Raw genomic sequence first — 65,359 nt, 5'->3', positions numbered from 1 at the left:
TCTCGGAGAGCTGATCCTTAACTACCTCTTGCACAGGCGTCAACAGAGCTGAGCTGAGAGACTGCGGAGAGAGCCCGAGTTCTGTCGACCCGCAGCGCGGCTCGATGCTGCCCCCTTTCTGTGCCAGCGAGTCAGGCTGAAACGTGTGTGGCTCAACAGTTGGCCGCGTTGTCTCCAGCCTATCGTCATTTTAAAATCAGCCTCCCTCTTTTCTGGAAAGCGGGCATGTTTCTCTCTCTCTCTCTCTCTCTCTCTCTCTCTCTCTCTCTCTCTCTCTCTCTCTCTCTCTCTCTCTCTCTCTCTCTCTCTCTCCCTCTCTCTTTCTATCTATCTCTCTCCCTCCCTCTCTATCTATCCCTCTCTTTATCCCTCCCTCTGTCTCGCTCTCTCCCTCTCTTTCTACCTCCCTCCGTCTCTCTCTCTCCCTCCCTCTCTCTCTATCCCTCTCTTTCTCTCTCCTCTGTCTCGCTCTCTCCCTCTCTCTTTCTATCTCCCTCCGTCTCTCTCTCTCGCTCCCTCGCCCTCCCTCCCTCTCTCTCCCTCCCTCTCTTTCTCTCTCCCTCCGTCTCGCTCCCTCTCGCTCCCTCCCTCTCTCTCTATCCCTCTCTTTCTCTCTCCCTCTGTCTCGCTCTCTCCCTCTCTCTTTCTATCTCCCTCCGTCTCTCTCTCTCTCTCTCTCGCTCCCTCGCCCTCCCCCTCTCTCTCCCTCCCTCTCTTTCTCTCTCCTCCGTCTCGCTCCCTCTCGCTCCCTCCCTCTCTCTCTATCCCTCTCTTTCTCTCTCCCTCTGTCTCGCTCTCTCCCTCTCTCTCCTTCTCTCTCCCCCTCTCCCTCCCTCCAGCTCTCTCTCTCCCTCCCTCCCTCCCCCCCTCTCTTTTTATCGCTCCCTCTTTCTCTCCTCCCTCCCTCTCCCCCCTCTCTCTTTCTCTTTGCCTCTCTTTCCCTTCTCTTTCCCTGTCGCTCGTTCTGGCATTGTAATACATTAGTTACATTAGCATTGCTTGCTAAAGGCAAAGTGGGCTCTCTCTCTCTCTCTCTCTCTCTCTCCTCTCTTCTCTCTCTCTCTCTCTCTCTCTCTCTCTCTCGTCTCTCTCTCTCGTCTCTCTCTCTCTCTCTCTCTCTCTCTCTCTCTCTCTCTCTCTCTCTCTCTCTCTCTCTCACACACACCTCTTACTGGTTACCTGCTCCACCACTGGCAGTTTATTCCCCCTCTTGCCCATCACAGCTGTCAGATGATGTGACACGCGCGTAAAAGCATGGAGAAATCTCGACATGTGAGTTGGGAGGCGTTTTCGGATGCTGTCAGTCGTCTCGTCCCTGATTCCATATAGGAGGGCCTCCTCATAGGTCAGCCGGAAACGGCGAATACTTGACAGTTGCGCACTCATTACGCAGAGCAGGGGTCGCAACTTCAATGTGTGACAGCTTCATATCTGCCAATCCTCCAGCATACGGATATACACGGATCCCCCATCACTCATCTGTCATCACTTCTTTACATTCATCTACTCTACAACCCCAGCCTCAGCGAGCATGCGCGCGTGCGTGATTGCGCGTGCACGCAGAAAAGTAAGCGAGACAAAGACCCGTTCACACTTGGTTTTAAAATGCGGGGTTTTTTTTTGCAATCGGCTCACAAGTGGACAGTCCTAATACAAAGTGTAAACGACCACCAAAACGTTTTGTGAACCGGTTACTCAAACCACTTGCCGAGGTGGTCTGGGACGCATTTGACCCCATATCTCTTGTAGTGTAAACGCTAATGCGTCCTGATGCGTCCCCGACAAAGACGTAATTTTTTTTCGTACCCGTTTCTCCGGGAACTCTGCCTCTGATTGGCTTGTACTCGTTGCCTCCGTTGGTTAGGTTGGTTAAGGTTAGGGTTAGGGTGGGGTTAAGGTTAGGGTTAGGGTGGGGTTAGGGATAGGGTTAGCCAATCAGAGATAGAGTAGGGGCGGGTCTTCCCGGAATCCAGGTGGGAAAAATAATAACGCGCTCGAAAACGGGTACGAAAAAAAAATCACGTGGACGTAACAGGAAGTCTTCCTCTTCGTTGCCTTCGCAGTAACAAAATCTGATCACAAGGGGGCAGCAGGACGCATTTTAGAGACGCACTTATAGACACGGGTGTAAACGGCGACGTGTCCACTTGTGATCCGATCGCCCAAAACGCATTTTAAAACCACGTGTAAACAGGGTCAGAGACAGGATACGGCGAGAGCTGACGCTGATGGGAGACGAAAGATCGCCATCAATCTGAGTCAAGGCACTCGAGGCCATTTTCACCTGCTCTGCCAAAACAAACAGGCTGCCACCACCGGAAGAGTCGCCGGCACGTCTTTTTACTCCCATTCCGGGTTTTACCTCCCTCCACTCTGCATCCGGGGCCGCTACGTTTGAAGCGCCTCCGAGCAATTTGTTCTCCTTTCTAACCGGAGGATGACGAGCAAAATGGATATAATAAATAAATAACCCACAGCCTTCATCCTCTGCGACGATGTTACGAGCCCTCCTCGCCGTCACCTCTGTGCTGCATTTTTATCTATTTCTTATTTTCATTTTTACGAGTCGGCTCCCTGCTCACACTCCCATCTTGAATGAAGCCCTCATTGGTGCTTTGGTATTCTGTTGTCGACTCTTTGGTGAGTCCTAATCCCTATTAAAGAGGCAGATTATGAAAGGGATTTGTCTTTTGATTCGCCTGTCCCACTGCTCTTTTCTGTCAGCAACTCTCGCTCCTCTCTTTCGATGAGACGGCGAAGGCTCGAGACAATGACTTCCTCCATGCGTCATCGCCCCGCCGTCAGCCGTCCTCCTGTGATGTGGCCACATGTATGAGGGCCCCACGGTCGCCTGAATAGATTTGTTAAAGGCCCCCCAGTGGATGAGAGAGGTCCAGGCCCCACAGCCTGGGCCTCGTGTGTGGACCCATCCGCCTCCGCGGTGCCCCGCGGGGGGGCCAACTCCCTGCCCTCCCCCCCCATCCCAGCACCTCCCTCCTCACTCCTCCACCACGCAGAGATAATCAGGCTTATGTAAAGACGACGTGCTCTTTTGACAGTCATCAGCTCATCAGTGATCCAATCAAGCCCAAATCCGCCATTGTTCCCCCTCAAAGTGTCCCAAATCCGCTTGTGGAAGAGAGAGGGGGCCATCCTCTTTATCCTGCCAATCACTCCTGACATTCCTGCCACTGTTGCCATGGCCCGGGGTCAGAGGTCATGAAAACAGAGAGTGCGAGCTGACTCACGGAGAATGGAGGTGCAGCGGAGGAGGGGGCTCAGCCGAGCAGCCGCCCCATTGGTCGGCTAACACAGGGGGTAAATGTAGACAAGTTAGGACTCTATAGTCCTGCTGAGAGGGCCAGCCGGCCAGAAAGACACAGGCAGGGCGAGAGAAAGAGGGGAAAAGACAAGGTCAGGGCGTAAAGAAAGAAATGGCTGACTGAAGAGAGAGAGAGAGGGAGAGAGAGAGAGAGAGAGGGGAGGGAAAGAAAGGTGTGCGGAGAAAAGAAAGCGAGGGATAGGGTTAAGGAGTGAGAAAGTATTTGACTGCCAAACAGGCCGCGATCGCAGAGCTGACCTCCGAGGTCAGCGAGGAGAAGAGAGAAACCCGGGTGATGAGAACGCATCCGGAGAAGCGCTTGTGGATTCTCTTACCAAGCAGTTTGTTCCTGTAATAGAGGCTGTGGTGGAAAGGTGGTGTTGTGGCCCAGGGCGGAGGACACTGCCGCTCACATTCAATCTACAACCGGAGTTTCAGAAAAAGATACCGGCAAAACAATGGCCGTGTCATCTGTGTGTGTGTGTGTGTGTGTGTGTGTGTATGTGTATGCGTGCATGTGTGTGTGTTTGCACGAGTGTGTGCATGTGTGTGTGTGTTTGCACGTGTGTGCATGTGTGTGTGCATGTCTGTGTTTGCACGTGTGTTCGCATGTGTGTTTGAGAGTGTATTGCGTGTGCGCGCGCCCGCGCGCGTGCAGGCTTTCGAGGTAATTTGAAATGTAAATGTGTGTCCCGGTGCAATGAAACTAATACGTGTCATCGCGGGATAAGCGGGGCATCGGGTTAAATCTGTTGTTGTAACGTCGTCAAAAGAATAATTTTCTGTACCCAGTGTATGAGTAAGTGAGCAAATGTTTGGCCTAGACAAGATATCATAGGGAATTTACGCCATTCACTGTTCCCTCATAGGGATTAGTGCTACTAAACCATTTGCACAAAAGGGGGAGGCATCAAAACTCATGCGTAATTCAGCAAGCGCAACAAAACCGAGTTTACCAAGCACTGCTTCTTAGCCCCGTGTTTATTGTTGTTTTGCAGCTGCAGGCAAATAGCAAACACCGTCGGTGTCTAAAGGTGGACGCATTTAATATATACGCGGGGAAAACACACAGCGAAATGAAAGGGTGGGTGTGATAAGTCCTTTTTGTTCTCGGCCCATTCAGGGCAATAATCTCGGGGAGGGAATATAGCAACCAGATTAGAAGGGAGAGTTCATGGCTGAGTGTGCGCATCGCTGGCTCCTTTCAGCCATTTCGGAACAATGTTTATCCGCCGCCGGGTTCGAGCGCAGCCACTGAGCTCAGCGCGCCGCTGGGAGGGTCCGGAGGGGGACCGGGGTCTCGCTGCGTCTTTGTTCGCACTCCCGCTACACAACAGCAACGTGGTGCGTTACACAGTACAAATAACCTGCACAAACATCCAGTCCACCGGCTACCTTTGTTCACCTCTCTTCTCTTCTCTTCTCTTTCTCTTTTGTTTTTACATTGTTTCTCTCAATTTGCAAAATGTCGGAGGTGGCGAGTGCATCAAATCCACTGCTTTTTGTTTTTCACTCTCAGCTTTTGCCATTAACGCAGTTTTTATTCCTCTCTGCAGTATATATATATATATATATATATATATATATATATATTTATATGACCATATATTCCAAATATTTCTCTTGACTGATTGTGGTGCATGAATCATTGCGTCACTCGACTCTGCAGCACATGTATGCATACGTGTATGCAAACGCAAACGCGCGCGCGCGCGCACACACGCAGTCTAAATCCTCATTCATTTGCCCGAGCCATTTAGGGTAATAGAGTTTAATGGAGTATATGAACCTTGTCCAGGTTGCCTCTCTCTCAGAACCGATCGTTGTGTGTGTGTGTGTGTGTGTGTGTGTGTGTGCCTGTGTGCGTGGGAGGACCACGCATCTGCGTGCGTCCACCAAGAGGCAGGAAAGGGGAAACCTGCATATACGGTCTCTCTGTGAGATATCCGCGCGCACGCGAACACACACACACAAACGCGCGCGCGTGCACATACACATACTCGGTGGGGATCGCGTTCCTCGTCACAGATCCTCTCTCTCACACACACACACACACACACACACACACACACACACACACACACACACACACACACACACACACACACACACACAAACACGCGCGCGCTCGGTAGGGCTCGCGTTCCTCGTCACAGATGCTTACACACACACACACACACACACACACACACACACACACACACACACACACACACACACACACACACACACACACACACCACGCGGTGGGGCTCGCGCTCCTCGTCACAGACGCTTACCCTCCTCTCTATTGGTGATGTGATTGGAGTGGACGTGGAAAACCACCAGCCTCGCTCCCAAAGGAGCACTCCGAGGAGGTGATTAGCCTGCTCCTCTCTGGGGGATGCCGGCGCTCCGGAGGCAAACCCTCATGATGGTCTGTTATCACGCGCAGCGCCGTGGAAACACAAAGCAGGGGAATGTAGGAGCTGGGTGGGGTTTAATGCCGGGTGAGGGTGGCTTGACGCCCAGCAGCGGTGACTCCACGGTGCAGGAGGCTGCTGGGAAGCCAGAGACGCTCCCATGATTGAATTAGGGAACCCGACACTAGAGCCTGTACAGTCCAAAGGAATAGAGTGGAGATTAATAACTCCACCCCCACCCCCCATCCCACCTCTCTTTGGAGCTATACTGGGTAACTAGCGTTTTGCAATCACCTCACACCCTCACACCCTGCCACCTCCCCATGGGTGAGACACGGCGAGGCAGACCGAGCAGCAGCCATCAGGGTCCAGACCAAGTTGTTCGGGCCTTTCTGTCTTGCTCATGCTTGGTACTACAAGTGAACCCATCCATCCATCCATCCATCCATCCATCCATCCATCCATCCATCCATCCATCCATCATCCAAACCGCTCATCCTGCTCTCGGGATCCCGGGGATGCTGGAGTCCATCCCAGCAGTCACTGGGCGGCAGGCGGGGATCATCACAGGGATACATAAAATATTTCATTCATTGACAATTTGAAAGCAAATACATAACCGTGTTATTAACGGGACGTCATACTTTTCAGAGAAATGTAATTTCCATCTCAGTGTTGGAAAGAGACCATATTTAACAGTATAGGTATATGTTGTCCATGACAGGGTGGACACATCGTATGGTTTGTTCTCCGAGTTTTGGCCCATAATTATCTGACAATATGTGTGTGGGAGCTCAGCTAATATATATTTCTAATAACACGATATGGTGACCACTTGCCAATACATCAGAGATAGTATATTGGAAAACAGGACGCAGCTGTGACGTCAGCTGCCTCAGCTGTCATCAGGGGGTCCGAAAGGGCCTGATGTTGAGTCAAAATCTCTGCTATTCCTTTAATGAGACGAACCGGACGCTGACTGGATTTGCGGGTCACCGCGGTCCTTCAGACGTAACACAAGTTTGGGAAAGGTAGCAGACCAAGGTAAACAGGACAAGTCAATAACGTTATTGAACGGGACTTGGACGTACAGGTAAGGACATGCAAGACGAAGGCGACGTCTGCAACCACACACAGAGGCAGCGCAAGAGCACGCGCACACGCGCGTGCATAAACACAAACGAGCACACCCATGCCGCACGCAGAGGTACTTTGTGGTCATGTGTCCTTCTCTACACAACCGAGGGTGACCTTTCCACCCCGGTTACAGTCCCAGCAAGAGGCCACTGCACCCTGAGGCGGAACCACTTAAACACCCGCATGCAAAAGCAGACGCTCACAGGCAGGTACCCCCCCCCCCCACACACACACACACACACACACACACTTTACTACCCGGAGTACACTGCGGTTCTCTAAACTACCAGAGGATGGCGCCTGAGTTCTAGTCAGAAATATTTTGGTCCGTGCTGGTGGGTGGCACTCAGCCCGGTCTTTTAACTCGGTGCTCTCAGACCCGAGAATACCCAGTGGCTGCTGACAGAATACGTCAGACTAAAGTATGATTCCCATTTGCAGAGGGGACAGTTCTGCTGTGTCAGCGCCTTCACCACCACCAGACCAAAAGCCATACTTGCACCTGTCTGTTGGCAAAGGTCTACTTCAGGCTTCATCTTCAAAACTCAGCATCTTTTAGTTCACTGCTTTATTCCTCGCCGCTGTGGTGAGACGTAAAATGCCACGTGTTGTGTCATGATTTAGACGCTTGTGAATTAGCTGTTGTCATGGTGATAGAGAGTACCAAATAGGAAAAATCTTTTGTAGCTTTGAAGGGTAACCAAAACGTAGACCATTGTGGTGAGTTTGGCGACAGCTACAGGTTAAAATCATGTAGAGGTTAAAAACATAGCAGGCTGGTCTTGGTACTGTGTGGTGTAAGCATAGCAGGCTGGTCTTGGTACTCTGTGGTGTAAACATAGCAGGCAGGTCTTGGTACTGTGTGGTGTAAACATAGCAGGCTGGTCTTGGTAGTCTGTGGTGTAAACATAGCAGGCTGGTCTTGGTGCTGTGTGGTGTAAACATAGCAGGCTGGTCTTGGTACTCTGTGGTGTAAACATAGCAGGCTGGTCTTGGTACTCTGTGGTGTAAACATAGCTGGCTGGTCTTAGTACTGTGTGGTGTAAACATAGCAGGCTGGTCTTGGTGCTGTGTGGTGTAAACATAGCAGGCTGGTCTTGGTACTCTGTGGTGTAAACATAGCTGGCTGGTCTTAGTACTGTGTGGTGTAAACATAGCAGGCTGGTCTTGGTGCTGTGTGGTGTAAACATAGCAGGCTGGTCTTGGTACGGTGTGGTGTAAACATAGCAGGCTGGTCTTGGTACTGTGTGGTGTAAACATAGCAGGCTGGTCTTAGTACTCTGTGGTGTAAACATAGCAGGCTGGTCTTGGTGCTGTGTGGTGTAAACATAGCAGGCTGGTCTTGGTGCTGTGTGGTGTAAACATAGCAGGCTGGTCTTGGTACTGTGTGGTGTAAACATAGCAGGCTGGTCTTGGTACTGTGTGGTGTAAACATAGCAGGCTGGTCTTGGTACTGTGTGGTGTAAACATAGCAGGATAAACACAGCTGCAGATAATAACAGCAATAATGGGTCTGTTGGAGGTGGGTGTGCCGCACATTTATCAACGTCGACAGACTGACAGACACAGCCAGCACTGACAGTTGTCAATGGTACTGTCATTTGGGATGTTTACATTCAACTGTCAAGCACATTTCAAGCAAACTTTTCCAGATTAGCAAAGACATAAAATTCGAATTGGTTTCATTTCAATCAGATCTGTTCAAGCGAATAAAACGGTGTTTATATCATACGTCCACACTTCAACACACATGACGAAGATCGACCGGTTAAGATGAAGATACAGCTGATCATGTGATTGAATTCAATTCACGTTTCTTTTTTTCTTTTTAATTCTGCAAATGCGTTTTCATCACCCATTTAGACAATGAACTCTGTTTAAAAAAAGAGGCAAAACCCACCTCAAGCAAGCTTGTGAACTTTTTTGCAGCATTTGGGATTTTTGTTTCTTCGAAATTTGGGGTTTCCATTCGAAACGTCAAGTTTTGCAAAAACTGGCTTGATGGAAACCCCAGCAATGCTGGGTCTTTATCACACCCACATCCAACAGACCCATTACCTCCTGCTATGCTAACATCACAGAGTACCAAGACCAGCCTGCTATGTTTTTAACCTTTACGTGGCTTTTAACCTGTAGATGTCAGCAAACTCCGCTTATCCTTACTCAGGGTCGCGGGGATGCTGGTGCCTATCCTAGGAAATAAAAAAACAAAAACAAAACTGGGGCGTCTGGGTAACGTAGCGGTCTATTCCGTTATCTACCAACACGGGGATCGCCGGTTCGAATCCCCGTGTTACCTCCGGCTTGGTCGGGCGTCCCTACAGACACAATTGTCTGTGGGTGGGAAGCCGGATGTGGGTACGTGTCCTGGTTGCTGCACTAGCGCCTCCTCTGGTCGGTCGGGGAGCCTGTTCGGGTGGGGGTTGGGGACTGGGGGGAATAAGCGTGGTCCTCCCACGCGCTACGTCCCCCTGGCGAAACTCCTCACTGTCAGGTGAAAAGAAGCGGCTGGTGACTCCACGTGTATTGGAGGAGACACGTGGTAGTCTGCAGCCCCCCCCCCACCCCCCAGATCGGCAGGGGGGGTGGAGCAGCGACCGGGACGGCTTGGAAGAGTGGGGTAATTGGCCGGATACAATTGGGGGGAGAAAAAAAGGGGGGGGGCAGCAGCTACTGGTTACTATTTATCTTCAAACGATCCCAGACTGAGATAAGAACATAACAAAAGGCGAAGTCAGGCGTGAGACAGAGTGAAAAAAGAGAGAAAAGGGGGAGTCGGGGAGGGAGAATCAGGAACGCAGCCACGGTGAAAACAAGAGGAGGAGAGACGGGCAGAGAGGAAGGAGCGTGTGATGGCGAGACGGAGCCGAGCGATGGAGCCAAGAGCAAGAGGCGGGTTGACAAATAAACGGGCCGAGCGCGGCTCGGCTCGGCTCGGCTCGGCTCGGCTCGGCTCGGCGGGAGAGTTGCGGTGGGTTCAAGTGTGTGTTAAAGGCTGTATTGGTCCCCGAGGAGCGAGGCTCGAACAGCTGAATAATGTATACACGCTCACCGAGTAATGAAGTAGAAGTGATGGGGGGGAGGGGAGGGGAGGGGAGGGGGGGTATGGCTGAACTCCCAGGGATGCACACACTATGTACACACTCGAAAGAGCTCCGGGCACCCTTAACCTAGACAGTCTCTCTCTCCGTCTGCCTCTTCCCCTTTTTTTATGCGCGCGCGCGCGCACGCACGCACACGCACTCACACGCGCAAAACCGCCAAATGCAGTCAGTAGCTAAGAGGGTTGGCGTGTCTGTGTCCCCGTGTCGTACATCATTGATGAGGAAAGACCAGGGCATTTATATCCCACACTTTATCCCAGCAGCCTCACTCCCTCCTCGAGGCGCGAGCTGGGCATGAGAGGAGGTGCCGGAGACGAGGGAGGAGGGCTGCCTTGGCAGGGTCTTGCTCGTGGATCAGGACACGTCCGGCTTTGCAGCCGTAGAGGGCCCAACGCTGCAGTGTTTGAGCACGACACCTATTAGGTGCCCTACTTTAAAAAGGATTAGGGCACCGGGCGTCCGGGTAGCATGGCCGGTCTATACCGTTGCCTACCAACACAGGGATCGCCGGTTCGAATCCCCGCGTTACCTCCGGCTTGGTCGGGCGGGTCTGCGGGTGGGAAGCCGGATGTGTGTATGTGTCCTGAGGCGCCTGTTAGGGAAGTGGGGGGGGGGGGGGGGATAGCGTGATCCTCCCACGCGCTACGCCCCCTGGCGAAACTCCTCACCCGGTGCGTTTACACGATGTTAGAAAAACTCGACTTACTGTGTTATATAGTCCCACTAAAACGGGACTCTTAAGATACATGTAAACGCGTTAGTCCGGATTTCGAATGTCTCGAAGTCGGACCAACACACCGAGGTGCTGCGGTTGCGGATGGATTTACTCTGGCATGTGTACGCTTCAACCGGCCCCGAACGGGCCCGGGCGTCCAGGACGCCTCAAAAAAAAGTTAAAAAAAAGAAAAAAAGAGCGGGGTAACTGGTCAGACACAATAGGGGAGAAAAAGGGGAGAAATTAAAAAAAAAATAACAATCGCAACCAGCTGGGGCGTCCGGGTAGACGCCGGATCGCCGGTTCGAATCCACGCGTTATCCCCCCGCTTGGTCGGGCGTCCCTACAGACACGGTCGGCCGTATCTGCGGATGGGAAGCCGGATGTGGATAAGAGTGGGATAACTGGCTATGTACAACTGGGGAGGGGGGGGGAAATAGCAAGCAGCCGAAAGGGGGCATATCGGGGTGGGACATACTACTTCCGTCTATAAATCGATTCTCCCCCCCCCCCTCTTGTACACTGGCACAGTGACAGTAGTCCCATTACACGGCCTGACCCAGCTATGAAATCCAGCTATAACCGTAGCTCGACTCAACTGTGCATGTAAACGCAGTCACGTGAAAAGGAGCAGCTGGCGACTCCTCGTGTATGGGAGGAGGCACGTGGTAGTCCGCAGCCCTCCCCGCATCGGCAGAGGGGCTGGAGCAGAGACCGGGGCGGCTAGGGAGAGCGGGGTAACTGGCCAAGTACGACTGGAAGAAACATTTTGGAAAACCTAAAAAAACAAAAAAAACAAAAAAAAGTAGGGCACCTAATAACCGGACGCCCCTGTCTCCCCAGGCGAGGGTGTAGGCGGCGGAGGAGGGGGAAGAAGAGGGGGAGGAGTGAGTCGCCCAGGGTGTTGAGTTGCCGTTGCGCGCGTTGTGTCTGGCTCACCGTGGCCTTGACGAACCATCACCTCGCGTGTTGGCCAAACGTTTTGGCCCACCTGAGGGCCAAACCGTCTCATTTCATCTCGAAACACCCGTATCCGCTTACTCCATCCGGACTACTGCATAAACCAGGTCTCGGAGGGACTATTCCATGACGCGCACGTGTTGCTTGAAACACGCCAGTCATGTGAAGGCGGCTCTTTTGAGATCAGATAGGAGGAGAGCTCTCTAAAGTTCGTCCCACCAGACACGATGAATATGCAAAATGTTCCCACTCCGCTCTGCGCGTGTGGGCGCGTGTGGGCGCGTGCGCGTGCGTGCGTGGGGCATTGTCTCAAGTGAACCGGCATAAACAATAAAATGGTGTTTTTTTTGTTTTGGTTTGTTTTGAAAGCACTCCAACTCCAACTTGCCAAGCTCTTCTACTGCCGAAATGGCCGAACAGCCCAAACGACAGCGCCGCAAAGAGCATCCACATGTTAAACACTGATTAAAATTGTATACTTTCATATTCCAGGTAGGACATATTCAAATGGGCCCGGCTGTGACTGAAGGATGTTGTGATTGCTGTTGTTGCAGCGCCTCCTTTGCTCACGCTCGCCGCGATGCCTCCTCATCATCCTCTTTCTCACCCTCCACCTCTTCACCATCCTCTGCCTCACCACCATCCTCCTCCTCATCATTCACCTCCTCATCATTCACCTCCTCACCACCATCCTCCTCACCGTTTACCTCCTCACCCTCTTCCTCCGCACCCTCCTTCTCACCCTCTTCCTCCTCACCACCATCCTCCTCACCATGCTCCTTCTCACCATGCTCCTCTTCACCATTCTCCTCCTCACCATCCTCCTCCTCTTCACCCTCCTCCTCACCATCCTTCTCACCCTCTTCCCCCTCACCGTGCTCCTCCTCGCCGTGCTCCTCTTCACCACTCTCCCCCTCACCTTCCACATCTTCATCCTCCTCCTCCTCCTCCTCACCATGCTCCTCCTCACATAAACATGCTTCTATCATTAACCCCAACGCCCGGGCTGGATGCAGGGAGGATAAAATAAGAACGCTGTTTCCAGTCTTTTCCTTCTCTTCTCTCTTTTCGCGGAGCACCATGGATGAATGATTGATGCGCGGGGAGCGGGATCAGAAAGATATAATCACGGTCTAACGAACGCAAGGCCTTAAGAAATATATATTGGAGGTCTGCCATAAATATATAAACACCTCGTGTATTAATATATAAGCAGGCCATTGAATATTCAGAAAGAGGAGTGTAATGTTATCCGCGCGTCGCTGTGCGCAACACGGGGGGTGATACCCGGCCTTTGCAAGCCAGGAAGGAAAACAAACAGAACACACTCGCTCTTCTTCATCACGTTTCTTCATCCAGCTATACCTCCGGAGTCTTTTATTTTTATTTTGTCTTTCCATAAACTATGTCAGACCAGGACCGGGTTTATTGTCAGTGGCTCTCGCGGAGTGACGCGCGTGTTGTGTGAGGATGCGCGGCAGCGGCGCGCGCGGGGTGATAGCTTCATCCCCCGGCTCTGGGCGCAGTTGAAAGGGGGACAGGTAGTCCGTGTTCAATCTATCAGCGCCTCCCGTGGGACAAATGGAACGTCAATCAAGCGCCGGCACACGCGCGCGCCCGCTCCCCGGTGGGCTGCAGATGTTTTCTGGTGATGCGGCTCTGCTGCTCCAGCTGTACTCCGGGTGCACTGGGATTATTTGGTCCTTTTTACCTCCCTCCCCACCTCCCCCTCCTCCCATTTTCAGTTCCCTTGTATGCTGATGACTTCCTCTCTTCCGCCCCGACTCTCTCTCTCTCTCTCCTCTCTCTCTCTCTCTCTCTCTCTCTCTCTCTCTCTCTCTCTCTCTCTCTCCCTCTCTCCAGGCCTCCTCTCCTCTCCACATGCATCCCACAGACATGCTTACCCAGATCTTCTCCTCCTCCTCCTCCTCCTCCTCCTCCTCCTCCTCCTCCTCCTTCACGCTCCCCACGTCCCATCACTTCTCTGCTTTATGCATTCTGTCCATTTCTCATTTTGATTTCTCTCCCTCCACTCCTTGCTCCATGACTCCATCCCTCCCCTTTCGCTTCCCATTCTTTAACTCCTCTCTCTCTCTCTCGCCCCTTGCAGATATCTATCTCCCTACACATGCTGTGCATCACGTTTCAGTGCCTCCTGCAGTGGTGTAACTGGGACCGCCATCACCTCAGTGTCAGCAAAGTAAACCAGAGACATCTCTCTCTCTCTCTCTCTCCCTCCCTCTCTCCCCCCCCCTCTCTCTCTCTTTCTGTCTCTCTCTCCCTCTCCCTCCCTCACTTGCTTTCTCTCTCCAGACAACAAATTCATCTTCCTTGGCAGTCACCGCGTCTCTTTTCTTGTCATTTCTCTTTCACCATCTACACCGTCGTCTTCAAAGAAACGAGAAGGGTAAAAAAATAATTACAGAAATGTCCCTTTTCTCCTCACCCCCAAATTCAGGAGCGCTTATAATAAACACGACGCGCTATTCACTCCGCTGAAGGTGTTCGCTCCAGGGAACGAAAGGGGTGTTTAATGTTTGATTAATTTGCTTTAAAAGGGGGCTTGCAATTTCCCCACTCATGAATAAGTGAGTGACGAGGAGATTTCTCCGCCGTGACAAGTTATCTAAACTACAGGGCAAAACGATTATGCTAATATCAGGTTGTAGTCATCAATCATCTCATGTCAGTGTGGTGTCACCGCGTCACGTTCACACCCTCCTCCCTCTGGCCACGACGTGCGTGTGCGTGTGTATGCGTGTGTGTGTGCGTGCGTGCGTGTGTGCGTGCGTGAGATCCGAGACGATAATCGAGCATCCCCTCATTGCATTTTTAGGGAGGTAATTAATGAAGTGAGTTCCGCGGGGCAGACCGGGCTCTGCGTGACGTCACATCCAGGCGCCTTAAAGCCAAAGTGCGCGTCGCGGGGCGGCGCAGAGTTTGATCGCGCGCTCAGTATGATAGCCCGTGTGTACCCTGCACACATATATAGGCGGGGGCAGTGCGAGGACTGAGCCGTCAAAACCGGAGTCTGGTCTACCTGCAGGGGATCCGAAGTGGATTCGGGGGAATTACTTTTTCTTTTCTTTTTCTTTTTTTTACGCGTGACCCTGTTCTAATTAGCGTCCGGATAGGAGGCGCGCGGTTGTATGAGAGCGCGTGTTTGGACCGGTGCTGAGAATTATTGGGAAGTTTTACTGAAGACTAGATATGAAGTAGGTTATCCGGGGGGGAGGACTCTGCGCTACGCACCGATGTGGGTGGATGTCTGATCTCATCTGAACATGGCTTATCCACAGCTCGGATACTCCTACTCCACCCCTCAGGTATGGCGGAACATGTTCTTGTTAAATAAAATGAACACACACACACACACACACACACACACCCACACACACGTGTGTGTGTGGGTGTGTGTGTGCTGTTAATGAACATTTTTTGCACGTTTTGTTTGAATTTGAACATTATGTCAAGAATTAATGATCATTTCTCCTTATTTCTTGTGGGAGGTGTAATTATAAGTATTTTGTTGCAAAATAGCACCATCAACTTATCTCATTCGCTCGTTTTTTCAGCATTATTCCGTCTTGCTCTTTTATTTTTACTAAATTCAAGCAGCCTTTCAAATGTACCCCACCCCCCACCCCCCCACTGAGCGACTGGTTGACAGAACAAGTCAGTTATAACAACGATGCTTTCGCTCTCTCCCAAGTTTCTGATGACTTCCGGCTCCCTTGCAAGTTGTCTGGACCCGGGCGGAAGGTCCTTGGTGGAGGCCATCACGCCTCCCTCGCACCCCACCCTCAGCTGTCCGGTATATGAAAGCACTGTGCTGCGTTCCCCGAGGCACCAACTACCTGCCGTCTCCGGCATGGGGCTCTGCACCGGCCCCTACGCAAAGAGTCAAGGTCACTACACCACCTGCTCCGCAGACGCCACCGGTCTCTACTCCCGGGTTCGTTTCACCTCATTTATGTCCTATACCTTCATGTCCTGTGTCCTACGTCTGGGTCAAACCATGGTTCCAGCTAAGAAACGGGATGAAATGCGCAAATATTGCGCACATCTGCGCAGGGAGATAGTGGATGATGTGTGAGGAGGGGGGGGGGGTATAGTTCCCTGGAAGTTTTTGGATTTGTTTAGATATATTAACACGGTCGATTTGTCGATCTTTCCTACGCAGGGCCAACTAGACCCCAAAGACGGATCTGTGACGATGGGGGCGACCCAAACTCCCTCGTATTACCCCTACGAATACGCATTTGGACGGCGTTCCTACGACAGATACGTGTAAGTCAACGCCACCGTGGGCTAGTGAGTGGGTTGGATGCACACGTTAGTCAAGTCAAGTCCAATTTTTATTTGTCTATCAGCCCCACTGCAGCCTCCAGCAGATAAAAATAGAACAGGTGGCAAAGCACGACACCCCCACGTTAGACACTGACGTCTCAGGTTACACATCTAACCTCTGCGCTGACATAACTGTAGTTGTTGGTGTGCAATGTTGGGTTTATTTGGGACTGTAACGTCGCCAACATGGCAGGTACCCGAGCTCCGATGGCGCGTCCAGACGCAAAAACGCCACGCGGGAGACCACCAGCACCCTGAAGGCCTGGCTGCAGGAGCACCAGAAGAACCCCTACCCCACCAAAGGAGAGAAGATCATGCTGGCCATCATCACTCGAATGACACTCACACAGGTGGGTGTAAGCTCTCCCGAGAACCCGACTTGTCCAATGACCAGCCTCGCTTGTCCAGCGAGCAGACTTTGACGGCAGAGCTTCACGTCAGAACCGAGTTTAGCCACAACTAACCGAGCTGACTGATGTTTTTTTTGTCTTCCGCCCTTCGCCTGTCCGTGACCCCGTTTACACTTCGTTTTAAAATGCGTTTTTTTTTGCGATCGGATCACAAGTGGACAGAGCTAAATACAAAGTGTAAACGACCACCAAAACGTTTCGTGAACCGGTTACTCAAACCACTTGCCGAGGTGGTCTGGGACGCATTTGACCACATGTCTTTTGTAGTGTAAACGCTAATGCGTCCTGATGCGTCCCCGACAAGGACGTAACAGGAAATCTTCTTCTTCGTCGTCTTCTTCTTCTTCTTCGGAGTAACAAAATCTGATCGCAGGTGGTCAGCAGGACGCATTTGGAGACGGCGATGTGTCTCGCTGTCCACTTGTGATCCGATCGCCCAAAACGCATTTTAAAACCAAGTGTAAACAGCGTCTATTTTATGCTTTGTTCCTCCCTTCCTTCCTCGTTCCCTCCCTGTAGGTGTCCACATGGTTTGCTAATGCACGCAGGAGGCTGAAGAAGGAGAACAAAGTGACCTGGTCCCCGCGCACGAGCAAGAGCTCTGATGACAGAGGCTGTGACGATGACAGCGACGGTGGCGAGGAGTCAATCAAAAGTGGGAAAGGACAGCCGGGTAAGAGAAGCCATGCAGAAACATTTCTCTCTCTCTCTCTCTCTCTCTTTGTTTGTTTTTGTTTCATGTTTTGCTGCCGGGCGGCACAGTGGCGCAGTGGGTAGCGCGATCCCCCCACAACAAGAAGGTCCTGGGTTCGAGCCCCGGGGTAGTCCCACCTTGGGGGTCGTCCTCCTTGTGGGGTTTGTATGTTCTCCCCGTGTCTGTGTGGGTTTCCTCCGGGGTTCCGGTTTTACTAAATTGTCTCTAGGTGTGTGTGTGTGTGTGTGGGGGGGGGCGTCTCCCCGCCTGTCGCCCAATGACTGCTGGGATAGGCTCCAGCATCCCCGCGACCCTGGCAGCAGGATAAGCGGTTTGGATACTGGGTGGATGGATGGATGTTTTGCTGCCATACACTTACCGTCAAACGTATCCCTCCTCATTACAGACCAAGGGTGTGCAGATCTGCAGAGCGACCTCGACGACTTCGACCTGCTGGAGTCGGACAGCTCCGACTGCGAGCCCAAGCCACAGTTTCTAACGGAGAACACCACAACCAACCCCGCAGCGGACTTCTCTCACGAGAACCTCTCATGTGACCCGGAAACGCTACACGGGACAGACAGGCTGTCCCCGGGCTGCCCCTCGCTCACGCCCGTCCAGCACCACAACAACGCCTTCTACCCCGGACCGGGCACCCGGGACGCGGAGGCCAAGCCTAAAATCTGGTCCATTGCGCACACCGCTGTTTCTTTCAACCCCGGCCTGCAGCCGGAATACGCCCCGTGCATGCTCTCCTCAAGCGGCTCCCCGTCTCCCGGGTACCCGTCTAACGCGCGGCTGACCGCGGCCGACAGGCAGCAGGACTCGCCGGTGGCCACGCTCAGGGAGTGGGTCGACGGCGTTTTCCACGACCCCTCTTTCCAGCGCAGGCCGCTGACCCAGCCGCTGCCGAGACCAGTCGCGCCGTGGAAAGGTCCGAACGGCGACGCCATGGAGAGCAGGACACCGGCACATGCCTTTGGACATATTGGGCCTACATCTTCGTTACTGTCGCCATGATGAGGTGCCAGCGCGTATTGAACAGCATTTTTAAGACTACTGGACTTAAAAAGCAAAAACTCAAATGTATATTTTGTTGTTGTGGCTTGTCATAACTGTTAACAACGTGGGATTATAGTTCGGCATTGTGATAGGCCCCGTCTCTCTTGCAACACAAGCCTGGTAAAAGCACGCCGAGATATCCATCATTTATGCCCCCCCCCCCCACTCATTGCCAAATGTCTATTTTATGAGTTTTACACCGACAATTTGTCGCCACAGACGTCTCTGTAGCGAGGTTATATGGTTTGCAAACACATGACAGACACAGTATTGTACACTTGCACTATATCCTGCACACGCACCGAGTCCCACAAATAAAAGCTATATTGCGTAACAAGGCGTCGTTTGCTGTGAATGTGTCCGCCATCTTAGCCGCCCATGATGCTAAACACGTGGTTGCACCAAGTCGTATGAATTTAGATGCAATAGGTCCGATTCAGGAGATAAGGGACAACCCTGAATGTGTGTGTGCGTGCGTGCGTGTGCGCGCGCGTGAGAGAAAGGGGGCAAAGTGGATGGTATTCAGCCGTGACTAATGGAAACACACAGAGGAATGTGCTGCTAAATTGTTAAATCGATGCCACTTCCACCTCAGTTCCAGATGCAATCAGCGATGCATCCCTTTTCATTAGGCGGCTTTTGACTCTGCCAGCCCGGGACCGCCTGAAATTCCGCCGGGCGCCATATTCCTCTCGGGTGTCCTTTAGGTCGCTTTTCACCGAGTCACATCACAACTAACAGACACACATTATCAACATTATCCACGCCAGTGATTTTGCCCTACATCAAAAAACTACAACTTAAAAAGAGCAGATGCTGCTTACACCTAAACGTCCATAGATATGAACCCCCTCCCCCCCTCCTCCAACCACCTTTAATTATTTAGCAAATATTTACGAAATTAGGATTCCCAGAATGTCCAGCCTTTGTACAACAGGGCTCTGCGAGGAGTGTTTCTTTACTCCTGGCCTCCGTCTTTCTCCTCCGTTTTCGATTTAGGAGCGGTGATAAAGTATTCATCAGAACAGAGGAGGGATCTGCCGAGCCTTTGTATAGAATTAACCATTTCGGATTAAATAATTCAGGGCAAATTCAACCGAGAATTTCATTCTGCTCCTACTTCATAAATAAGTGAGATTTAAGATGATAAATAATGACATCTGACTTTTTTTTCTTCTTTTCTGTAAAGTTTACTTTCTTCTCGCTGTCAGACAAGGTCCCTTTGTGGACGGCTTTTGGATGCCTCGCCGAATTTTAGATTGAATTCCCATTTATTTTTTATTTATTTATTTATTTTTGGACGAATGAAATACAAATGTAGCCGGTTAGTTTCTTGCCCGGTGCGGGATTCGATACGGAGTGTACTGCACCACAAGGCGACGTCACTAACCGCTCGGCTAAAGGGTCAGACCCGTTAGCTAGGGGCTAACGTGTCTTATTAGTAGTTTACAGTCGTCACCCTCCCCGGAAGCGCGCCCTCGCGCTTTGTCATTCCGCGCTCCGAAGAGACTTCTGAGGATCTGCACACTTCCGGATCCCACCGCTGCCACCAATGTAACCGAGGGTTTGTAGATGTCGCCTATACTGTATGAAACTATACAATAACAAATACGGAGGTTCCACTTTCGCATGAGGACCACTTTATTTGGATTCTTCCCCCAACAGAACTCCACAGCAACAACACTGCGTACAGCACTTCCGCTCTCTCTTCAGCCTTCAAAATAAGAGCTCAAGGCATATACTGTGGCAACAGCTTATAACAGGAATTTAAAATCGCTAACAGGCAAGTCCAGAAAAATAGGTTACACAGACCTACGACGATATAATCCGGAACATAAGAATTATAACTGAATATGACTTTAAAAAAAAAGGCAAAGTAGCGTCGTAAATGGTAGACATCGGCGGGGGGAGATCTGTTCCCGTTTAGGGTTATTGCGCGTTCGCATCGGCCTTGACTGACAGGCAGATCTGGCCAATCCTAGCTCCTGAGAGCGGGGACTTTCCGGATTCACCCCGGAGCTGCCTGAGCCGTACCGGAAACTCGGTTTGTTCTACGCATGTGCCGTGTGCGTGATTTTTTTTCGCACCCGTTTTCAGTGGCGTTATTATTTTCCCCACCTGGATTCCGGGAAGACCCGCCCCTACTCTATCGCTGATTGGCTAACCCTATCTCTAACCCCAACCCTAACCCTAACATCAACCAACCTAACCAACGGAGGCAACGAGTACTAGCCAATTAGAGGCAGAGTTCCCGGAAAACGGGTACGGAAAAAAATCACGCGTGCCGTGTTGCTACGGCTCTGGCGCGAGCAACGCGGCACATGCGTAGAACAAATCTTTCTTAACGGCTGTGGCTCACGCAGGCGCAGGGTGGTTAAGGTTAAGGTTGGGTTGAGGTTTTCCGGTACGGCGTCACGGCACCCTCAGAGACTCCTGCAGCCCAAAGCGAGCCACTGGCAACCAGAAGGAGGTTGTATTGAAGAAATAGAAAAGAAAAGAAAAAGAAGAAATAGAAAACACTGCAAGATTGTCTAGACAACTCCAGCAAGTGTCCAGCATGTGTGTTATATTGCAGTAGAAGCAACATACAGTGGCTATAAAGATACCCAACCCACACGACAATTTGTACATTTTCTTGTGCAACAAAATTTGTCAGACCCGCAGTTTGCTCATCTGGCTCGCACCACCCAACCCACACTCCCCTATAGCGTCTTCCAAGACAGCCAGCACAGACAGACTGAGCCTAAAGGGCGGAGACTGTCGAGGTAGGACAACACTGTTAGAAAACTCAATTTGGGCGTCTGGGTAGTGTAGCGGTCTATTCCGTTGCCTCCCAACACGGGGATTCCCGGTTCAAATCCCCATGTTGCCTCCGGCTTGGTCGGGCGACCCTACACACACAATTGGCCGTGTCTGGCGGGTGAGAAGCCGGATGTGGGTATGTGTCCTGGTCGCTGCACTAGCGCCTCCTTTGGTCGGCCGGGGCGCCTGTTCAGGGAGGAGGGGGAACTGGGGGGGGGAATAGCGTGGACCTCCCACGCGCTACGTCCCCCTGGCGAAACTCCTCACTGTCAGGTGAAAAGAAGCGGTTGGCGACTCCACATGTATCGGAGGAGGCGTGTGGTGGTCTGCAGCCCTCCCCGGATCAGCAGAGGGGGTGGGAGCAGAAACCGCGACGGCTCGGATCGGCTCTGTGCATAACTGTAGCCGACTAAAAAAAAAAAACTGTGTCGACTGACTTCCGGTTTCTACATACCAGTTTCCTGTTTGTTTACGTGTGCTAGTGACAACGCGATGCCTGCAAGATTTGCCATGGATAAATGTCAGCGGCACGCACAGAAGTGTCTTCCCCCTGCACCTCCCAGCAGACGGGGGGGGGGGGGGGGCGTTTCAAGTTGAACACATCAAGTTACGTCCACAATTATGAGGGTCCGTCCGTTAGTTCGTCCGTCGGGACTCATCCTCATAATTGTGGACGTAACCGGATATGCACAGCTTGAAACCCCAAGCCAAAAAAACCCCAAAACAAAACAAAACAAAACAAACAAACAAACAAACAAAAAACAACAAAGAAACGATGTGGGAAATTTGTTTTACCGTAACAGCTCGTGTTGGCTGCAGTTTTATCAGCTGCCATTATACACTGCTGCGACTGTTGCATTGTGTATCTTAGCAGATGGAAGTAGTGGGAACTTCAAATTAGTCTTCTCTGTGCCTTATATATATATATATATATATATATATATATATATATATATATATATATATATATATATATATATATAAACACTTAGACCCTCTCAACACTCACGCACCCAAACTTGTGTACAGTAATGCTCCGAGACACACATATGATAGTCTCTTGTGTTCTGTCTCACACACACACACACGCACACACACGCACACACGCACGCACACACACACGCACACAAGCTTTTTGTTGTTTTCCCGGGTTATCAAAGTGCTGCGAAGAAACTCTCCCTCCAAAAAACTGTCACATGTTGTCACAGACGCCGCGCTCCCCGCAGTAACCCCGCGAGCCTGCGGCACGAGAACAAGTCATTATATTCATGGTAAAGGTCAGGAGCTCTGTCACCCGACTCTGAAGTGGATCTGAGTGGAGTTGCCCCCTAGTCAAAGACCAAAGGTCAGCTTCCCGGTTTTTTTTTCTTCCTTCCCCCCCGTCTAACAACGCGGAATGAAACCAAACGGGACACGCTGCTCTCGGATCTGTTGTCTGCGAGCCCCCTTCCAGCCGCGGCGACTTCCAGAAGTGAAGTTCAGATAATTGGCTTTGGGGAGCTCCGTAATGAGCCTGGAGATTCTGTAATGTGACACATTTTAAAAGGAGGGATAGTTCCACGGGGCAATTAGGGGAGCGAGGAGGATGTTTTTGTGTAGGGAGAATGATTGTTGTAGAGGAGCGTTGTGTTAAGGGTTTCAGTGGCATTTAACCCCATAATCTATTGTAGGGCATAGCAGTGAGGACAGTTTCTCTGCAATAAGTATTTTACCGACTACGCCATATCACCTGAAAGCGCAGAGCAATAGTCCCGATCTGTTGTTTGATAGAATGCAGAAAGCTGCAGGGGGCGTCACTGTACTGTTGATGAGACCGTTCAAGACCGAGACGGTCGTGATGACCGTTTTGGATTTCCAAAGTTTAGTAACTTTGAGGGGGGAAAAAAAGATACAGACCTGCCGCTCCCTGAATTCTCCTAAAATTGCATATATTTGCTTCCCCCCCTCCCCAATTGTGCCGATCCGGGGAGGGCTGCAGTCTACGACGTCTCCTCTGATACACGTGGAGTCGCCAGCCGCTTCTTTTCACCTGACAGTGAGGAGTTTCGCCAGGGGGACGTAGCACGATCACGCTATTCCCCCCCCCCCGAACAGACGCCCCGACCGACCGGAGGAGGCGCTAATGTAGCGACCAAGACACATACCCACATCCGGCTTCCCACCCGCAGACACGGCCAATTGTGTCTGTAGAGACGCCCGACCAAGCCGGAGGTAACGCGGGGATTCGAACCAGCGATCCCCGTGTTGGTAGACAAAGGAATAGACCACCACACCATCCGGACGCTATATTTGCATTTAAAATGAGTTTTAAATCAGTTGCACAAAAAAGTTATAAGATCTACCAAAAACGACCATGACCGGTCAAAATGACCGCTTTGTAATTTGCGCATCATGTCACTGTTTATGACGTGTTGGTGGCGTCATTTCCTTCATGAAGTTCCTCGCTCTGTGCTAGAAACACACTAGCGTCCTCCAGTGCAGAGAAATAGTCTAAACTTGATGTTTAATTATGTCCAACATGTCTGGGTACAGACGCCGCTACAGACGCACTATGACTACCACCGAGGCGCTGCAGTATTTACAGCCGTTGGACAGCGGCCATTTTAAATTGTAGGAAAAACAGTATTAAAAGTTGTTAAAATGTTAATTTTGGTGTCAGTTAGTTTCCTAACAGGCATACTAACGCATTAATATCTCAACTGGGTATTTATCTTGACAGAATATAGAGATTAAAAACATTGCGGTCAAAATGACTGCCCACGGTCGTTCTAGTAGTTTTTTTCTTTTTTCTTTTACATTTCACGTTTTATAGGCGTTGTTACGTTTGTTAGATTAGCAATATGTGTTTTCCGTTTTTTCTCTCAGGTAATATTTTCACTTTTTCAATTTTGCTATTCAAGTTCGACCGTGTCTCTCTGAAGTTTAAATTCTTTAAAAATAGAATTAAAATTGTTAAAATGTTAATTTTGGTGTCAGTGGTTTCCTGACAGACATACTAACATATGCAAATCATTAATATCTCAACTGGGGATTTATCTTGACTATTTATCTAGAGTTTAAAAGCCGGCGGTCATTTTGACCGCCCATGGTCATTTCAGGATGGAGTGAAATCCCGGTCGTTCTATTAAATTAGACGAGTCTGACTCCAGGCATTTTCGCCATGATGTGCAGTTACATGACGATTAATACGTTATAGAGTATTGCATCTCTATCTATTGCAGGGTGTGGCGCATCTAAGGGAAAGCAGCAATTGAAAACGGCGCTGTTTAATTCAGCGCGGTCCATGTGCTCAGTTTCACCCCGGGGTTTTTGCTCCCAGCGTTCCCCCATATCCCACACACCGCCTTTCAATCCCTCAAAATATACCGACCACAAAGCCAACCTCTCAACTCCCTGACACTGACCCAGCCGCCCGCCCGCCTCCCTTATTTCTCCCCTTCAATCATCCCCAACCAACCTGACTATAGATGAGGTTAACTGCAGCATAAGCCCCCCCCCCCCCACCGACACCACCACCCCCGCCGCTCCCCTCATCCAGGAGTCACTAGAGCCAATTATATCAGCCTGACTAGTCTTCCCAACCTGAGCTCCGTGGTGTGGAAAATGTGGTTCCACTGGCTGCATCACAGGGGACAGGACAGGCTTGCGCTGTCTGGAGCCGGAGCTTCATCCCGGGCCAATTTGGCATGCAGAAGTCTATGGAGAATAAGGCTGATGAAATATATATATATGATCTTCTTCAAACATGTATTGTTCCGCGCTGCTGTGTCTTATCAGGCGGCCTCCTCCTGATGTCTTCCAGGCTTGGCAGGGCGCGACTCCGCCGAGCAGCCGGGAGAAGGAGAGGGGCTGACGCACAAGGAATTTTAAAGTCCTCTCGATGACGTGCCTCACAAGCGGAGGAGAAGGCCCCTGACGTAGCCCGTTTGGTTCGGGGGAGCCGGCTCAAAGCGATGACGTCACAAGCGACACACGACAAGCGGCAAAGTAAAGCCACACGTATTGATGCTATTTCCATTTCACCAAGACATCACAGTGTCACAGATATGTTTGATAAGTGTGTGTGTGTGTGGGGGGGGTAAATTTGCTTCAGTTTGAACAATCTCGACTTATTAGCACAAATCGATTAATGCTCACTATTCATCTTGTCTGAATTTAACCATTATTTGTATAACTCCTTTCTAGCAGGAGTTATACTCATATAGCATAGGCTATAACTTCATATTATAACTTGTTTTACAGACGAGTCAAAACATTATTGAGACATTGCTGACCTCTCCCGGACACAGAGGAAACTGCAACCTGCTGCAAGAATTCTGATTTTAAAATGTAACATTGTTCAAATAGCTTCACTCATTTGCAAAAATAACAGCCGGTGTAGTTGTCTGAATCCCCTTTGGAGCAAACAGGTAGTTCCCAGCCCTGCAACAGCATCATTACTAATGAATTCAGACATGACACAAACTGCAAAACAAGTGTGCGTTGTCAACAAATTCCTTGCTCTAAATGCCAGGTACGATCCTTTAATCATGGAAAAAATACAAATGGATAAAGTGATAAAATGCTAACATGTAACTTGCGTGAAAGTTTCAAAAAAAAAAGAAATCCCACAGTAACATTTGAATAAAACAGCCATTTCAAAATGTTGATTTTTGTTGAAGTTTTGGTCCAAACAGGAACCCAGACAAACGTTAAGGGTGGATTTAATTTATTAAACAGAATTACAATTTACACAGACAAGGAAGAACGGAGGGGAGCGTCTCAGTGATGATGGCTCTGCCTGAACTGTAATCCACAGTAGCCACATGTGCCCACTCTGGTGTCTTTATCCTGATAACACAGAAAGTATAAGAAATTAATACGCCGTCAGTCAAAACACACCAACACTCCAGTCTTTGTATAGTGAAAACCATGCTCGGACTACAGCCAATGTAATCCATCAATCCATCAATCAACCAACAAACAGACCAGCTTGTTTAGAAACATAATCTGAATAACAAATCTCGAGTCTGCTCATTACCTTAGTCACATTATATTCAGATTTTTCATGTGTTCCCGTGCAAAAAAAGATCAGAGGAAGTTGATTCAGAGGAATGAATGCATTAGAGTGTCCTATGTTTGCAGCCAACGATTTTACTCTTTGGGCCAAGGTGTCCTCTAGACACATAAAGGGATGATTAAATATGTGATGAGATGAAATGGTTATGGTCAAAGCGTCACATCTCTCCAAGAGTAAGCGAACCCCACTATTAAAGAAATCCCAGTAGAACCAGGCTATTGATGGAAACTGAGTTGATATAAGCAATGCAAACACTTTCAGTGAACTAGGGCTTTTACCTGACCATTCAGTCACCAGAGTATGTCATGTGTGTGTGTGTGTGTGTGTGTGTGTGTGTGTGTGTGTGAGTGAGAACTGATTGATATAATACAAGATCATTAGTGCTATGTAATGATATGAGGATTTGTGTGAATTACTATTGTACTGATTCACCCATTTGAAAGTATTGTACCAGATCCAAACTGGGTTTTACTATGAGTACAGTATACCATCAGCACTCTATTCATTTTTCATACTGATAACGTATGACTGAGTCTGTACAATGCAGGGACAAAATAACCGAATTCTTGTCAGCACCACTTCAAAGTTGGCCATTATGACATACGTTTGTGTGTTTTCTTTGCATGCCTCTAGTGCGTCTGTGCTGACATTAACTATATGAAAGAAATAATGGAACATATCAAATTAATGAGTACTGGACCCTACCAGGTTGATGTAGACTTTGGGGTGACCCAGGGCTCCTCCACCCCCGTCACAAGACACCACTCTTGCCTCGATGTCAGACACTGGCTCCTCTGCCACCAAGTTAATGGCAAAATTCTTATTCACCTAAACCAAAAACAATTAAGCAACAACACAGTTGAGTGATGCGTCTCACTCCTTGTAAATAACATAAGAAAATATTTTATCTGATTGGGATCAGATAACATATGTTTTACAAAGGGTATTAACAGGGTGGGCAACAGCTAATGTGTCAATGCCCACCCAAAGCCTTGCTATCTGCCACCCATTCCTTATTTTTAGGATATACCCAAGGAAAACTGAGTGGGCTCCTCTGACAAATATTCAGTGTTTAAAATAAACTTGTTGGCAAGTAGTATGTTTCGATGCATCACAGATGCATTCATTTGCAGTGAACTACATCAACAAACATAGTTTTACTGAAGGATGAGCTGCTTATTGGTTTGTTGGCATGTCAAAATAAGGAGTGATCACTTGTAGGGTTTTGCACATGTCTTTAGTAACATTTTACAAGGAATATAAGTTTTTATATTAAAGCAAAACGTCTAACACTTGCATGCAGATAAACAATGCGTTCTCTCCTAATGAGAATGCCTGTTATCACAGGGTTGCAACAGCACAACTGAAACATACATTTTTATGTGCATACATTTATTTGTTACCCTGTTTAGTCAACATTTGACCTATATAATCCATCCATCATCTATTTCTGCTTAATCCAACTCTGGGTCATGGGGGGCTGGAGTCTATCCCAGCAGCCATTGAGTGGAAGGCAGGTAGACACTCTGACAGACAGGTCACTAGTCCATAGGGCCCACACGCACACCCTTCACACTCATGGGCATTTTAGAGACTCCAATTCATCTATCATGCATGTGTTTGGACTGCGGGAGGAATCCTATAAAACCAGAGAGAACACGTAAACTCCACGCAGACGAGCTGGGGACCAAACCAGGACTCTTGTTGCTGGGAGGCGACAGTGCTAACCATCAAGTCATCATCAGCTGTTATCTAGTGGGCAACGCGTTATCAAAATGGGGACGACCTGATAATGTGGCATGGAAGGTGTCATACATACCTCTTTCTGTCTGCCGACGAACCTGGCTCTCCTGGGATCATGTTCATCAAACACCTGAGGGCAGAAAAAAACAAAAACATGATACGACCATAATGATAACACAACACCATCAGACAGCTGGACCCGGCTCCGTGTTTATCTAGATCGTGACGCGGCCTTGCAGCGCCGGAAAGGTGATGAACAATAAACATGACGGCGACTCTGACTAACGCGTTACCTGGCCGGTGTGGGTCACCACCTCGCCGGTGCTGGAGACCTCCACGCTGTACCGGTGTGCTGGTCCAGCGGTCACCCTCAGAGGCGAAACCAGCACCTTAACATTCTTACTGAAGGACAGAAGCCGACCCGCTACAGCCGCCATGTTTACACTGGTCGGGTTTCCCAGAGTGCATTGCGCGACGATGCCTCTCAAGCCCCGTTACAGTTGCGCGTAACCACGCGCGTCGTTAGTGTTTCATAAACGCGTTTAGTTTCATACGCAGAGCTCTGACTTAAGTCATACTTTAAAATGGTGTTTTGAAAACGCTTTCATTGTTTTTCAAGTAGCCTGCTGCGTGTGGTTTCAGGGCAAATTAAGGACAAAAATGACCGGCGCTAGGACCGCGCGGAGTCACGTTACGTGACGTGCTGACGCATTTGCGTTTCAGACCGGAAGCAGTTGTGTGCACGCAAGAGGAATCGTAGCGGGACTGTGTAGAGGTGAATAAAAGGAACTGTCGAGGGGACGCACCTGTGTAAAACGTACGTGGATTTTCTTAAAAGGTTTGTTTGCATTATTCTGTTGGGAGACGTGCCTGTAATAAAACGAAATATATCACTGGTTGTTTGCCGTTCTCGACTTTGGCCTCGAAACGCGCCCGCCTGTCTCCCTGTCATGTTGCGTACCAAGAGTTATCTGAGGATGGGGTTGAGTCTTCACACGGCTTAAATCGTTTGCGTTTACACCAGTTAGTGGAAAGGCTCCGGATAGTGTTGATGGAGATTGCTTACGTACATCCTGGCCCTTGGGACACAATTTCATTCTTGAAATATCATGATTTTTTTGGGGGGGGGGGTTGTTCCTTATCTGATGAGAAGGTCTAAGGACAGGATGTTGTGTTGCTGTAAAGCCCCTTGAGACAAAGTAATTTGTGATGCTGGGCTATACAAATAACATTGACTTGACATTACAGTGACAGCAATACCGCAAGGTATATGTGTTGAGATTCTTGGAAAATAATCCGCTTGTATTTCTGCAGGCCATGGCACCCCTCCTGCTGAAACACCTAACCAGTTCCCTGACACGCCAGCTGGTCCACATGGCGTGGAGTCCCCTGACATTATCTTCACCAACCACCAATGTTTGCAGATGTCTCTCCATGCTCGCCACAGCTCCCAGCAGACTGCTCATGTCCCCAGCTAGGGTAAACTCCATCCAGCTCTCTTTGTCTGGACCCTCTACTCCTTGTCAAGCGTCCCTGCTGGGACAATGTCAGCATCTCCCTTGTTTCCAGCCATGTGCAGGGATGAAAACCAAGAGCGCCCTGAAAAGACGCTGCAAAGACTGTTTCATTGTGCGACGGAGGGGGCGTTTGTTTGTCTTCTGCAAGACAAATCCGAGACACAAGCAGAGGCAGGGATAACATTGTATAATGTCCGTGTGTTAGAAACCTGTTTTGAGTGTTCAAACTTCATTTACTTAAAATGTGTTCTGAAAATAAAAGTTATTTGGCTGACCATTCTTCTCTTCTGTTTTGGCTTTACAAAACCTAATGCTCACAATCACTTAACCATACTATAACATCTAACACCTGCCCATCATGGCCAGCATTAACTTTTTCATCAATTTGAGCTACAGTAGCTCCTCTGTGGGATCGGACCAGACGGACTAGCCTTCGCTCCCCATGTGCATCAGTGAGCCTTGGCCATCCATGACCCTTTCGCCGGTTCACCGGTTGTCCTTCCTTGGACCACTTTTGGTAGGTACTGACCACTGCATACAGAGAACACCCCACAAGACCTGCCAATTTGGAGATGCACTGACCCAGTCGTCCAGCCATCACAATTTGGCCTTTATCAAAGTCACTCAGATCCTTACGCTTGCCAATTTTCCCTGCTTCCAACACATCAACTTCAATAACTTCACTTGCTGCCCAATATATCCCACCCCTTGACAGGTGCCATTGTAACGAGATAATCACTGTTACTTATCTGTCAGTGGTTTTAATGTTTTGGCTGATCGGTGTATGTACCATGATAAACGGTATCATAGTGCATTGACCCCATGCACCCTGGCTTTTTCCTGTTGGTGGTCCAAGAATTGAAGACGGAGCAGCTTCATCAAGAACCACCTGAGAGAGCCAACTCCTCTCTTCATAGGACTTCATCCCGAATCTGCTAAACATTTGGTCCAGCCACTTGCATTGCATGAAACAAACCAAAACTATGACGATCAGAGTAACCTCACGGCTCCCTCAAAGCCAGTGTGCATAAATAAGTGTTATTGAACATGTTCTTTATAAATAGACTGCAGTGAGTGCTACCAAATGTCACTTGTGGCAGTGCTTTCGTCAAGATTAATGAGTCCTTTTTCCAAATTAGATCACTAAAGGAATATATATTCATACTTTTTAATTTATTTATACTTATATTTGAGCTTTCTTTCGTCTTCTTCTTAAATCCGCCTGCGGGAAAATAGCGACGGAAAATCGACATTTGGAAAGGTTTTTCTCTGAAAGCAACCAGCAGGTGGCGTAGGTTGACCCTCCTTTCAAGTTCGCTCCTGAAAAGTTTGACAGCAAAACGCTTCTCCCCCCCCCCCCACAGGCTAAACATTTAAAACAGCAAGCCACTCTTAAGAGTTACTCCTACACTTCACCATATACAGCTTAAACAGAGGAACTTGGTAAACATACATTCAAACTCCACACTTTTTATTTTTGAATCATCAATTCTAATTCTCTGAACTCTGACAAATAAGGGGCAATTATTATTACATTATTGAGCATCGAGTGAATCAATAAGGTCGTTTGTCAAGCATAAATAGCTCAACCTATAGAATTAGGTCATCTTCAATCTGTCAGAATACTGTTTGCTGTAACACCGGGTGGTAAATAGACCCGGTGTTATTTGACTCCTTTCCAAAAATCACGCGATGATGAGTGCACCCATTCAATGTTGAATGGGCTGGAATCGAGACCCGCACTTTCTGCTGGGTCTGGTGCCCTGTCCCTCCGACAGCACAGTGTGACAGATGACAAGACCACACCAGCACGTTGCAGGCTTAATCACGCCGCCCTGCAGCCCACGTCCGTATGTGTGGCTTTTAACTGAGATGACCCCCGATAGAAATATACTTTGTTATGCTTAATTCATCGGACTCGGGTGAAAGCATGTCGGGCGACCCACCCAGGGCCACGCAGTATAAGCCCCCCCCCCCCCAACACCCACACACACAGATAATGGATGCGCCACAAGAAGACGGGGGGGATGAACTAGAGCAGGAAGTTTAATGCCAGACTGACGCCGCATTCTGGACATATCAAGCCCAGCATCTTCAGAACACGTTCCGCCGCATTCGACCCTTTATCAGATTTGAGCTCGTGCGTGTCTGTCAGGAACCTGCACCCCAAAGCGCACATCGCTAAACAAAAAACAAGAAAAGAAAAGAAATTCGCCAAGCGTTAAATATGTTTCGCAGAACGGAAGCGTCGACCGAAGTTTCCGAAAACGCAGTTCAGCGTAGCACACCGACTCTCCAATTTGTATATTTAGGGGATGGGTGGGTGGGTCACCTTTGCGCATGCGCACGATCACAATTAGCGCTCTCCGCCCAAACATCGTTTTCTCTGCAAGGATATTACCGTCACAAGGGTCGCAAACCCCAAAGACAGCGAAATACACCGTGCCGCTATTGAAATACCAAACTCCGTTGGCGTTACAGGTCTCTCCCCCCCTCCCCCCCCCTCTCTCTCTCTCTCTCTCTCTCTCTCTCTCTTCCGGTCAAGTCGTCAGACTCTCATTCCGTTGGGTTTCTGCATGTCCGCGAGCTTGTCCGGCGATGAAGTTGTCAACCAATCAGCCCTGCAGGGCAGACGGAGAGGGCTCCGAGTCGGATCCCCCCCTGCCAAACCCCTTCGTTCACGAGCTGAAATTCAACCTGGCGGAGAAAATCAGGGTGAGTCTCGGGAGGACTCGTCCTCCCACAAATCAAGGCGCAGTCGGGCGTCTCGCTTCTTGCATGTAACGTAATTCCAACTACACGACCCAAGGTAGAAATTGTGGAGTCGGCTTTCCTCCAGCCCTGCGAGTTTTCCGCGGCATGCCCCCCCCCCGGTGCGCCCCGGCGGCGCCCCCAAACGCCGAGTGGTTACCAGCTGTTTGCAAGATAACCAAATAATAATAATAATAATAATACACGTGTGCCTCCTAACACCAGGGCGATAGAGATCACAAATATTTGCTGTGTTATTTCACCCTCAGGTTGTGTGCTGTGCGGCCATGCTCTCAGTGCAGAAACTGATGGATCCCCTCTGCCATCATAAAAAAAGGGTTCAAATTCCGATAAGACACATTTGCATATCACATTTGGTTTTCAAATGTGCACTTCTTCAACGGTTGAAAGTATTGCATGCCTTTGCACAATTGGACTAAAAAAATTGTTTTTTTTAATGCCATGGCATGTTTGTTTGGGGTGCATGTACATGTCGTGCATAGTCTGTCTCGGTGTCTCTTCATTCCAGCTGCCTTTTTTTTTGTCTGAACATGCACGTGTTCACACAGAGCTGAGTGGGTAACCAGGCTGATGGCTCGGCAAGGCTCATCATGCACACTCACTCGCATGACTGTTCAGTCCAGCTAACCAGCACACCAAAATACACTTGTGCTAGCAAGCAAAAGTGTGTCTCCTGGCAGAAACCTGCACAATACTGTTTTTTTTTCTTTTTCTCCAGAGAATGAATCATGTTCACCTGTTGTGTCATATTTAAAAAGAAAAACCCTGAGTGGGTGGACTACCTGACTCAGCAGGTTAACATAGCTACCCGACAGAGTAGAAAACCAGCGGTCTCAGTGACGACTGGTATGAAAACCAACCCAGATGGCAAACTTGCTGTGGCCCGGACCCGTCCCACGCCCGACACTTTCATCCGGCCCACATACCGCATGGAATGATGCCACTTGGGCGGTCCGCTCCTGTTTGCCAGATGTGGGCCAGAACCAAGCCATAGCAATGCCGCATGTGCCACATATTTGCCAAAGGTGGCCCCTATTTGTTTTGTGATATTTGGGCCATATTTACCATTTACCACACGGGCCACTTCAGGGGCACATCCAGATCACATGTTGCCCAGAGCACCGCATCTTCGCCACAAAAAAACAAGAAAAAAAGGGCCCACATTTGATTTGGCATATTTGGGCCATATTTGCTATTATACATGTGGGCCACTTCAGGCTCACATCCATTTTGTCAGGGCCAGAAGAAGGCCGTCAGTGCCGCGTCATTGCCTGAAGCGGCCCACATCCGGATGCTATCTGGGAAAGCAGTGGTTGAGAGGTGGGCTCCATCTTTGCTCCATGATGTCGATCATCTAGTGGGTTCTCATCCCAACCCCAGTTTGAGTCCCATCTGCTCAGCAACACCTTGCTTAACTGAGTCAGGTGTGTTACAGGACCAGTGAACACATGGGGGGAAACGCAGCTAGGGAGACCGACTGATGTAATCTAATGATTCGTGTGGCTGGTTGAAAATAAAAAGCCCGTGCGTCTAAGATATCTGACCCAGAAGGGCGGTTTTCAAGCAGACTTGCCCCTTCGTCGACTTGTCTCCCACCCAGATCGCTCGAGTAAATGTTCTGATGTCACGTCTGCTCAGCACACGCATGACAGGCTATTGCATCGACTGTTTTTTAATTTTTTTATTCCTAAATTATCAGCCTAATTCATACTCATTTGTCACTTTCGTTTGTCACTGGTTTGTCCCTTTCCGCCATCTTGCCTACACGTGTTGGGTGTCTCTCCCGTGCTGAGGAGTGACACCGGTCGGAGGAGTTTGTCAGCCCTGAGCCGAGGTGAACTCGCACATCCCTCGCCCAGCAGACTGCACAGCGTCTCCCGGTGGCATTGAACCAGTGAAGCAAACAAAAAAAAATGCTCACAACTTTCTCATACAGTACATGGTCAACACCTTCCTGTGTTTTCCATCTCTTTAAATTCAGGCTGGAGTGAAAACCGAGAAGCCGGGTTGCAGACTTGTAGAGGGTTTTCAACTCCGGTCTTCGGGGACAGTGGCTTTTCATGGCGCCTCGGGTCTCAAAACTCGCCGAGAGGATGCTGGGATATGAGCGGTTTCCCGGGTCCTCGGCACGGGGTTCGAGGACCGTTGTTTTTCCGAGCGGAGACGAACGTGTGCAGCGGCTGGTGAGACACGCCGATGCCGCTGCTGCAGATTGATTGCGAATGCCTGCCGTCTCCCCGGGCATCTTCAGTAGCTTGCAGAAATCAATGGAGTTTCTCTCTCCACCACATCGACGTCCAATACGTCCTCTCTCATTATCAATCACCGGATCACGTTCTCACGCTCGGCGATTAGCGCGGTCTGCTGACAGCGCGGCTATTCTCTGTGCATGCACATGCACACGAACAGAGGAAATGCCCTTCCCCTGTGCTACCATTATGGGTTTATCTGTTAAGCCAATCAGGCTTTGTTGGCCAAATACGTATGCTACATGGAATTTGTCTGCAGTTGTCACAACTCGCAGTGCGCTATACATACAGACGTATAGCAGGTGCCCACGGCAGCGATCCAGGGGGGCATTCACTTACACCACAGCGGTGTGACGTGGAAATGGGTTATCTATTCACGACGATACGGGCAGCTATTGCACAATAGTCACATTCAAGTACAGGCACATAGCCTCCATATTTGTGAGGAGTCTTGCTTTCATTCAGCACCATGCAGCAGTGGCTCAGGAGGTAGAGAGGGGCGTCTGGGAACTGCAGGGTCGCTGGTTTGATCCTCGGCTCCTCCTGGCACACAAATGTCACCGTGTCCCCTGACCGAGACACCCAACCCCTAACTGGTCCCGATGAGCTGGTTGCCACCTTGCATGGTTGACACCGTGTGTGTGTGTGTGTGTGTGTGTGTGTGTGTGTGTGTGTGTGTGTGTGTGTGTGTGTGTGTGTGTGTGTGTGAATAATTGTGAAGCGTTTTGAGTGGCTGTTGTTGCAGCTAGAAAAGCGCTGTATAAAATGCAGCCCATTTCGCCTTAGGCAGAAATCTCAGGGCTCGGGCGTCCGGGTAGCGTAGCAGCCTACCAACACGGGGATCGCCTGTTTGAATCCCCGTGTTACCTCCGGCTTGGTTGGGCGTCCCTACAGACACAGTTGGCCGTGTCTGCGGGTGGGAAGCTGGATGTGGGTATGGGTCCAGGTCACTGCACTAGCGCCTCCTCCGGTCGGTCGGGGCACCTATTCGGGGGGGAGGGGGGAACTGGGGGGATAGCGTGATCCTCCCGTGCGCTACGTCCCCCTGGTGAAACTCCTCACTGTCAGGTGAAAAGAAGCGGCTGGCAACTCCACATGTATGGGAGGAGGCGTGTGGTAGTCTGCAGCCCTCCCCGGATCGGCGGAGGGGGTGGAGCAGCGACCGGGACGGCTCGGAAGAGCGGGGTAATTGGCCGGATAGAACTGGGGAGAAAAATCAAAAAAAGAAGCGGGTCTTCATGATGGCGCCAAGTCCTCCACGCCGCAGTGCTTCACACGTTAAACTCTTCAGACGACAGTGTTCCAGTTTTGTGTCCTCCACATTCAAACGTGTGGCCTTGGCTGGTGTTGTTTTGTTTCCCATGTCCTCACCGCCGCAAGACTTTCTTTAACACAGCACATGGACCTTTTTTCCCTGTGTTCCCGATGTCTTAAATTCCTCAGTTGTCTCCACTTGTGTTTATGGTGGATTGTTAAAGTGTTGTTCCTCTGCCTGATCAAAGCAGCGCTCAGGCCGATCGGAGGTAAACTGTACCATGTGCCTTATCTGCTTATGGGTGGAGGGAATAACATCGCTTCGCTAAATGCCACCGGCTCTAGAGCCATAAGAGTAGATGGGGTGTGTGTGTGTGTGTGCACTTTGCATGCATGCATGTGTGCATAAATGCATCTGTGTGTGTGTGTGTGTGTGGGCGCGTGCATGTTCTGTAATGCACATCCCCCCCCCGTCCCGGCCCTTAGTCTTCCTGGAAAGGCTTTGTTCGTCTCTTGAAAAGCTAGCTCCTAACAAATTTGACCTACAGCAGTGTGAATGGATAGCAGTGGCCTGTCCTGCTGAGTCACACATAGCTGAACAGTGAACATCACGGAGGCGCCTCTGCCAACTCACCAGCTCACAGACAGTTATTCGTCGTTATTCGGGGTCCAGAAATTAGACTGGAACGGAAGGTTAGGTCATGGAAATGTAATGAATTTTCCTTAAATAATCTGCCAAGGGTTCTCAGTTGTACAGTTATAGACTCCTATTAAGCCGTCAGCTTGTTATGCTGTCACATAGTGCTGGGCAATATATATATAAAAAAGAATCATGGTAATCGTATGGAAATTCATACAATATCAATACATATCTTCTTACATATGCAAAAGTACCATACTTGAGAGCTACCTGAGGTTCATCACTTTGAACCGTTGGTAATGTAAAGTGTAATAACAACTGAACTAACTGAAATGACACTCCTTCAAGTAATTCAGACCTCATTTTAAGAGCAATTTTAGGTAATTCAGTCAATTAATCAATCAAGTTGCGATTCTCATTATCATTAATTTAGACAACAAAATTTTGGTATGATGATATGACAGGGTTTCTGGGTTTGAGCCCTGGTAGTCCAACCTTGGTGGGTCGTCCCGGGTCGTCCTCTGTGTGGAGTTTGCATGTTCTCCCCGTGTCTGCGTGGGTTTCCTCCCACAGTCCAAAGACATGTAGGTCAGGTGACTGGGCCGTATTGAACTGTCCCTAGGTATGAATGGGTGTGGGTGTGTGTGTGTGTGTGTGTGTGTGCATCAGCCCTGCGATGGCCTGGCGGCCTGTCCAGTGTGTCTCCCCGCCTGCCACCCAATGACTGCTGGGATAGGCTCCAGCATCCCCGCGACCCCGAGAGCAGGATAAGTGGTTCAGATAATGGATGGATGGAAAAAAACAACAACAAGGGTTTAATTGTTTAGGAGAGAGGCTGTGTGGTAACTGTGTTTGTACCCATATCTATGCGGGCGGTGCAACCAGTAGCCCATAGGCCTTGTCCTGGTGGACTTACTTCCTGCTGCTCGGTCTCACCAGAAACAGCAGGGGAGAAAGTGTTTGCTTCTTAGCTCCCCCGGGTGGAATTAGGTATGTGTCGCTACCTGTCCTCAAAGAATCAAACAAAACAAATGAAAAGCACGGGGCAGTTAGTCCACATCTCTGGGTAGTCTTTCACCGCAGGAGCAGGTCCATTCTGCCGTGCCAGAAGGCCGTGTTGCACACGGGACTGCTGAGGTTCTTGCAGCCTGACTGATAGAAAGAGAGAAAGTAAGTGAGAGATGGAGGTCATGGTGCTGGTGGGGGTGCATTGATGGTGGGGATGTTAATTTGAAGGGGGGGGGGTTGTAAACAGTGGCAGTTCCACAAAGATTAAAAGAGCCACAGTAAGCTGGACGGTGTGTTTGTTCTCCTATTTCATCTGGAAAGAGATGGGCAGTTGAGTTGATCGAGGGTGGGGAAAAACAACCGGGTAACAGGGCACCCTGTCCCATCCCGTCCCGTCCCATCCCGTCCCGTCCCATCCCATCCCATCGCCGTTCACAGTAAACATCCACATCCAAGCCTACTTTGATGCAGATTGAGGTCCGCTCCAGTTTTGTGGGTGATGTTGTTATCACCCCTCCAACGAAATAAAAGCTATTGCTTCCTAAGGCACCATGCCACCCTGCAGGCCCACTCTCCATCTGGCCCTCACCTCTTGCCCTCCCCCCATCTGCCTCACTCTCTGGATGTGTGTGTGTGTGTGTGTGTGTGTGTGTGTGTGTGTGTGTGTGTGTGTGTGTGTGTGTGTGTGTGTGTTCATCGTTGGTGGTGTGGGCCAGATGTGATTATATTTGCATGTTATTTACTTGCATGTTAATGTGCGTTGGCGAGTAGGTGAGAATGTGAATTGTGTGTGCGTCTTCACACCTAATGTTTGTGTTAACCTTAGAGAAAATGTCCCCTGTAAGCTTTCCCATGCCTTAACAGCCCTGCGAGCTCTGAAACGGTTAAAGGCAGAGGGGATTTGTGCGCCCATTAATGCGTTAGTGTGCCAGTAGACAATGGGGCCTGTCGTGGTTCCCCAGAGTCTCCTAAATATTTCAGACACTAGGACTCTGCCTACCAAGTCCTTGGATGTTACCTCCTGGCACCGGTCTCACAGATGGCTGCTACTGTGACACTTCCATTTCTTTGACGTCTTTAAGACATTTCCGGGGTTCTCCATCCCTCGCCTGAAGTGTCAGACCAGATGCAAGCACCCGGCTCTTGTACCAGACTGGATCAGGTCGGCGCAATCGGTCACCTCAGCTCAACGGCTCACTCTTTCACAGTAGAGTTAAAAAGACACCAGCCACTAATGGGTTAATGCCCACATAAAAGGCTGCAAATCACCCTATGCTCAACCACACACACACACACACACACACACACACACACACACACACACAAGAACATGTCAGTGGCTTCTCCCAGGTGGAGTGAATCACTAAAGGATGAGTCCACTGTGTGCCGTCATGGATGGGGGGGGGGTAGGGAGAAGATGGGGAGGCGTTGAAGCATCATAAATCACCCCCGTCACTGTTTATTTATTTATCTAGTCCTGCAGGCTGCACCTGGGCTGAGAGAGAGAGAGAGAGAGAGAGAGAGAGAGAGAGAGAGAGAGAGAGAGAGAGAGAGAGAGAGAGAGAGAGAGAGAGAGAAAAGACAGAGGTGGGGGTGGGGGGGGGTTAATATTCCATGAAGATGCATAATTGTGAAGTGGGAATGGAGAGAGAGACACACGTGATGGATAAATGTGCAGCTTAACTGCATATACTTTAAGTGCGAGATGGGTGGGTGGATGGATGGATGGATGGATGGATGGATGGTTGGAGATATGAATTCCTCATTCCTCTGGGATTGGAGATCACTGCAAGGCAGGAGGGGGAGGGCTGAGGAAGGGATGAGAGAGTGCAATGAAATGGGGGGGGGGTAGAGATTTAGATGGGTGGTGGATGGTGTGGAGCAATGGAGCATGTATATGTAAGTATGGGGGGAGGAGGGGGAGGGGGTGTTACGATGTCATGCAGTCAGAAATTAACGCGCTGGGCGGGACTTTGTGACCCCATTAGTAGGAACAAACACACACACACACACACACACACACACACACACCCACCCCGGCCAGCCATGCCTCCCTCATTACTGAGAAAGAGAGGAGGCATGACAGGGCGGTCAGCTGACGTCTCACTGTAAGGACCTGGGCTTTGCTAAGCTTTAATGCTTCAGTGAGAAGTGTCCTGGTGGCTTAACCAATTAACTTGTACCATATGGGTTCAACCTAAACCCATATGGTACAAGTTAACCAATTAACTTGTACCTTATGGGTTTAGGCCAAACTGCAACATCCTGCTATTGAATCCGGCACCTGGCCCTGTGGTTAATATCGACCCCCCCCCCCCAGCTTTTTTTTTAACACTCCTCACCGTCCAGTTCTAATTAAAGTGTTTGAAGAAAGTCTTCATCGACTAGGCTCTAGTCCCCACATGTGATACTGGAGAGCATCCCTGGTCAGAGATGGATGAATGTAAAGTGACGTGTCATCCGTCTGGGAAACCCACATCTTTCTGCCCAGAATCAGAACCAGAAACCCTTTGTTTGTCATTCAGAGTTAGAAATCAAAAACACTTTGTCATTTCATTTCATGCACTTGCACACATGAAATGAAACGTCATTTCCCCCAGCCCACAGCAGTGCAACACAACGGCAAAACGCACATCCAAGAACTACAAGAACACATATATCTGAACTAACACATACTATATCTAAAAATCACTGTCCAGGAGAACGAACGCCAGCCAGGATGACTGGCTGAACTGCCGGTCTGCGTGGGCTAGCAGTTAGCATAGCCTGCCCCGCTTCCGCATCCCGTCGGACTGCCCTCGGTGTTTGCTCCTCGGGTGCAGCTCCGGTCAGGGCCGTGGTCCTTGGGCCCACAGGACGCAGCAGACCAGGCTCCCGCAGCCGATCCAACACCAGCTCTCCCAGCCAGATACCTTCAACACACCTCCCCGCACTCCACATAACGACACTAAAAACGCAGTCAAGGCCAGGCGGGGCCGCCGCCAGACCGCCCTCAGTGTTATCAGAACTTTCGGTCTGCATGGGCTAGCAGTTAGCTTAGCCTGCCCCGCTTCCACATCCTGTCAGACCGCCCTCGGTGTTACCTCTTTGGGCACAGCTCCAGGCAGGGCCGTGGTCCCTGGGCCCACAGGACGCTGCAGACCAAGCTCTCCCAGCCGATCCAGCACCAGCTCTCCCAGCCATCAAACGAAGACAAAGCTTAGACGTGGACAAAGACACTGCATGGACGGTACTAGGTGAGGCCGCTGCAAACAGGAATTTGCGCCGCCATCTTTCAACACCGGAAGTGGAAACCAGGTGGTCTCTGTGGTGGGGTGGTCTGTTGCAGAGTTGGTACGAACATTGAGTCAGTTTCAAACTTGCAAGAACCGGGTATCCGTTTGGGTTTTGAAGCTGCTTATTGAAGCGTAGTTTCAGTCGGCGTTCACAAAACAAGTTGCCTTAATAGAGTTTCCATTTGTTCTTGTCGTTACTGATCAGAATAAAGGTGCTCCGTGTTTTTACTGACGATTCATCACTGTCCAGCAAGCTCTCCTGCCCTTTTTCTAAATCCATAACACAGCAGTGTATTCATCTCATCTGCCTTTTTCAACTTCCGCTGCATTCGTCTTGGCGGCTGCTGAACTTTGCTGACGCTTCATCGATCTGCGGCGAAGTTGTTTAGTGACACGTTAGGGACTGACAACGGGGGCAGCGTGCCGTACATGTAAATGGAGACTGACGGAGGCCAAAATCAGTCCCACCTACTCAAGGAAGAGGCAGTTCACACTCCTCCATCCATTTACAACATGTGTTATTGCAGACTGTGGTCTCCATCATGCCTGTTCACCCAGCGGAGCTCAGTGCTAGCAAAGAACAGAGACAAAATGTGCCGGTTATCGCCGGGTTTTATGTTGACCCAAGTTTGGTTGCCAAATTGGTTTGTGCTGAGTTACTGGTGCAAATACTTAATTTGAATGGAGTTAAATGAGGGATAATTATTCATGTAATACTTCATATTTTACATCCCCCCCCCCCGTAGTGGAACCTTTTTGCTGATACTGATAATACTTGACCTACTCTTAGTCATTTAATTAGACTTAAATACAGTCAAAGTTGCATATTTTTCCAGGCGCTTCCTGTCAGGAAGCGGCCGGTGTGAATGGGGGTTGCTGTATATTAAAGTATGCTATGCTAGAGGTGTGTATAGCAGTGTGTCTGCTGGTGATGGATGGCTGCTTGTTCCTTCCTGACAGTGGGAATTCAATTTGCAACCCCCCTCCGAACTTATAGGACATATAGGCATTATTTGTCTACTGTATACAAGCACACAGACAGAAAATCATTGTGCTTGGTGGCTGAGGGAAAAAAACACAGGTGATTGGAATTTCAAGGGACTGTACAGTATGTACCCCTATGGAATCACAGATCGTCACCTGCACAGGAATGTAAAGCATGTAGCCCATCTCTTTCTATCATCCCACCACACTGTTTGGCCACAGGCATTTGTCAAAGGTTGAAGAAATGTGGTGGGCGGTGCACACTGTGCAAAATGAGAGAGAGAGAGAGAGAGAGAGAGAGAGAGAGAGAGAGAGAGAGAGAGAGAGAGAGAGAGAGAGAGAGAGAGAGAGAGAGAGAGAGAGAGAGAGAGAGAGAGAGAGAGAGAAGCGAGAGAAATGAGCACGAGGAACAAAGTGAGCGAGCTAAAGAGAGCACAGTGCCACATAAATTACAGTCATCATAGCTGTAGCTAGCTAGCTACAGCTATGATGGCTATAGCTATAATCCTATAGCTAGCTAGCTGTAGGATTGCCTGCCACCAGACTTGGTTATACCTTTTCCTCCTCCATCCCATCATTTTCCTCTTCTCCTTATCTTCTATGCCTCCAGTCCTGACTATTGTTAACCCTTACTCCTCTCTCTCTCTCTCTCTCTCTCTCTCTCTCTCTCTCTCTCTCTCTCTCTCTCTCTCTCTCTCTCTCTCTCTCTCTCTCTCTCTCTCTCTAGATAGCGCTGATGTCTATGACGGTATTCCCTGTTCGGCTGCTGTTGGTGGCCTTCCTCATGCTCCTGGCCTGGCCATTTGCCTTCATGGCCTCCCTAGGACGCTCTCGGTTTACTGTGGAGCCACAGTCATGGTGGAGGAGGTGTGTGTGTGTGTGTGTGTGTGTGTGTGTGTGTGTGTGTGTGTGTGTGTGTGTAAGGCCAAATGTCCCTATAACCAAGTTGACAGAATGCAGAAAACACAACATGAAGCTGAGTCGATATTTTGACATAATCCTTTGAGTTGCCACACTATTAATTTAAGCACACGTGTACACACACACACACGTATACACACACACACACACACACACACACACACACACACCTCTAACAGTCTCATTTCAACAGGCTAGTTGACCTCTCCCTGCGGGTGATCATGCGGGTCATGTGGTTCTGCGGAGGTTTCCATTGGATTACAGTGAAAGGGAAGCGGGCGATGCCCTCTGAGGCGCCCATTCTCACCCTGGCACCACACTCCTCTTACTTTGACGCCATCCCTGTCACCATGACGATGGGCTCTATAGTCACCAAACTGGAGAGCAAGAGCATCCCTGTCTGGGGCAGTGAGTAACAATGTGGTCGCATTTCACCTCCACATTTGACCAGCGCAACTTGAACGCTGTAAATCTGAAGACACGCTTTCTTCGTTATTTCCGTCTTGACGATACACCCGCACGTCCTCCTCTCTCTTCCTCCCCCTCCCTCTTCCTCCTCCTCCCTCTTCCTCCCCCTCTAGCTCTGATCAACTACATCAGGCCCGTATTTGTGTTCCGCTCTGACCAGGATTCTAGGAGGAGGACTGTGGATGAGATCAAGCGGAGAGCTCACTCCAGAGGGGAGTGGCCCCAGGTAACCGCCCTACACACACACACACACACACAGACACACACACACACACACAGACACACACTGCATGCTAGCCTCAGGTTACACTGCAGAACCTCAGTCAACGTGTTCACAGAAAGTTGATAGCTTATGAGTCACACACTGTTCAGCGTGTGTGCTTGTGTGTATGCATGCCATGTTACCTGTAATGTGTGCGCTCATGGTTGTGTGTCTATATGTACGTCTTACTCCAGATCATGATATTCCCTGAGGGAACGTGCACCAACAGATCGGGCCTCATCAGATTCAAACCCGGTACGTGTTCAATCCTCTAACTGCCTAACTACGCCAACCTTGCAAACACCTGGCCCTCGCGGGGCCAGGTGTTTGCATACCAGGTGGAAAATTGTGTGCGTGTGTGTGTGTGTGTGCGTGCATGTGCATGCGTGCGTGCGTGATGTGTGTGTCTGTGCATGCACGCCGGCCACAAGAGGCTGGCACATCTCACCGGTCATTTTTACTCCTCTTTTCAGGCGTCGTTTTTAGAATTAGATGAAGCCTTAAAGTCCCAAAGAAAACGCCTCCTAAAGGGACTGGCCACGGTCTCTGTTTAACCATCATTTGGCTGGAACTGGCGCCGACTACCCACCTTGGCTGCATCCGTATTTGTAGAGAGACAATTAATGTTTAATGTCCCGTGGCTGCATTTGTATGTTGCTATCTATCCGGAGAATGGCTTATATTATTCTGGGTGTGTTTGGACACATTTCTTTACTTCTTCATGTGCTCTTTATTATGATCTTTGCTGTCTTTCTTTCGATTTATTCTCCTGAAAAGCATGTTGTTGTGTGCGTGTGTGTGTGTGTGTGTGTGTGTGTGTGTGTGTGTGTGAGAGAGAGAGAGAGAGAGAGAGAGAGAGAGAGAGGTGTGAGAGGGCGAGGGACCTATACTAATCCAGTCGTCCTATGTGCCATTGTTCCATGTCCCATGTGCCTTAATCCCTTGTCATCCAGTCCTCTGTCACTCTGTGGTTTCCAGTAAACCCTGTTGGTCACACACTGGCCTGCTGCGATGTGGTCTGAAACATCCCATCCAATTTTTGTCTGTGGGTGTGTGGGTGTGTGCCCAGATCTGTCTGCCATACGCTATTGTTCCTTTCTGGAAGTGTCTCCTCTAGTTATATCTGTTCATTGACTCTCAGGACAAAAGAGCAGGTTTGTGTGTGTGTGTGTGTGTGTGTGTGTGTGTGTGTGTGTGTGTGTGTGTGTGTGTGTGTGTGCGTGTGTGCGCATATGAGTGAATGTGCTGTCTTCTACTTTTCAAAAGGTCTCTGAATACATCAATCACATTCATCTCTCCCCATCTCTCCTGTCGCTGTATTTCTTTTCATAATGTCATTCATCCGGCTGAATAATGCCAGGCAGCTACAATACATCGGCTGGTATGTATAGTCTTCTGTAGACCGATGCATAGAATTTCCATTCTATTCAAAGGTGAAATAGTAGCGTGACCGGGGTGGTTCCCAGTAACAAATACTGCATGCAGCCATCTTTCTGCCCATCTCTCACCAGCAGGACATGAGGCCCTTAATAGCGGTTGGGTTTTGCAAGGGCAAGAGGTTGCCACAAGGTTGTCAGCAATATCGCCTGTCTAGCCAATGTACCTGACTCTATGGAACTCATTGTTCTCTTGTCTTGCCTTTGTACCTCTCTTTTGCATGCTCATGTTCTCTCTTTCTTTCTCCTTTTTTTTTCCTTTCCCTCTCCTTCTGTCTCATCCCCCACTCTTCCTCTCCATTTCACTCATCACCATTTTTCCCTCCCAGGTGCATTTATACCAGCGCTTCCAGTGCAGCCAGTGGTCCTCCGGTACCCCAACAAACTGGTAAATAATGTGCACATGGTCCTACCCTTCCCTTTAACCCTTACACCGTTCTCACATAATGTTTTTATGCTTCACGGCCTGCCCCTCTGTAACCCTATGGCAGAAAGCAGTATTGACACTGACTTGGTTTAAAGTTAGCCTAACTCTTCCCATAAACACACACACACACACACACACACACACACACACACACACACACACACACACACACACATGCACTCTTGGCGGTCCACCATGTCTGATGATGATGCTTGCTTCAGGGGACGAGGGTGGGTGGGGGTGGGGGGGGGTAATGCTGGCAGCCCTTTGATGTCATTGGGCACATCTTTCGGTCCTCCTCTGTTGATTGGTGTAATGTGTTTGTTCGGTCATCCTGGCACAGGTGACCTGCCAGGCTGATTTATTAAGTGCTAGAGGCTCAAGATGGATGGGGTTTATGTCCCAGCACCTCAGCAGGTCTTTGGTATAGTCATTATAGTGCCTTTTTCTTCTGCTGACGACTCATTTGGCATTGCTGAGTTGGCCACAGAGGGTTTGGTGGGGTAGGCGGTGGTCCGGCATGCGGATAGTATGCCCTAGCCATCGAAGATGTTTTTTAGCCACTGCTGCTTCCATGCAAATGGAGTTGGTCATGGAAAGCATTTTTGTATGGGGGATTTGATCTTCTAAGGATAGGTCGAGGATCTTTTGAAGGCATCAGATGTGGAAGGCCTCCATACCGCATTGTATATGGCAACCTTGGTGCTGAGCGTCAGGCTTGTTTTTAAAAATGCTTCTGCAGAGGCGGCCAAAGGCAGACGAGGCTTTGTTGATGTGACTGTTTATTTCAGTGTCGAGAGCAGTCTGAGGAAAGTGTGGAGCCAAGATAGGTGAACTGGTCCACTACTTTGAGTGAAACACCATTGATTTGGAAGCTGGGGGGTAAGAGAGGTTAGATAATGAGTTGTGCCATGACCACAGTTTTTTGAATGTTGACCTGAAGACCAAAGGACTGGTATAGGCCAGAAATTGTGTTTCAGGCATGCTGAATGGACTCCCGGTTATATGCATGGACAGCGCAGTCTTCTGCATATTGAAGCTCACAGATTTGGCAGGTTTTTCCTTTGTATGGTCTGGAGCTGTTGGATGTTGAATAGACTTCTGTCAAGGCGGTACTCTAGGTGGATGCTGTCTCTGTGTCCCAGGGCATGGTGGAAGAGGTGGGTGATGGCTGAGTGGATGAGACTGAACAAGATCGATGCCAAGACACAGCCTTGCATCACCCCAATGTCAACCTTGAATGACTCTGGCTGGAGTCCTCCCGTGAGGACTCTGGCCTAGCTTGCATCCCATCATACAGTTGCTGCAAGACGGAGAGAAAGTTGGGTGGTACTCCAAGTTTGGAGAGCTGTTTCCAGATTAGCTCACGATTTATGGTAGAGATGTCCCGATACCAGTTTTTCATTTCCGATACCACAGCTTTGGCTATCTGCCGATACTGATATCAATCTGATATTTTGTTTTGCGCTTGGAAAATATAATAATAATAACAATAATAATAATAATAATAAATGATAACAATAATGATAATAAAAAATATATGGAAGTACTTTGCTCATGATGGCCAGTGTGCCACCTAAAAATATGTCACTCAAATGGAGTTTAAAAAAATACTTCCCCTGTATATAGTTCACAACAACAGTTGGTTGTGGACCGCCACCCGCCATGAAATCAATAGCTTCACACTATTAAAATGGGATCTCTGAAAGATCTTAACTTGGTGTAAAACTTACTTGCTCCAACAAGATGGCCCCATGTTGCTCAGGCCCGACTTCAACGGTGTTAGTGATTTAACCAATCAGCTAATCAAAGGTCATGGTCAGTATTCAAAGTGACTAGTCAAAGGAGCGGTGACATCAGCCACTGTCTATTCCATTCCTGCCTCCAAAGTCTAAATCTGACGAGCGAGTGTTGAGCAGTTGTGAGCGCGTAGGGAGGGTTGAGCTCGCGCTTGTCACAGCCCCATGCTCATGGGACCACATTTGTGCACACGGAGCAGAAATTCACACTTCCAAGGATGCTTTTCCACTCGCAGATACTGTTCTGTGTGCTGGTATCATGTGCACGTGCCTGGGTTTTATGTGCGGGGGTTTTGAGACAAACCACCCTATGGCTACGACTGTTGTTATCACTCGATACTTAACCGGATGTCGTGCAGCATGGGAAGTACTTAGGCAATGGTTTAAGCTAGATTTCCCCATGGTTTGTATCAGATAGGTATCGGATCATATTTTTTTCTCCCCTCCAATATGCAATTCAGCATTTTGGGCCAGTATTGGCCCGATATCGATGCCTTGAAACAGATCAAGACATCCCTATGGTATCAAAGGCTTTGTTGAGGTCCATGAAGGCAATGTACAGGTCTTTGCACAGCTCTCTGCTCTACTCTAGTAGTTGCTGTAAGACAAAGATCATGTCTGTAGTGGATCATGACTTCCGGAAGCCACATTGTGTTTCTGGGAGAGCACTTCCCGAAATGTGCTCCACCAGTCTGTTGAGCATGAATTTTGCCAGCACTTTCCCTGCAATGGAGAGGAGAGAGATTCCGTGGCTGTTCCCACAAACTCCTCTATCCCCCTGCTGTTTGTAAATGACCACAATGTTGGCATCCTTCCAGTCCTGCAGGAGGATCTCGGACTTCCAGATGTTTTTGATCAAGAGGTGTAGGCAGCGTGTGAGAAGGTACCCCCCCCCCCCCGTGTTTGAAGACCTCTGCCAGGATGCCATCAGGTTCTTCACGCTCCTAATGGCTTGGCAGGTTTCAAAGAACTGTGGTGGAGTGTTAAGATGCAGGATTGGTGGAAGATCTGGAAGGTTGGGGATATGAAGATCAACGGGGTTGGTGTGGTTGAGGAGGGTCTCAAAGCGGTCCACCCAACCACCAAGGGTCTCATGATGATAACATTTTATTAGAAGGATAAACCCGAGATGAACCATCTCGTTTTCAAGGGGGTCCTTAACACAAAAATACAGAAAATACAGTACATAAAACAAACGACTCATACACTTGTACGTACACAGACAAAAGCTCTCCCAGGGCTAGCCACTCCCTCACCCACTGGTTCCCCTAAAATGCCAAGATACAGTAAATGTACACCTACCTATGCAAAGTTACAGACGTTACTATGCACCTACACATTACAGATAAATTATTTCCATATCTCAAGTAAAATTAGAAGCAAGAGCAAGTTGTTTGAAGATAGGTTTTTAGAGATGCCTTAAAGTGATGAAAGGAAGTATAATAGATTTAATTGAGCTGGGCGGGTTGTTCCAATCAGATGGAGCTTTAAATTTAAAGGCACGTCACCCAATTTCTTTAGAAATTCTAGGAACGAAGAAAAAGGATGCTCATATAGTGCATCGTATAGCCTTAGACTATACGATGCACTATATGGAATTAAAAATTGTTTTAAATAAGACGGATAGTTGAAGAAAATGCATTTAAAAAGGCAACTAATTAAAATGTCTTCTAGATTTAGGTGTTTCTGGTGTGTTCCGATAGACAATATCTGCGTAATCTACTATTGGTAATATCAACTGTGAAACAATTCTTTTCCTGACATGCAGAGTGAAACAGTTAATAGAATCATATAATATTCTCAGGCAGTAGTTTATTTTCTCTATGACTGAGTCAATGTGGGGTATGAAAGAAAGATGAGAATCAAGCCAGAGACCAAAGTATTTAAATTCCTCCACTTTCTCAAGCAGTGTCCCATCTAAGAAATTAATCAACAGATTGGTTAAATGCAAAAGGTCAGAGCAAAGTAAGGAATATTTTGAAAGATGAATAGCACAAAGTTTGTCATGAAGGAGGTAGTGGGGGCATCCATGTAGCATAGTGGTCTATTCCGTTGCCTGCCAAACATGAGGATCGCTGGTTCGAATCCCCGTGTTACCTCTGGCTTGGATGGGCATCCCTCCCTACAGACACAATTGCCGTGTCTGCGGGTGGGAAGCCGGACTTGGGTATGTGTCCTGGTCGCTGCACTAGCGCCTCCTCTGGTTGGTCAGGGCGCCTGTTCGGGGGGGAGGGGGAACAGGGGGGAATAGTGTGATTCTCCAACGCACTACGTCCCCCTGGTAAAACTTCTCACTGTCAGGTGAAAAAGAAGCGGTTGACGACTCCACATGTATCGGAGGAAGCATGTGGTAGTCTGCAGCCCTCCCCGGATCGGCAAAGGGGGTGGAGTAGAGATCGGGAGGGCTCGGAAGAGTGGTGTAATTGGCCAAGTACAATTGGGGGGGGGTAGTGATCAACCATGTCTCACCGACGAGATGGCACAGGTGCTCATCCAGGCTCTGGTCATGTCCCGGCTGGACTACGGCAACTTCCTCCTTGCTGGCGCCCCGGCCTCAGCCATCAGACCTCTGGAGCTTGTTCAGAAAGCTGCAGCTCGTCTGGTGTTCAGCCGCCCTAAGTTCTCCCACACAACTCCCCTTCTCATGTCCCTACACTGGCTCCCAGTAGCTGCTCACATCCAGTTGAAGACTCTGGTGCTAGCCTACAGGGCAGTGAAAGGAACAGCTCCTTCCTGTCCCCAGGCCATGGTCAAGCCCTGCACCCCCGTCCGACCACTTCGCTCTGCCGCCTCGGGACGCCTGGTTGCCCCGTCTCTCAGAGGCCCCTGCTGCCGACTGACCCGGTCACGGCTCTTTTCTGTCCTGGCCCCACAGTGGTGGAATGAACTCCCCACTGATGTCAGGACAGCGGAGTCGCTGCCCATCTTTCGGCGCAGGTTGAAAACCCACCTCTTTAAGAGCTACTACCCTGTTACTTGCTCTTAGCACTTATTGTATTCGCTCATTAAAAAAAAAACTCTTTCTTGCACTTTTACTTTAGCACTGGTTTTGCTCTTAGATGCTTGTTTAGATGCACTTATGACCTCTGATGACTAGTAGTTCTCCTGATTTCCTACATTAAATGCACTTATTGTAAGTCGCTTTGGATAAAAGCATCAGCTCAATGACTGTAATGTAATGTCAAAAGCCTTTGTAAGAGCTATAAATGTTGCGCTGTAAGCATATTGTTTTCAAGTGAAGAGAATGTAGTGAAGTTAGGTCTGAAACCAGATTGGTATGGAGATAACATGTGAAAGTCATTGACATATTGAGATAGTTGATTAAATATTAGCTTTTCAAACACGTTTGCTATACTGTTAATTATGGAAATAGGTCAGTAGTTATTGAGATCAAGAGGGTTACCACCTTTGTGCTATGGGGTAAGTGGCACATTTCCAAACTGATTGAACCTCACATGTAGATAAAGATAAATTAAATAAGTCAGACAAAGGATATGCCAGAACATAAGAGGCAAGCTTAATGAACTTAATCTCCAAACCATCTGGACCAGCACCACTACCTGAGCTTAGATCACAAATAACCTGCTGAATATCAATTGGATGGAATCTTCTAAAGGAGAAGGAGCTACCACGTTTGGAGTTGTTCAGTGAAATATCAGAATAGGGAAAATCAGAAAATTGTGGACTGCAGACAACTTCATTATTAACTCTTAAGTGATAGAGCTTTTGGTGGATTTATTGATTATACTGTTCTGTTCCAAAACTGTTTAGGATTATAAAAATCATTAGCCAAAGAGTCTTTATAATGATTAGATTTAGCATTTCTTGTTTTGTTTGTACATATGTTCCTTAAATTTTTATGTGCATTCCAATCAGCAGAATCCTTTGTTGAGCCATGTTTTTCCCAGGCCTTATCTCTCTGTTTAAAGAGACTTAGAAGATCACCAATAATCCAAGGTGTACCTTTAACCTTAATTGTTGTCCAGGGGGCGTGTTTGTCTATAGCATTAATAAACTCGGTATAAAAGCAGTTCCGTGCATCTTCAACAGAAGGTATTACCTGAAACCTGTCCCAATTTATGGCAATTAAATCTTGAGGGAAAAGTTCAGTATTAATATTTTTACAGTCTTACCTTGATGCATGACGATGCATGACGGTTCTTGAGTGTCCCCATCTGCTGATTGGATAGGGGTAATAGTTTGCTTCCTGGAGCCATATATGGCTTTGATTATATCATAGAAGCCCTGTGTGTTATTGCGGTCTCCAAGGTTTTAGATTTATTGTGCCTTCTGCACCCACCAGGTGTCTTCCATGATCTGGAGAGGAATGCTGGGTTGCAACTGTTGCTTTGGCAAAAGTGTCTTTCAGGGTGGAGGATCCAGGGTTGGGCAGCAGAGCTTTGTAGGCTTCATGTTTTGTTTGCAGGAGTGGTTGTATTTCGGTAGTTGTTATCAAACCAGCCCTGGTGACGTTTCTTTGACAGACCAAGCTTCCGAGGCTGCACTGTGGGTAGCCGTGCACAGAACTTAGCAGTCAATGGAGTCCTCCTGAACTTGATCATGGTTTCTTGCAAGGAGCTGTCGGAGGTTATCTGTGGTGCTGGGGTTGTTCAGTTCTGTGCAGCTGAGTTTTCTGTTTGGGGCTGTCCTTGGGTGATGGGGTTGAATATCCATGAGGAATTTGGATCTGACCACAAGATGAGCAGTGCAGCACTAAGCCTCACGCACGACTTGGAGGGTAAAAACATCTGATCTGTCCTTTTGATGGACAATGATGTAATCCAGGAGGTGTCAGGGTTTTCAGCGGGGGTATTGCCAGGTGGTTTTGAGCCTGTTCTTCTTTTGGAAGACGGCATTGGTAATGACTAGGTGATGTTCTGCACAGAGGGAGAGGAGCCAGAGCCCATTGCTATTCATTTTCCCCACTTCATGCTGGCCAAGGACTTTACTCCCTACAAGATGCTCTGTGCCCAATGTAGCATTGAAGTCTCTCATGAGTATGATTTTGTCTGTAGTCTGGATTTTCTGGATGATGGAGTAAAGACCGCTGTAAAATTCCTTTTGATGTTATGCTCTGCATCCAGGGTTGGTGCATAAGTGCTGATGAAGGTGAAAGAGCATCCCTTTGTAAGGGGAATACACCATTTTGTCAGACTTTCATTGATGTCATAGGGGGATTCTGGAATGTGCTGCAGCAGTTGGGTCTTTACAGCAAAGTTGACTCCATGGAGGTGACGTGTGCCTTCGGGGACCCCTTTCCAGATGAAAGTGTACTCTGCACTGACTTCTGTGAGGGAGTGCTCTCCGTGTAGCCTGGTCTCACTGAGTGCTGTGGTGTCAACTTCGGAAGCTAAAGGGCCACAAGTGCTGTTCTGCTGCCGAGGAGACACACTGCTCCATCTTGCAATCTCAACAACCATCACCCCATTGCCACCTGTGTGGATGGTTTGGCTAGGCACTCCCAGCCACATCCTTGTCTTGTACCTGTCGCCATTCCATATCGCCACAGCACTTTTTTTGGGGGGGGGGGCTTGCGCTTGGAAAAGATTAGGGTGAGGGTGTGGGTGCGCAGTCCTCACTGCCACCATCTTCGCTCCACCAGACAGACTCCCTGTGGCATGGGGAGCTCACGACGACCTTTGTCTTGCTGGAGTGGCAGGGGACTGCTGGTGGTCTGTCTGCTGGACTCCGCCAGTGCCTATCCCCAGCTGCAGAGTTTAAGTCAGGGTTTACTCCCCTAGCCATCGTACCTCCAAAGGTTTACCCACGTGGCAGTGGGGCACTGGTTAGTGAAAACACCTCTAGAGACCACTGCAGCTCCGAGATCCCCTACTGACTGAGCAAGGAGTCGCAAAACCCCAGTTACCAAGGGAGAGTTATACCATTGCTTACTGGACCCTGGCTGGGGTGGCCAGCGGCAGAATCTAAGACTGCCCTAGACGCATCACAATACCCTGCTGGCAATACAGCTGGCCAACCCACAGATACACACACACACACACAAAGACACCAGTGACAGATTGATTTCTCTCTGTCATGTTAGTGTATTTGTCTCATGTTGAATGACTTCATGTCCTAATAGAATCTAGTAGGGTGATATTTCATCCTCTCTCTCTCTCATGCACACAGTCTTTCTGTGTCTCTCGCTCTCTACCTGGTTTCAAGTGTCTTTCTCCGCACCTCTCCTCACTTACTCATGAATTTTGCAGATCTTATTACCTGCCCATTCTTGTCCATCTTCCCTAGAAAGCTTCTGTCACTGCTCCCTGCTGTAGGCTTCAGTCTTCAATGATGTCACTGAATGGCAAATGAGATGAGAGAACAGTATAGACATCTATGGAAAGGCAGGGCCACGTCTCTGTGGGGTGGGAGCAGGCAGAACATGCTAGCGCGGGGTGCAGCTTTAGCCCCAGTTTGTAGATTCCCATTCATACCACATATTTCATCCCACATCGGTGGTATTTTTTTTTCCTTTACATTTATTTACTTGTGGTGGCTGCCTCAGACATGGACATTTTCCATCACTATGAGAAATGAATTGCAAAATCATCAACTATCGCTACATCAATTCTCTTGCCTGCTCAAAGTCCACCCCAAAGAATATTTACATGTACAATTACAGCACAATAGTCCTTACAGCATAGTAGAAATATCCAAATGACAGCCACTGTAAAAGTGTAATACTTAATTAGATTGTGGAATGAATATACGGTAAAATGTTGAGATATATTGATAGACATCTATTAATCATTCACAATAATCACTCAAATTAGCAGGGGGGGGCAGGCGTAGAAACAGCTGTTAACGGTTTGCAGCTCACTCTCTGTCTCTTGCTCTCTGTCTCGTTGACTGTCCCTTCACCTCCCTCTCATTTCCCTTCTGTCTGTGGATTGCTAGAATCTGGAGAAACGGAATTAGGGCCTAAAATTCTATTCATGACCACGAAAAGCAAGCAGGCTAAGACACTGAACCAAGAGACATGTTCTGTCTGTCTGTCGATCTCCTGCGCTCTGTTTCAGTACTACTGACGGCACCGTTATCGCCACCCTGTTGATCTGCCGAAACAACTTGGTCTGACTGACCTACTGGAGACGAAATTCAACAAATTTGATTCTTTTTCTTTTTTTGGGGGGGGGGATTTTCCCCCTTTTTCTTCCAATTGTGCTTGGCCAATTACCCCACTCTTCCGAGCCATCCCGGTCATTGCTCCACCCCCTCTGCCGATCCGAGGAGGGCTGCAGACTACCACATGCCTCCTCTGATACATGTGGAGTCGCCAGCCGCTTCTTTTCACCTGACAGTGAGGAGTTTCGCCAGGGGGACGTAGCACATGGGAGGATCACACTGAGGCGCTAGTGCAGCGGCCAGGACAAATACCCACATCCGGCTTCCACCCACAGACACGGCCAATTGTGTCTGTAGGGACGGCGGACCAAGCCGGAGGTAATGCGGGGACTCGAACCGACGATCCCTGTGTTGGTAGGCAACGGAATAGACTGCCATGCCACCCGGGTGCCCTCTAAATCAGAATTATAATGCATCCAAAGTAGGCAAACAAGTGATTTACGAGTGACTTCAATAGGAAATAAACGAATGACGGAACAGATCGCATTAAATGTTGCATAAAACTTACTTACAGATTCTGATAGTGACAAAGTAGTAGGTGCCGGAGCCAATCAAATAGGTGCCGGTCCCAGTCTGGGAGGTCCCGGATCCAGTTGTGGCAGGATCCGTTCCGGTAGGATCCGGGACAAATCAAGCCCTGCTAGCGTCCTTGCACCGAGGTTCATATTTCAAATTCCGATGATGCCTCTCGCTCCGCTGGGCGTCACATGGAATCCCAGCGGCGACGCTCCTGGGTGGGGAAGCCGGCAGGGGAAAAGTGGTCAGAGACTCCATGTGTGGTGAAGGATGCATGGCTAGTCTATGCCGTCTCCAGTTCCCGTAGGGATCATGGAATAGTGGGACCAACGGGAATTGTACGTGTCAAATTTGGATGGAGAGGGAAAAAAATATTGCGCTGGAGTTTTCTTAAGTTGTGCTTTGCTGGTCAGCCCTGGTGTGTGTGTGTGTGTGTGTGTGTGTGTGCATGTGTAATGAATGTGAAATTGTCCTTCACGGGTTGTGTTGGTTTTATTCTTTTTTGGCAGTTTACTAAACTTCAGGCAGTTCCAGAGCATTGTTCAGTGGAAAGTCAAGCACTTGTGAGTTGATAGGAAACTGGTTTCTTTTTCTTCGTCTTTGTGTGTGTGTGTGTGTGTGTGTGTGTGTGTGTGTGTGTGTGTGTGTGTGTGTGTGTGTGTGTGTGAGAGAGAGAGAGAGAGAGCGAGAGAGGTAGTATACATGTACTCTGAACAATTTCCTTTTTCCTGTTCCTCTCAAAAGGATACTGTTACTTGGACGTGGCAAGGTCCTGGAGCGTAAGTATCGCATATACACACACACACACACACACACACACACACACACACACACACACACACACACACACACACACACACACACACACGTGTGTGTGTGTGTATATGGTTAAATAAAGGACATAGTGCTCTGGGGGAGTTCTATATTATACCATCTGTTCAACGTTTTCTCCATTTATCTCATATGTGATATTACTTCTCTCTCTAGTTATACTACCCCAGTTCTTGTTTTTTCCCCATGGCTTTATGTATAGATTAAAAGAAAAGATTTCTTCTTTAGGTTCAAAATCCTGTGGCTTACTCTGTGCCAAATACATAACCCTATGGAAATAGAGGTGAGTGATTCAGCGACAGTTCTCGTTCCATCCATGTTCTCCTCTTCTGCTCACGACGGAGAGATGATGTCCGACTTCTCTCTCCTCAGTATCTACCTGTGTACACTCCTTCAGATGAAGAAAAAAGCGACGCTGCTTTGTTTGCCAATAACGTCAGGCAGCTCATGGCCAGGTGAGTAGTGTCTCTGAGCGGTGCCGTGTCTTTGATGGACTCGCAGCCGCGTTGATTTTGTTATGTTTGCACCTGTGTGTTTGCACAAGAGCTGGTTTGTATTCATGGTAGGTTCAATCTTCATCACAGTGCGCTGAAGCTGCCGCTCACAGACCTGTCCTTCGACGACTGCCAGCTGAGTCTGTCACGGGGCCCCCTGGGTATCCCCTCCAACAGCAGCCTGCTGACGTTCAACCGCCTGGTGTGTCGTTTGGGGTAGGTGAACAAGAACTGGGCCGACTGGTCTGGTTGTAAATGGGTGTGGTTGAGACTGACGGACTAAAGTTGATGCAGTACTGACATCTAGTGGTGAAAGGTTAGACTCACATGAACTGAGCAAATGGCCAACTGTGCACTTGGATGCTTGATGGGACTTCACTGTTCCCAGCAGTTGCGTCGCATGACATGGACAGGTTGTCAAAGCTGATTTTTCTAAGCTGTGTTAAGCATTCAAGTACTCTTCTGCAGGTACTGAGGCTTGATTTAATGTGCTCGTTTTTCCACTGCTCCACTTTGTTATTTTTGAGCTGGTTTCAGGAGTTCGGGTTAATAACAGACAAAAATATGAATATGAATATAAATTTGGCTGTAAGGTAGCTTGCAATGCCAAGAATTTTGCATGCAAGTCTTAAGTTCAGGTTGCAATGGGTTATATGGGTAACAGGGTGACATGCATGCAAGAGTAAACTTATTGCCATATTTTTTATTTAAACTTTTTTTTGCGTTGTGCTTGCAGGCTGAGAGCAGGGACCACAGACCAGATGCTGGAGCAGCAGGCTACCAGAGCCAGAAAGCTGCATGATGACAGGCTGGGCCAGGAGGACTTTGCCCTGTACCTCAACCTGCCAATCACAGATACACTCTCACAAGTGCACAGCCTCTTCAACCAGGTGCACACGCAGGTTCCTCATTTTGAGTTTAAACCACTGTGAAATCAAGTGTTTATAATGATAACACGTTGGAGCTGAGCATCACTCAAACCATGTGGCTCTCCTTTCATCCAGCAAAAAGTGATGGCCTATGTGTACCATTATTCTATGGTCAGTCATGTAATGTCCAGCGAAAGGCACCAAACACAGCAAGTCGGTGTCTCTGGAACAAGGGATTGAAAGAGAGAGCGAGAGGAGCCAACCAAAAGAGGAAAAGGGCAGTGGGTTAAGACCTAGAGAAAAATGGCTAATGGCTATTGATAAGGATGATCAGAAATCTGTTATTTAACACATAAATTCATCAGCTCAAGGTGTTAGATAGGCTTCAAGGAGCAGCTGAAAGGATGCAAGAGAAGATAAGTGACATTTAGGATAATGTGACAGTTCTGCAGCATATGAGAAAAGGATGAAAGTAGCATCAAAACGAAAATGTGGGCGACAGGAAGTTGATAGATTATCAAGGAAGGTGTAGGCCTGCTGTAATGGACAGGAGTCAGGTCTGAGTGTTTCAGCTTGTGTGTGAATGCCTGCTCTGAAATATGGCACAAGGTATTGATACAATGCTAACCATAGCAGTACAATCTGTCTGCCCGTCCTGCTGATAACTCGTGCTGTCAGAGAACGTGTGATGCTGATTCTACTGATAGTTTAACTGGGAAAACAGTTGTGAAGCTCAGTTTCTGCAGAGCAAAGGGAACACATTAAAGGTGGCTTTGCCATGTGCTCTCGTGATAAACAAGAGCTGCACAGTGCAGCACAGTCACCCATGCTCCATCAGCTCATTCACCAAGTGATTAAAACATGTCCATTCTCATTTCTTCCAGGATGGAGATGGACGGATTGATATCAGGCAGTATGTACTCGCCCTGTCTGTCGTTCGCCGACCATTTAAAGCCATGGAAACCCTCAAACTGGCCTTTAAGGTGGGTGCTTTCCATTTTCTAAGTCTCATTACAAGTTGGAGCTGTTTTGGGACATCCGGGTAGTGTAGCGGTCTATTCCGTTACCTGCCAACACAGGAATCGCCAGTTCAAATCTCTGTGTTACCTCTGGTTTGGTCAGGCGTCCCTACAGACACAATTGGCTGTGTCTGCGTATGGGAAGCTGGATGTGGGTATGTGTCCTGGTTGCTGCACTAGTGCCTCCTCTGGTTGGTCGGTGTGCCTGTTCAGGGGGGAGGGGGAACTGGGGAGAATAGTGTGATCCTCCCATGCACTACATCCCCCTGTTGAAACTCCTCACCGTCAGGTGAAAAGAAGCGGCTGGTGACTCCACATGTATCGTAGGAGGCATGTGGTAGTCTGCAACCCTCCCTGGATTGGCAAAGGGGGTGGAGAAGCGACCGGGACGGCTTGGAAGAGTGGGGGTAATTAATTGACAAAGTACAATTGGGAGGAAAAAGGGGTGGGGGAATCCAAAATTTTTTTTTTGAACTGTTTTCACCCAGCATTTGTGGTGTAATCTTAGATGTATGCGAGTGAGGAAAATGGGACGGTTGAGGAGGAGGACCTGGACACCATCTTGAAAACAATGTTGGGAACGACGGAGGTGGATTTGACTCGACTCTTCGTAGCGGTGGACCCAGACATCACAGGGAAGTTTACATACGGTAGGTCAGAAGACAGTTATATTACAACACAGAATTTGCCTGAGGAAGCTCTGATTGATTGAAACGTCGCCACCCAATAAATTCGTTTTGGGAGCATTTCCGTGTGCAGACCTTACTGCTTTGTTCTAGTTTAGCAGTTTTCGTTTTGCACCTTAATAATGTTTTCTGGTTGTGCACATACTTGGTTCCGCTTCTTTAACACAGAATACTCTCAAAGATTCTGTGTTCAGAGTTGAAACAACTCTATGGGGCTGATGGTGACTGATGACAGTACTTAATTTAAATGTCTTGAGGCATGCTCAATAATCCAGGTAAAAAAAAATCAAAGAAGGTTGAATCGGTTGATCTGGATAAAACGTTTATTGACAGAGATGTTTTATCACTCATCTGGCCCGGTTCTCAACTGGTTTAGAACATACCCTTAGGACAGGCAGTTCTTTGTGTCTGTTGGAGACTTTGCCTATGACAAAGTGGGTATAATGTGTGGGGTACCCCAAGGTTCGATTCTTAGACCACTACTATTCAATCTCTATATGCTCCCACTTGCACATGTTATACAGAAACACAAAATAAATAACCATTATGCAGATGATTCACAACTGTACATTGCCCTATCTCCTGATGAACTAGATCCCATAGATTCCCTAATTCAGTATATTGACGATATTAATCTATGGATGTCAGAAAACTTTTTACAACTGAAAAAAGACAAGACAGAAATACTTATTTTTGGGGCAAAGACTCAGGAGACAGAATTGCAGCTCATCGCAGCTCTCTGTCTCTGGAGTGCAAAAGCAAAGTTAGAAATCTTGGTGTAATCATAGACAGTGATCTAAATCTTAAGAGCCACATCAATCATCTCACAAGATGAGCCTTCTACCATCTTAAAAACATTTCAAAACTAAGGGGCTTTCTATCAATATCAGACTGTGAGAAATTAATCCATTCACCAGCCTCCCAAAATCAGTTGTGCGCCAACTACAGGTAATTCAAAATGTGGCAGTACATGTTCTCACTGGAACTAAGAAGTATGAGCACATTACACCTGTTCTTAGATCTCTGCACTGGCGCCCCGTTAAAACTAGAATTGATTTTAAAATTCTGTTAATTGTATACAAAGCGCTAAATGGCCTTGCACCACGCTATATAAAAGACATGTTAATTCCCTATAAACCAGCAAGAACTCTCAGGTCCAATGGCAGTGGTCTTTTAACCATCCCTCTTGCTAGGTCTAGAGCAGGGGAAGCTGCATTCTCTATTTACGCCCCAAGTAGATGGAATGCCCTGCCTGAGGACCTGAGAGAGGCCCCCACACTGGACACATTTAAAAGCAGGTTAAAAACCTTACTTTTTTAAAACAGCCTACAGCTAAATTCATAGTGTGTGTGTGAGTGTGTTTTATATATTTTGCTATTTTTATATATTCTGCTCTGTTGATACTTTTAATTAATCAGTGTTTATGGCACTTTTATTTATTTTACTAACTCAGTTTCAAACTTGTCTGTACTTTTATAAAATTTGCCGGTACTTTTATTTTTTTGTGAGGGGGGGGTTTATTGTTTTATTGTGTGAAGCACTTTGTGTTACATAGTTTGTATGAAAAGTGCTATACAAATAAAATCTGATTGATTGATTGATCAAGCTAATGCTCCTTTTCCACTACATGGTACAGGCTCGACTCAATTCCACTCGACTCACTTCTGCGTCGTTTTCCATTACCGTAACAGTACCCCCTCAGTGTAGCTGGTCGTCATAGCGATGCCTGGTTTTTCAATTTCAAAATTAAGATAACTCTGCTTCGACCGCGTCGGTATTTAAAAATGCCGGGTGATATCCCATGCGCGCATTGATCACACAAAATGATGCAGTGACACGTTTCTCTGACCAATCAGAGGTCTGCATTGATTATGGCACCCGCTCCAGTTTTTTCGGAACCTCGACAAAGGTGGTACCAGAATAGTGGTAACAGTTACCAAACCAAAATCCCGGTACTTCCCAGTGATGGAAAACGAAAGAAGTGCGAGTCGAGTCAAGTTGAGCTGGTACCATGTAGTGGAAAAGGGGCATAAGTGACCTCTTTAGTCTCAACTGACTGCAGGTATCTCCACCCTTATAAACAATACAGTGGCATAACCACCGAAACCAATGACCAGTTTCATATGCAAATATGGGTGTGACCATTAATTAGAGCTTCAATGGCCATGTGTACTATTCACAGAGGATTTGTGAATGTTTGCAATCACAGCATTGTAAGATGGCGACAGATGTACTCTTAGCCCCCCCCCCCTCCTCGGTTCAGGGATGGTCCTTCCCTCTTAGCATAGATGGCCTCTTTGACTCCCCGTTCAAACCAGCATTCCACCCTCTCAAGGATGTGCACATCCTCATCCTTGAAAGAGTGGCCACTGGTGTGTAGATGGGTGTACTGTGTTGTGCCATTCTTTTGGCCAGCGTCTGTTTAGTTTCCCCAATGTATAAGTCACGGCAATCCTCCTGGCACTTAACCGTGTACACATAATGTTGCTCTGTTTGTGCCGGGGGAAACCGATCCTTGGGCTGGACAAATTTGTGGCGCAGCATGTTTTTGGGGTCTAAGTTGCTTTCAAACCCCAAAACACACTGCGCCAGAATTTGGTCCACCCCATGGATCAGGTCCCCCGGCACAAACAAAGAAATATAGCGTATGCGGTTAAGTGCCAGGAGGATTGCCATGACTTATACATTGGGGAAACTAAACAGATGCCGGCCAAAAGAATGGCACAACACAGAAGAGCTAACACGTCAGGTCAGGACTTCTCAGTCTACACCATCTACATGCCAGTGGCCACTCTTTCAGGGTTGAGGATGTGCACATCCTTGATAGGGAGGAACGCTGGTTTGAATGGGGAGTCAAATAGGCCATCTATGTGAAGAGGGAATGACCACCCCTGAACCGGGGGGGGGGGGCTAAGACTACATCTGTCGCCATCTTACAATGCTGTGATTGCAAACATTCCCAAATCCGCTGTGAATAGTACACATGGCCATGGTCACACCCATATTTGCATATGAAATTGGTCATTATGCCACTGTATTGTTTATAAGGGTGGGGATACCTGCAGTCAGTTTAGACTGAAGAGGTCACTTAGATGAGTGATGAAACATATCTGTCAATAAAAATTGTATCCAGATGAGCTGATTCAGCCTTCTTTGTTACTTACTTTAAACACAATTACTCCATCTTCTGCATTTCTCCTCTGTCCCTCTCATCTCCGCCTCTCCAGATGACCTCCACCATTTTATTAAGCAGCATCCAGACTTTGACCAGCAGTTCATCACCTACTCCAACGTCCCCCGCCGTGGCTGTTTCAGCCGGAGCAACGGCTACGACAGCCAGACCCACAAAAGGAAGAACGACTGAAGGATGGATCGAGACCTTCTTCTTCTTCTTTTTTTTTTTTGATCGTCTAACTTTGTGCCGTCTTCTCCGTATTACTCCAGCTAGCCAACAGCTTCTGTGCCTTTTGTGTCCGTGAGGGAGAGCGATGTGGCCGGAGCAGGGACGATTAAGGGGACGAAAAGCGGGCGGAGCTTGGGTGAAGGGTCAAAGAAAGAGGACAGGAAAGATTTTAAGGAAGTGGTAGGAAGGAAACGGTGAAACTCAGGTATGATGAGGAAACGGGGTGACAAGACGAGTGGAGAGACCTGTTGTGCACCGAGGTTGTAAACAGGGTAGTGCTCCAATTCAGCTGTCTGTTTTCCTCTGAGCTGTCTTTCTTTCTTTCTTTTCTTTTTCCTTTTATTTGGAAACTGCAAGTTGATCCAAGGGCGTTTTTTTTTTATTTAAATTTTTTTTTTGCATTTTAAAGCTCTACAATTTTCGTATTTATTTGAGAGTTATTTTCTTATGTGTACAGAATGACTATTTATTTTAGCATTTTGCTGGAAAAGCTTTTACAAGCCCTGTCTTAGGTTAGCAGTGGTGAGACAGGTGGACAACAGTAATGAGCACGCCACCATCCGGTTGTTATTAGTCAGTTTCATTTACTCTGAAGTTCTTCTAACTGGTAAAAGACCCTTTTTTACACCGTTCCTTTGCGTTTATATGAGTTAACGCCATGTTTCCCATCGATTTGGTAACATTGGAGATACAGGTGGTGTATCCATCGTGCAGCCAGGCTGGGCTTTACATCACACAGTGAAGCTAGCTTGTCGATACACCAAACCAGCAGAAAATGCCAAAAGCAATTGGACCAAAATAGTGTCTGTCTCACTACATTACTTACAATTATGGGTCAAAAGTATTGACGCCACCGAGAAACAAAGGCGTGTTGATCAGCATCAGAGACGAGGACCAACACTCACCTGAAGGACTTGTAGGCATTGTTGCATTGAGGAGCGGTTTGTTTTAATATTTTCTAGGCCTATTATGATCATAAAACTAGGTTTGAGCTTCCTGTTGTCTTTTAGAGACGCTAATGTCGACTGGCAGCTGTGATGATAGCTGTTTTAGCTAAATGTTCATGTCAGTGCTGGCTTCACAGAACGTCTTCTCGCATATGAGCGTTTCATTATTTGTGTGGTCATCTCCCAAGTCAAATTACCCCAAAGAGTTTCAAACGGCTTCATGAATTCAAACTAAAAGCAACAACTTAGGGAAGCACTGCAAATGTAGTTCTGGATACACTAACCCTGGTCCAGAAACACCACGGCGTAGCAGCCACAAAGCCTTGGTGATGATCTGATTATTTATCTCAAGCTTTACTGAAGACTGACGAATTCTGCGCATTTGTGAGATGGGTTGCGGTCGAGTTTAAAGCGCTTATGTCTCAAGAAATAGTCTCGGGTGCAGATGTACAAAAGCGGTACTAATAGTACTGCTTTTATTTCCCTTTATTTTGCAAATAAAATGCTCTCACTGATGTGGTTGTCATCTGTAGTTTTGTCAGTAGGGGAGCACTATTTTCATAAGCTGACTGGGTTTGATTTGCTCACGTACCTCAAAAGCTCAAGCCAACTATTGATGCTTTTCTTATGCAGTCACCATACACGTTTTTTTCCCACTCTATTTTTGCTCAATCATATTTTCCTACTGCTGAACAGAAGCTGTAGTTTCTATACGTTTCTATAGAAGTGCTGTTATCCCTGTCGTGGTTCTTGTGTGTTTTCTCTCTTGCTCTCTTCTGACTGACGATATAGGTGATGAAACACAGGAAGACAATGCCATTATAATCTGTTTTCTTTCATGACACCCCCCCCCCCCAAATTCTACATCCACATGGTGGTGCTAGCTCCCCAGGCTGTGCACAACAGACTGAACCCATGCACCACTTCCCATCTGATGGACAGGAAACAGCATTACCTCATCCTCTCCTTTCATTCCTTCAGGTAAAAATAGACAGATTAAGCCAGGGCTTTGGTGAGACAGAGCCAAAGAAGAGGTGTGGAAGAAAGGAGAGAGGGATAGAGATGGAGGAGAGGGACTAAATGGATCGTTCTGCTCCAAATCCAATTCCTAAATAGCTGGAGGGAGGCAGGGTGGGAGGAGGTGGGGGAAAACGGACAGAAAAAGAGAGGGAGAGAAGAGGAGTGGAGATATCACCTCTAACAATTAAGAGCTGCCTTCGGGGTCTAAAGAAGAGAAGCTTGAGATCATATAAATTGCATTAAAGTAGTTCCCTGAAAGCTGCAGCCTGCAGCCCTGCACACAGGAGGGCAGGGATCCATTCACACCGGTTTGGGTTTCATCTTCAGCTGTGGTTCTGCTAAAGTAAGCTCCCTTCCCACTGTAAACATGAACCTGAATGCAGGCCTTAGAAAACACCCCAGTGCACTCACTGCAGACACCTGCTAGCCTCCATGTTTAATGTTCACATTCACTTATCTCTCTAGTATAGGCCAAGTTGAGGAGCTTTGTTAAACCATGTGGACATGATCAACACGTGGCCCCGAGCCAACTTGAGGAAAGTCAAGCAACGTATGAAGCCTTTTTGGGGCCCCAAACTGAATTTGATTTGCCCTCCCCACCCCCGGTGTCCCAGCGCCACTATGTTAGTCACGTGACTGCACATCGCCGCAGGGCCCTAAACGGCCGCTTAGTTTGCTCATGCCTCGGGCTGACCCTGTAGATATAGGCAAATAAGCAATCCAGATTAAACCAAAAGCAACCTGTCTCCATCTATCAACCAAGAGGAAGTGCCATTTCATACAACACCGATTTCAACTGACAATGTCATGCTACTGTAATTTACAGTCCCTGATAGATTGTGCTTCTTTTTTTGGGGGGGGGGGGTTATCCCCCATTTTCTCCCCAATTGTACTTGGCCAATTACCCTATTTTCCGAGCCGTCCCAGTCGCTGCTCCACCCCCTCTAACGATCCAGGGAGGGCTGCAGACTACCACATGCCTCCTCCGATACATGTGGAGTCGCCAGCCACTTCTTTTCACCTGACAGCGACGAGTTTCGCCAGGGGGACGTAGCGCGTGGGAGGATCACGCTATTCCCCCCCCCCCCGAACAGATGCCCCAACCCACCAGAGAGGGGCGTTAGTGCAGTGACCAGGACAAATACCCACATCCGGCTTCCCAACCACAGACAATTGTGTCTGTAGGGACGCCCGGCCAAGATGGAGGTAACACAGGGAACCAAACCAGCGATCCCCGTGTTGGTAGGCAACGGACTAGACCGCTACGCTACCTGGATGCCCTAGCTTGTGCTTCTGCCTCAAATCAATATCAAGTAAAAAGGAGGTAGAGGAGAGCAGGGTGAACAGTGACTACTGCAGACTGAATGGACAAGTGCCTTGCTTCTGGGATGGGGCGCAGTGGTACCCATGTTGACAGGCCAGCTGTTGTGTTGTAGCCTGCAATGGGTATCATAGGTGAACACACGTTTGTGTTGTTATATGTCTTTGTTAGGAACTGCATTATCCAGAATCCTAGATGTTCTGTTGCAGGGTAGTGACGTGCTGAGGTCAGAGGTCGGGATGTACGAACAGGGAGTTTGGCATGTGGGATAAATAAAAAGCTTCGGCGTGAATTTGGAAAAGGTCTCGGTCCATTCATTTTAAAACAACAAACAAAACATGGTACGAGGAGTGGGG

General features: G+C 48.5%; 3 protein-coding genes across 3 annotated transcripts; 2 read left to right on the top strand and 1 right to left on the bottom strand.

Annotated features, from left to right (window-relative positions):
- Positions 1-14,924: 14,924 nt before the first annotated feature.
- Positions 14,925-18,114, top strand: irx4b (iroquois homeobox 4b). The gene is made up of 6 exons (XM_056297967.1): positions 14,925-14,966; positions 15,353-15,595; positions 15,824-15,930; positions 16,184-16,340; positions 16,920-17,073; positions 17,501-18,114. Exons 1-6 carry the CDS (start codon positions 14,925-14,927, stop codon positions 18,112-18,114), a joined length of 1,317 nt encoding a protein of 438 aa, XP_056153942.1.
- A 7,516-nt stretch (positions 18,115-25,630) lies between these two features.
- On the bottom strand, positions 25,631-28,225 carry ndufs6 (NADH:ubiquinone oxidoreductase subunit S6). The gene is made up of 4 exons (XM_056298235.1): positions 28,054-28,225; positions 27,837-27,890; positions 26,723-26,845; positions 25,631-25,788 (listed from the first exon to the last, which is right to left on the bottom strand). The coding sequence occupies exons 1-4, from the start codon at positions 28,195-28,197 to the stop codon at positions 25,720-25,722; spliced, it is 390 nt and encodes a 129-aa protein (XP_056154210.1). The 5' UTR covers positions 28,198-28,225; the 3' UTR covers positions 25,631-25,719.
- Positions 28,226-31,875: 3,650 nt separating this feature from the next.
- On the top strand, positions 31,876-61,676 carry lpcat1 (lysophosphatidylcholine acyltransferase 1). The gene is made up of 14 exons (XM_056297966.1): positions 31,876-31,992; positions 42,187-42,326; positions 42,574-42,788; positions 42,962-43,074; positions 43,305-43,365; positions 44,876-44,934; positions 55,158-55,192; positions 55,473-55,527; positions 55,617-55,699; positions 55,829-55,954; positions 56,475-56,628; positions 57,492-57,590; positions 58,135-58,276; positions 61,540-61,676. The coding sequence occupies exons 1-14, from the start codon at positions 31,876-31,878 to the stop codon at positions 61,674-61,676; spliced, it is 1,536 nt and encodes a 511-aa protein (XP_056153941.1).
- Positions 61,677-65,359: the final 3,683 nt, after the last annotated feature.

The sequence above is a fragment of the Lampris incognitus genome, chromosome 18 (genome assembly GCF_029633865.1).
Source record: "Lampris incognitus isolate fLamInc1 chromosome 18, fLamInc1.hap2, whole genome shotgun sequence".
Classification (NCBI taxonomy): Eukaryota; Metazoa; Chordata; class Actinopteri; order Lampriformes; family Lampridae; genus Lampris; species Lampris incognitus.
The sequence above is the reverse complement of the archived record's forward strand: the minus strand, read 5'-3'. Positions and strand labels throughout refer to the sequence as shown.

What these genes read in the sequence shown, in the direction of transcription:
- lpcat1 (XM_056297966.1), top strand. Translation starts at nt 31,876, where the DNA reads ATGAAGTTGTCAACCAATCAGCCCTGCAGGGCAGACGGAGAGGGCTCC. An exon ending in ATAACCCTATGGAAATAGAG is followed by an intron (nt 55,528 to 55,616) that starts GTGAGTGATTCA and finishes CTCTCTCCTCAG; the next exon opens with TATCTACCTGTGTACACTCC. An exon ending in CCCTCAAACTGGCCTTTAAG is followed by an intron (nt 57,591 to 58,134) that starts GTGGGTGCTTTC and finishes GTGTAATCTTAG; the next exon opens with ATGTATGCGAGTGAGGAAAA.
- irx4b (XM_056297967.1), top strand. Translation starts at nt 14,925, where the DNA reads ATGGCTTATCCACAGCTCGGATACTCCTACTCCACCCCTCAG. An exon ending in CCACCGGTCTCTACTCCCGG is followed by an intron (nt 15,596 to 15,823) that starts GTTCGTTTCACC and finishes TTTCCTACGCAG; the next exon opens with GGCCAACTAGACCCCAAAGA. An exon ending in CTCGAATGACACTCACACAG is followed by an intron (nt 16,341 to 16,919) that starts GTGGGTGTAAGC and finishes CCCTCCCTGTAG; the next exon opens with GTGTCCACATGGTTTGCTAA.
- ndufs6 (XM_056298235.1), bottom strand. Translation starts at nt 28,197, where the DNA reads ATGGCGGCTGTAGCGGGTCGGCTTCTGTCCTTCAGTAAGAATGTTAAG. An exon ending in TCGTCGGCAGACAGAAAGAG is followed by an intron (nt 26,846 to 27,836) that starts GTATGTATGACA and finishes TTTTTGGTTTAG; the next exon opens with GTGAATAAGAATTTTGCCAT. An exon ending in CCAAAGTCTACATCAACCTG is followed by an intron (nt 25,789 to 26,722) that starts GTAGGGTCCAGT and finishes CTGTGTTATCAG; the next exon opens with GATAAAGACACCAGAGTGGG.